We start from the raw sequence: 72,089 nt of genomic DNA on the forward strand, positions 1-72,089 counted from the left end.
TCATAGCATAGCTCTCATTAAGCTCTATGTAATAGTATAAGTTTTGTAATTGTATTACTATATTGAATTTTTTATCAAAGTACCTATTAGTATGTGATAAGAGTAAATATTCATGTACATACATATCAATAAAGTTTTTTTAAAAGGATTTTTCCCTACTTAGATATTGTTAGTCTTTGCAGATGTGTCCAAGTTTCTAGGATATGGTGTTAAAATCATTAGTTACAAAGTTGTGTGTGATGCAAAGTAAATATGAAGATTCAGTAAATGAGGTTCAGCTCATCAAATCAAATCTTCATTATGTTTATGTGAGATTTCCTAGTGGTCATGAGACTACAGTGTCTACTAAACAGCTGGCTTCCATTGGAACAACTCCTATAATACAAACATCAAACAACAATTTAGAAGTAACAACCATCAATAACTATCCCCCAATCCCTAATGGTAGCAATGAAACTCTTTTAATCTCCAAAAAGAACTAGAAAACAAAATGAATCCTATAGAACAAATTAAAATTCTTCTCGTAGATCTTTACAAATTTCTAAAGCACCAGAAAAACTTAACTTGTAAATACACCTGAACACTTTTAAAAGGAGGGTAAATGTTATGTTAATGTGATACATTTATGTATACATATACGCCTTGTTTTACACTATATATATATATATATATATATATATATATATATATATATATATATATATATATATATATATATATATATATATATATTATTTTGTTATTTTGTTATAGACTAGTATAATTATAGCTCTTTTGAGCCAACATAGTTAATTTGGTTATTCTTTACATAACCTTGATACTGTAATTCCAATAATGCTAATTTCAAAACTAAATAGTGATAATGGTATGTTCAGATCAAGTGGCTTTTTAAAGGAGATATGTTTAAATGGAAAAAGGACAGAGTTTGTGATGTCAAAGTTATGAGAACAAGATTTATCGATGCCATAATTTTAGCAATCTACATCAAAATATTCAACTTTAGTTTTGTTGCAATTTATACCAATAAAATATTTACTAAAGTTAATTATTTATAATTATAATTATTACTTTTTATTTATATTATTGTAAGAAACTTTAATAAAATATACTAAAAATGTATTATTGCTATTATTATTACTACTAATAACTGTACTAAATTTAATATTTTCTAAAATTGTGTTATTGATAATCAAATTTGGTTGAAAGAAAAAACAAGATGAGCCATGTGGTTCATTATCTTGTTTTTTCTTTGGAAAATCATATTGTTATTATTTTAAAGAATAGTGAATTTATGTTTATTTCAAAATAAAAAATTAATACTTTATATACTTTATAATATAAAAAAATATTATTAATACACAAGTTTTTCTCCTATATATAAAAACAAGAACACATAAAATTACATGTAGATATCTATGATGTCTGCATGTAATCTAGAGACAACTATAAACTAAAAAGATTACCTTAGTTTACTTATGCATATGAACTAGAATGTTTTTCTCAAATGAATTCATGATTATTTTAGATAAATGCTGGCAAGCCATAATGGATTGCTTAGAACTTATCTAAAACATTTCATTCAAATAAACACTGCATTGAACTGATGAAATTATTGACTCTCCAAATAAATGTTTTCGTTGTATTTTGATGGCGATAGAATGTTCTAATCTAAAACATTTACTTTATAAATTGCACAAAATGTTTCTTTGGTAAAGCTACAGTTAAGCGGCCTAAAATAAATTTAAATTTTCGCTTTTAAAAATACGGTGGAGAGTTTGAATGCATTTAATTAGAACAATAGTATGCACGCATGAGTGATTTCAAAAAAGAAATAAATTTTAGAAGTGGAATTAAATAAAGTTTAGAAGTGGAATAAAAATAGTACAGCGCGCTTGATTTCAAATTACTATATCTTATATTTCTATAAAATTTAAAAAATTGTCAGGTAAACACTTGCTATTATAATACGGCTATTTTCATAGCCACATATCTCTTAAAAACACATCAGCATGAACAATTATCATATAAACTTATATTCTTTAACTATAACAAATAACTTTAGTAAACAAATAATCAAAAATAAATCTACGCATAGCATATTAAAGTAACAAAGTAAAAACAATATCATAAAAATAACATAATAACAATAGAAAATGTTATATAAAAATTACACAATTCCAAAATTCAAAAAAAAACAAAACAAAAAAACTACTTTAAAATTTATCTACTTTGGTTTTATCTACTATTCAATGATGCTTTTAGTCTCCGCGAACGAGAGCGCAAAAAGCGAAAATGTAAATTTATTTTAGGCCGCTTAACTGTAGCTTTACCGTTAATATTTATGAGGCCGGGTGAATAAAAATGAGTAATTGCTTTTACTCAGTAATTGGTCAGCTTAACATGAATAAAAACTCCAACGACTTTACTTAAGTTTTTATTCACGTAAAATTGAGCAATTATTGAGTAAATTGCTTACCTTTACGTGGTTAAAAATATGAGGAAAACTGCTGAAATTTTTATTCACGTAAAGCTGACCAATTACTGAGTAAAAGCAATTGCTCATATTTATTCACGCGGCCTATGGAGAGATAGTAATTATGTTCATGTGAAAGAGCGTTACTTTACACCTTTATTTGTGTAAAAAAGTGGAATTTTGTATTTTTGCGACATAACGCCTTCATCCACTTATGTCTTCAATTAATAATAATAAAAAAATCGGGGGAGGAGAAATTGCAGTAGCGCCAAACTTGCTTGGAACGGAATCTGATATGGAAACTCATCCAGAAGTACAACCTAGCCTTTTTCCCAGACGTTCTCAACAAAGCAGGAGAAAGTCCCAAAGGTATGGATTTGAAAACAATTAATTTTATTGACAGGAAGAATGTTACAAGTATAGATAATTATCAATTTGTACCTCTCTTGAGAAATATTATAATCGTCGCATTATTAATTACCATTTACTTTTCTATTATATTAATTTGCGCTATTTGAAAGATAAAACCTTTGGAGTTAATAGGTGTTTATTTCACAAACTTGACAAACAATTATAACACAGCTATAAGTTATTTCCATTCAGAGATATACATTTTTTCCATTCAGAGATATACAAGATTAATAAAGGGATAACAAGTTTATCAGAAGCAAAATATTAAATTTAAATAGAGTGCAAAAAATGATATCAAATATTGAATTTTCAAAGAATAGTTCAGCAATGAAGCTTCGAGATAGTTATGTTGGGGACAGCTCAGATGGTGAAGATCAGGTGATCTTGGAAAGAGGTTTTGTACAAACACAAGGTTCTTTTATAGTTCATCTTAATGAGGGCTTAGGTCATACTTGTTATAAATTTGCTTACCTTTTCAAAGATATAGGAGCTAGACTTTTACATTATAGGCCTGTTACTACGAAATATTTTAAGATTAAAACTTCTTATAAAGTGGATAAAAAAGATGCTGAGCTTAGGGATATGGTTGAAAAATTAAGAGTAAGTATAGAAGGAGCAACCCAGGTTATAGGAGATAAATATATACTAGGGCATTTTGCGAGCGAAAGACATAATTTGCCTTTTGATTTAACTAAGGCATATTTTGTCACCAACAAAGCAAATATACAAAAGTTTATAAAAAGTAATTTTACTAAATTAAAGATAGAAGAACATTTCTTGCTAGAATTTAAAGCTATTTATAGTAGATATAGTGGGAAACCACTCCCAAAACTATTTGAAAACAACTTATTAGAGCTTTACCAATTGATAGTTGATAAATGGGATGAGCCAAAGGCAATGGCTATTCCTTTTGATGTTAAAGTAGGTAGACGTGCAAAGTTTACTCAAGAAGTAAAATCGTCTATATCAAAAGATGACATGGAAGATATATTGCAAGCTCACAAATCAAATAGTGCTAGACATAAAATACTAAACAATGCAGTAGAGCAGACTTACTACTTTTTAAAGTTTTTTCATGCAAGGGAAAGGGACTCTACCCAATATTTGCTAGAACATGGTATTTCTAATCTTCACTTTTTTGCTGCAACTAAAGATGAGAATGCAGTAGATTTCTTAGCAAAAACTAGGGCTTATCATAAGTTTATGAGGGGAATAGTAAAAAATGTTTTAAGTCATAAGGAGGATTCTGCTATAGACACGATCGTTGTCCCTAGTAATGTTGGAACTGCTATTTATAAAGATGCAAATCATAAACCGCTAGGTACAGTCAAAATATTTGAAATCAATACTATTTACAAGACTGGTGCAAGATCCTCCAAAGTTGTAGGAAGTACAGGAAAACTGGGTGGAAAATATAATGCGTTGTTACCAGACATACTAAAGTTAAGCCAAAAAGCTGATTTATCTCCATGGTTCAAAGGAATCTTAAGAGGTAATAAACATACACTAGATGATTGGGACACAATATTTACTGCTCAAGAACAGCATTATTTCTATGATCTAACATTTTTGCTCTTCTGTTGTGAAACAACAAGAAATGTTGCAGCATTTTTAACTAATCCTATGTTTTTTGACTTGGTAGCAAGTGGCTACTACCGTATAGATGATTTAGTAGATAAATTACCTGTTGCAATGGAAAAAGCTGTTCCCTCAAGCATTAAAGTAGAAAGAGATTTTGGCGCAAAATATGGAGAAACCAGAGGAACTCTTTCATCTATTTTACATTATGACTTTAGATCAAGTATATATGGTTATGATATTAAAGCCTTAAATTATAGAAATAAAGCTATTCTGTATGATTGGTTATTATACTGCAAAATGAAAGTCAATAAGACTTTCCTGGCAGAAATACAAAAGTTAACATTTCAAAGCTCCATTGAAAAACTTGAGGAAATTTTAGGCAATAGTACTAGAATAGAGGTAAAGAATAAAAAGGCAACAATTGAACACTATGATGGAGAATTCACAGTTACCAAAGATGATTATGAAGTAGCACTCACAATTCTTTCTAGCACAGGAAAGGATTCTATTTCTGCTGCTAGATTTACAATAAATAAAGTACCAGCTATGGCATTTCAATACATGAATGGTATAATGTAGATATGACTTATCTAAGTGGAAAATACCTACATCAAGCTGATTAAGTGGTTATGCTGTCCCCAACTACATACAAAGATTATGAGGTCCTAAGCAAGGGCTCTGTTTCATTAAATTTGTTAATTCTTTAAAGGCTATATAAATAACAATAATATACCTTTGCTATATGAAAGTTTGGCTGTGGCTAACTGGATCACTCTCTAACTAAGTCCCAATTTAGGCTTCTGTACCAATTTAGGCTTTTGATAAAACTTAATTTTCTTTTCGAACTTTTATCTTTGAAAAAAAAACAGCATAAAAACGCAACAAACAGCATAAAAATGCAATACATAACTACATGTAAACATATAATTTTGTATTGTTTTGGTAACACAAATATATGAAATAAAGAATAACAAAATAAAAAATAAAAAAAAGCACAGATAGAAGAGAGCAATTTAATAACACCAAAAGAAATAATTTCAAGCACACAAAAACAGTAAAGAATTTTTACAAATTTTTTTTTCTTTTTTCTTTTTTTTTTTATTATAATTTTAACTCTACTTAAAAAAAAAACAATAAAAAAAACAACAACAACAACAAAAACACAAAAATGAAACCAACCTGACCCAAACCAAAATGTTTTTCCTTTCAAGATTAAAAAACGATTTTACTTAGAGAAAAAAATGGAATTGTATGTTGTTGGGGACAGCATAACTACTTAATCAGCTTGAAGTAAAACCTCTCCACTTAAATAACTCATATCTACATTATACCATTCATGTATTAATTCTTGAAATGCCATAGCTGGTACTTTATTTATTGTAAATCTAGCAGCAGAAATAGAATTCTTTCCTGTGCTGGAAAGAATTGTAAGTGCTACTTCATAATCATCTTTGGTAACTGTGAATTCTCTATCATAGTGTTCAATTGTTGTCTCTTTATTCTTTACCTCTATTCTAGTACTATTTCCTAAAATATCCTCAAATTTTTCAATGGAGCTTTGAAATGTTAACTTTTGTATTTCTGCCAGGAAAGTCTTATTGACATTCATTTTACAGTATAATAACCAATCATACAGAATAGCTTTATTTCTATAATTTAAGGCTTTAATATCATACCCATATAAACTTGTTCTAAAGTCATAGTGTAAAATAGATGAAAGAATTCCTCTGGTTTTTCCATATTTTGCGCCAAAATCTCTTTCTACTTTAATGCTTGAGGGAACAGCTTTTTCCATTGCAACAGGTAATTTATCTACTAAATCATCTATACGGTAGTAGCCACTTGCTACCAAGTCAAAAAACATAGGATTAGTTAAAAATGCTGCAACATTTCTTGTTGTTTCACAACAGAAGAGCAAAAATGTTAGATCATAGAAATAATGCTGTTCTTGAGCAGTAAATATTGTGTCCCAATCATCTAGTGTATGTTTATTACCTCTTAAGATTCCTTTGAACCATGGAGATAAATCAGCTTTTTGGCTTAACTTTAGTATGTCTGGTAACAACGCATTATATTTTCCACCCAGTTTTCCTGTACTTCCTACAACTTTGGAGGATCTTGCACCAGTCTTGTAAATAGTATTGATTTCAAATATTTTGACTGTACCTAGCGGTTTATGATTTGCATCTTTATAAATAGCAGTTCCAGCATTACTAGGGACAATGATCGTGTCTATAGCAGAATCCTCCTTATCAATTAAAACATTTTTTACTACCCCCCTCATAAACTTATGATAAGCCCTAGTTTTTGCTAAGAAATCTACTGCATTCTCATCTTTAGTTGCAGCAAAAAAGTGAAGATTAGAAATACCATGTTCTAGCAAATATTGGGTAGAGTCCCTCTCCCTTGCATGAAAAAACTTTAAAAAGTAGTAAGTCTGCTCTACTGTATTGTTTACTATTTTTTGTCTAGCACTATTTGATTTGTGAGCTTGCAATATATCTTCCATGTCATCTTTTGATATAGATGATTTTACTTCTTAAGTAAACTTGGTACGTCTACCTACTTTAACATCAAAAGAAATAGCCGTTGCCTTTGGCTCATCCCATTTATCAACTATCAGTTGGTAAAGCTCTAATAAGTTGTTTTCAAATATTTTTGGGAGTGGTTTCCCACTATATCTACTATAAATAGCTTTAAGTTCTAGCAAGAAACTTTCTTCTATCTTTAATTTAGTAAAATTACTTTTTATAAACTTTCGTATATTTGCTTTGTTGGTGACAAAATAAGCATTTACCAAATCCAAAGGCAAATTATGTCCTTTGCTCGCAAAATGCCCTAGTATATATTTATCTCCTATAACCTGGGTTGCTTCTTCTATACTTACTCTTAATTTTTCAACCATATCCCTAAGCTCAGCATCTGTTTTATCCACTTTATAAGAAGTTTTAATCTTAAAATATTTTGTAGTAACAGGCCTATAATGTAAAAGTCTAGCTCCTATATCTTTGAAAAGGTAAGCAAATTTATAACAAGTATGACCTAAGCCCTCATTAAGATGAACTACAAAAGAACCTTGTGTTTGTACAAAACCTCTTTCCAAGATCACCTGATCTTCACCATCTGAGCTGTCCCCAACATAACTATCTTGAATCTTCATTGCTGATTTATTCTTTGGAAATTCAATATTTGATAGCATTTTTTGCACTCTATTTAAATTTAATGTTTTGCTTCTGATAAACTTGTTATCCCTTCATTAATCTTGTATATCTCTGAATGGAAAGAATGTTTATCTCTGAATGGAAATAACTTATAACTGTGTTATAATTGTTTGTCAGGTGTGTGAAATAATAACACCTATTAATTCCAAAGGTTTTGTCTTTCAAATAACGCAAATTAATTTAATTAGAAAAGTAAATGGTAGTTAATAATGCGACGATTATAATATTTCTCAAGAGAGGTACAAATTGATAATTAGTTACATTTGTGACATTCTTCCTGTCAATAAAATTAATTGTTTTCAAATCTATACCTTTGGGGCTTTCTCCTGTTTTGTTGAGAACGTCTGGGAAAAAGGCTAGGTTGTACTTCTGGATGAGTTTCCATGCCAGATTCCGTTCCAAGCAAGTTTGGCGCTACTGCAGTTTCTCCTCCCCCGATTTTTTTATTATTATTAATTATGATAGAGATTTTTTTGCTGATTCAGAAAAATATAAAAACATCCACGTGAAAATCAACGGAAAGTGTTTTAATCAATGATATATTAAGAATAACTAGATGTCTAACTGCCGTAAATCGGTATAAGAAAAAGTGAAGCAAAAATCGGCCATTATGGGGGGCAAAATCTTTACGCTATTTATCAAAACAAAACAAATACGAAGCTTTTGATTTGTTAAATTTGCCCCCCCCCCATAATGGCCGATTTTTGCTTCAAAAAATACGCGGAAGTTAGACATCTAGTTATTTTTAATATATCATTGGTTTTAATTGGAAGTCAAAGTTTTAAAAAACTCCACTAAAACTCTAATATTCGCCATTTTGAAAATAACAAGTTAATAATCTTTTAGCTTACAAAAGCAACACATTAATGGCATGGTTTTAACGTTAAAAAAGTCGTTAAAGTAAGTTTATCTTGCGCAGTTTTTGTGGCAATGAAAATAGTCGTTTTTCGGTTTATTAGAGAATAAACTATAATGCAAGTACTTTTGTAATAAACTTCAAAGAAGACTTCATGAGTTTTGTATCCTAAAAGAAGAATTTGGGAAATTTTAGTTCATAATTGTTTTATCACATTTAAAGTTTATAAAGTATAACCATCAGACCGTTTTCTTAATAGAAAAAATCAGCGTACATTACAAAAATAATTATTCATCAATTTGTCTACATTTCTCACATTCTACATTCGATTTTTATTAGTGCTGTTATCGACTTCGACTAAATCGACTAAAAGTCGACTAGTCGAAAGTCGAAATTAGTCGACTTTGAAAAATCGAATAGTCGATTTAATCGACTACGGGTCTCCTACTAATCGACTAAAAGTCGGTTTAGTCGGGTAATTATCCTAATATACTTATTTTAATTTTTTCACTTGATTTGATTTTATCAATCTCTAATATTGTTATGATGCTGAGCAATTAGTAAAGAGATATTTTATTAGTAGTTTATCTTGTAAAGATAAGTTATTTGTAAAGATTTAGCCATGCGTAAGAATATCATTCATAGCTGTTTTTTTAATTCAAACAAAATATCTGACCATTAAACCTAATTTGCTGTATCATAAAAACTTAACTCTTCGCTTACTGTATATACCAACACTTCATTAGTGTTTCCTTTCTCTCATTATAGTAACCAGTTGATGCTTTTTAAAATAAAATGTTAAGTAATGTGTTATGGTACTCAGTTAAGAATGCGAAAAAGTTTATTGGTCTATCTACGCGACCGCTTTTTATTAAACTTTTTGTTAATTTCTTGTTTTAATTGTTGTAAAAAATAATGTAAAATGCCCCATTTGTGTTTTTTTTTTTCATTTACTATGTGATATTAATTTCCGTTTTATTTCGTTTGATTATTCGATTTTAGTTCATCTAATAAATTGGATGAATTAAAATTGAATAAAGGAAATGCTCTTGATAAAACAACAGCATGTGTTACCATAACAGTTTTGCATACCACCTAACTTTTTTGTTTACTCTCCTAAAGTTCTATTTGTTTCATGGCATCTAAAAAATAATTTTTCAAGCATCATTAAAGTGTATGATTATAATACTCAAATATTACAATCATATACTTTAATGTTGCTTGGCAATTTTTAGTCGAAATATTTGAATGAAAAATTTTCAAATATTTCGACTAAATCGACTTTTAGTCGACTTAGTCGATTTTTAAAATGTACTAGTCGATTTTGGTCGACTTTAAAAAATAAATTAATCGATTTAGTCGACAGTCGAATAATTTCATAGCCGTAACAACACTAAGTTTTATTTTAAATCTTCAATTAATTTCATTTCGTTGTAACACTTTCGTTATAACACATTAAAATAATAATGCTTATGCTGATGAAAACCAGCTCTGTTAGTTGCGCATTGTAACGGTAAATAATTTTCGTTAAAAAAGGAAAGCGTTTTGAAATCGTTCAGTTACGATAAATGTCGTAACTCATATCGTAAAAATGATAACGATACTTATTGATTCATTAAAGAAATTTTTAACTTTTTCCGACTAAAAAAATAATTTTTTAAAAAACCTAAATAACTGTTATAAAAGTACTGACCTATTGGATATAAGGCAATTAATCAATCAGTATGTAAAATGATTTAGTTAAAAGAAGAACATGTGAAAAAATTTTATTATTTAAAACTCGCTTAAGGATTGATTTGAGAATTGTAACTTGAATCAATTATGTCACGTGATTTCAATTAAAATCACCACAATTCTTGTATATGCAAATTGATTTACCTACAAACGATTAAAACACCAATATAATTAGGAAATCATCATAATCCCATACTTAATAAAAAACAAGTTTTCTAAATTTTAAAAAAAAAACCTTAAAAAAGTTTCGGTTCAAGTAAGTTAAGAGAGTTTCTTAAATCAAACGAAGTTCAAATCCGCTAAACTTCGAAAAAAAATTAAACGATGTCGAAATCCGTTAAACTTCGAAAAGAAATTAGTGAAACGGTTACGATAACCATAAAAAGTTGTGGCATTAATTTTTAATCGACTTTGAAAAACCTTTAAAAGTTGATAAAACTTCATTAAAACGATGTTGAAAGCCGTAAAAAGTCGTAATTTAATTTTAATCCACTTTGAGAACCTTTAAAAGTTGTTAAAACTTAATGAAAGCGATGTTGAGAGCCGCAAAAAAGTTGTAAATCAGATTTCTACAGTTATGAATATCGTATAAATTCGTTAACATTATATTTAACAAATTTGAAAAACTTATGACTTTGTGTATGTTATTTAACACGATTTAAACATTGTAAAATATCATCGCTTGCCAGCCAAGCGATGTATTTATAGCAGAGGTGTGACTTGGCAGCATTTAGTGTCAGGCAGTGTTACTGCTTTAGAGCTAGGTTGTGTTGTGTGGTTTATTTAATTATTCTGGAAACACAATGTCTGTTAATGTTTAGCGTAATGTGTATGAGAGAGTATGGAACCTTGATCTTTAAATCTAGGGTGTTTAAATGCCCTAAGTTTGAAGTAATTGAATAACAAATATTGAATATAAAAACAAATATACTTTTATGTATTTATATGTTTAGTAAAAAAATATAGTTAACTTTAAATTGGTTTTCTAATTTTGACTTTCATATTTTAATTTGGTTTGTTATTTTCGCTGGATTTAGGATCAAGAGTGGAAATATTCTATTGTTATGTGTTATTGCTGTGATGTTTTGTGTTCAAATTCATTTTTAACAATAAACACCTTCATGTTGGTGTCTATTGTTAAAAATGAATGATAGGTAGTTTCATTATTGAAACTTACTGCTTTTATTTATTTACTTAAAGCCAAGACAACATTATGCTAAAAATGCAATTTATATCTTAATTTGATTTTTATGTATATATATATATATATATATATATATATGTATATATATGTATATATTAGTAATCCTTTTGTACTTCGAAATAGATTTTATAGTTAAATTTTCGATAAATGTTTATATTAACTGCCATGTCAAAATAGGTCACTATAAATAGGTAAATCGATTTTCGGTTTTTATGTGGTGTTTTTTTTTTGGTTTTAAGGTGGTAGACTGCTAAAAAACATTGAAAAAAGTAGTTTTTCAAAAGTTGATTAGTTAAAAACTTTAACTATTGCTGTTTTTAAAAACATACATATTATTTTACAAAAAAACATAAAAAGGCCTAAAAAAACAGTTTAAACTTAGTAGGGTGATTTTGCTTCCCCTAGCAACGCTCATAGCAACGTCAAAATAAGGCAATTTTAACTAAATTTTACAAAATCTAAGCACTCAAACCAATAGCTACTTCTTTGTTTTTTGTTTTTCTATGTTTAAATGACATGGTGTGAAAGAACAATGTTGTTGAATTGGTTTATTACTATATATTAACTCGATAAAAGTGCATACTATCAACATGGGTTCTGCAATGCCCAAAAAATGTGTACGTGGGTAGGTCAACACTTGAAATTAGTGTTGCATCTGCTGTCATACAGTTTAATGATGGTAAAACTGGTATGATAGATGTTCTTCACAGTTTAGGAATTTTACCAGGACATTTTACTAAAAACGGTTTTCAAAATAGTGATGTGCTACGTGAAAAGCTTATGGACCTAAAATCATCTGAAAAGTTTAAAAAACAAAGAAAAAAGCGTAGAGCAACAAGGAAGGGGTTTGATAATAAGCACAATTATGAAGAAGGAATATTATATGAAAAGGGGGGGTTTTAACCTGTTTTCAAATGTTAATATATTTGTATTTTCAAAATATAAAGTTTTATTTGCATTTTTCTCTGTTGTAAAGTTTTTCATATTCTGGATAAGATTGCGGGAGCTGTATTTGTCCAATTGATTTGAAATTTTGTACAGATGTTCATTTTTATGAGCTTTACGTCCTGAGATAAAGAAATTTTGGATAAAAATTAAAATTAAATTTTTTGGGCTGTTTTGGGGTCAGGAATTTGGCCTAAATTTAGACGCATAGAAAAAGCTTATGGTGCATCGAAATTGAAAAAGATTCAAATTTTTTGTTTATCTCAGGACATTTATCTACTTAAAAGGTACACAACTGTAAAATTTTGAGACTTGATATATTTTACTTTTTGAGATATCTTTTCCAAGAACTTTGCACTTTTTAGGCCTAAAAACACTTAAATTTGCCCAAAAATTAGAGGAAAAAAAAAAGAAATTTTTTTTTTTTGTTAATCCTAATTATCGTGTTTAAAATGAGAAAATCAATTGGAATAATGTCAGATTTTAAAATTTTTTTTTTAGCAGTCTACCACCTTAATTCCTTTTTTTTTTTTCTTTAAGATTTACGATTGACGCATTTATACAATTTATAAAAAAAAAACTGATTACCTTTTATTGTAATTTTTTGTCAGTTAAAATGATATAAATGTATGCAATTAGTTCAATTCTTAAAAATCTCTATTTTATTCCTAATTATTTGTTGTACGTAACTTTGGGGATCTTTTTAAACGGGGGGGGGGGGGGGGTATAATTGTAGTTTTGCGCATTTGTCAAATATCGAGTTACTTAAATGTTATAAGGTGTTAAACTAATTAATTATCTGAGTTTGCATTTGCAACACTTTTGAGGAAAGAAAAAATTGTTATATATGTTAAAAAGAAAAAATTGTTATACATGTAAATCATTGTTTTACATTTTATTATTCTGGTAGAAGGTCTTCATCAAAAACTTTATAACTCTTAATAAAGATAAATCTATTGTCCTTACCACCATCAAGGCAAAAACGGGGAAGGGAGGTCCTTTATTAGTGTCAAATTATTAAAAAGAATTAAATTTCGAGTAACAAAAGGAATTTTTAATAAATGGTAGCAAATAACCGTTTACTAAAAATTATTGAAACAAAGAGGCCATATATAAAAATGGTCAGATTAGTGCCATAAATAGCAATAGTCAAATGGTCAAATATTTTGAATAAATTTATTTAGTTGTGTGCATTTAACATTTTAAAGACAATTTCCTTTGTTAAAGAAACATGTATCAAGAGGATGCCAAAGAATTACTAATTCATGTAAAATTTACATTCGCTTTATATTAATCTTATTAATTAAAGTTCACGTTATAAAAATATAACACGAATTTAGCTTTACTTTTTCGTCAATTTAAAGCATGAGGAAGTAATATTATTTTGTGTCAGTAACTAAAAACGTATTGTTTTGAACTTAGTAATGTCGAGGAAAATGGTTCTGCCTTACACTGATATGACCTATTTCAGTTGTAAATTACTCAAATAATGTTAAATAATTGGTAAATTATTTTACCTCCGCATGTTTTTTAACTTGAAGGCGTTTTTCTAAAGGGGTAATAGTTATGGTTTTGCAACTTTAAATTGTGGAAAACAGCCACAATAAATTAAGAGACCGACCATAACCCGTATAACGGGTTGCTTTTTTGCTAGTATATATAATGATGATAACAAAATAATAGCATAACAACAACAAAGAAAAGATAATAACAATGTATATATATATTTTTCAATATATATATACATTGTTATTATCTTTTCTTTGTTGTTGTTATGCTGTAAGATGATAAAGTTTTTAAATAAAAAACCTTTTTATATTATATATATATATATATATATATATATATATATATATATATATATATATATATATATATATATATATATATATATATATATAAAGGTTTTTTATCTGAAAACTTTATCATCTTATAGTTATTGTGAGTAAAACTTAATCTTCTAACCTTGAAATACCCTTTTCTTTTACCATTTCTGTTTTATTGTTAAATCAATCTTGCATGAATGTTATTCCAACTGTTTAATATCAAAGCATAGCTAATTTTATATAAAATTACTGTAACGATATGTGCTAACATAAGTGAAATTTACATTATTTACATCATACGACATCTAAACTTTTTACAGTAGCATTTACTACTGCAAGAGTTAGGATGTAGCAATTGCAATTCTAATTACAACATAGCTATATGTTTTCACAAAAAAGCAACATTTTTTTTAATAGCAAACGTACATTTGCTATTTTTATTACAATACTGTGAGGAGGGAAAATGATAAAATTGTAAACATTATCTTTAAGTTTTACCCGAATCAAGCATATAATATTCGACAAAAAAGAGTGAGTCAACCAACAAAAAGTGCGCACGGAGACTTATTGAATTTGTCATATGAATAAGATGATAAAGCGAAAAGAAGAGTAAAATGTAACAACAACCAAGAAAAGACGTACACGCAGAGAAATATTGAATTTGTCAAATGAATAGACGATATACCGAAAAGAAAAGTAAAAACAACAACAACCAAGAAAAGACGTACGCACAGAGGCTTATTGAATTTGTCATATGAATAAACGATAAAGCGAAAAGAAAAATAAAAAAATAACAACAACCAAGAAAAGATGTACGCACGGAAACTTATTCAACCTGTCATATAAATAAATGATGAATAAGTAGCAAAACGGTAAACAACCGAAAACTATAAAAAGCTCAAAAAAGAAAAGAAGACAGTTTTTGCATAGTCATAAAATATTTTAAAAAATAGTTATTATGACTATGGTTTTTGGGAGGACAGTTTTTGAAGAGAATTTTTGAAGAACAGTTTTTTTGAAGAGGTTTTAAGATGGCAAAGTAAGAGTTAAGAAGAGTAAGATATTTTTATGAGAAAAGAGTTTTAAGAGATTTAAAAGAGAGTTTTATGAGAAAAGAGATTTAAAAGAAGAATTTATGAGAAAAGGATATTCAAAGATTTAAAGAGAATTTTATGAGAAGTATTTATGAAGATTTTAAAGAGAAACTTACGAGAAGAATTGGTAAGAAATTTGAGTAACTTTAAATAAGCGTTATTATCTGCATTGATTTATTGATATTTGCATGAGCTAATTTTAAGAGAATATATATTGATGAGAATATTTGAGAATATTTATTAAGAAAAATAAGTAAGAGAAGAAGAACCAGTAGTAAGTACTTTTGTTTGCATTTCAATTATTAATATTATTGTTGTTATTACTATATGCGTTAAATATTGTTATTGAAAAGTTTGATGCTTTACCGCGCACCTTAGCATATCCGCGCCATTACACTTACGTCACACAAATATAAGAGTGCTTACCGTTACACATTAATAGAACATTTGTTGAGTTTTATATTATAGAATATACTGAGGACGGCGAATATAAGTTTAGCCTTTTTGATTAGACCTTGCCCATTCCTAACCAAACTATTCCCAAACCTAGCCCTTTCCTAACCAAATACTCCCCAGACTATCAACCTAGTTCCCAACCTCCATATACCTAATCCAAACAACACCAAACCCAAACCTTCCCCTTACCCCTTTCCCTCAAACGTAAGAAAACATAAACATAATTAATAAGATAAATAAAAGTAAATCCACCGCCCTCACAATACGTATTGTAATAATAGCATAATAAAAAAATAGCAAAGGCAAGAAATTTGCGAGATATACCCAGACAGCCTACGACACTGGGCCAGAATTCTGGCGAATCATCGCACGCCGCACGTAGGAGTATTTGACGATTTTAGCTGGCCAAAATTGGAATTATTTAAATTGGAATTATTACCTACCCTTATTATCTCTCGATAATGGTCGCTTAATGAGCAGTTAATGGTTTGGTTATAAAAGTAGTAATTGGAACTACACAGTTTAGTTAAATATCCGATCTTTAACTGCGTGGTTCATTTTATTTACGAGCGATTTTAGTGGTGTTTATTGAAGCTGTGTACAAGTGTTTACAACAGAAGTTTTACAGTGTTATATCATGGATGAATCTATGACAGGTATGTACATTATTTACTCTTACTACCGTTTTGAAATATTAATTACCACAAAAGTTATGTACCATGAAACTTAGCATTTTTTTAACGAATTTTAAAGTAAATTTTGACTTTAAAAGTGAAAAAGTTGTAGTGCGCACCCTCTTAGTTTTTTTCGTTTTTCTATGAGTTTATACCACTAGCTATTTAAAAATCTTAATTTCAACTGCCTGTTGATGCCATCTAACTTTTAATCATGTTCTAAGCACATCAAGGTCCAAGATGAATTTTTCAACTTAATTTTTTTTTCTAGATGGGTCATCAGGAATGCAAACAATCTCTCGTTTAGATTTCTACAACAGTATTCAGCAGCAGGAGGCTCTAAATTTCAATGAAAAAATGGACTTAGCTGATCAAAATTTGTTATCAAGAAATCAACATACCGAAGAACTAAAAACAGTAAACAAGCGTCAAATGTCGAGGTTGAAAGCTATTTTTAGAAAAATGTGGTCGTCTTCATCCAGAACTCATGAAATATTTATTAAGAAGCATGGCCCTTGGCTGCAAGGGAGTTTCCAAATACCGGGTACCCCATCCACTCCATCATCAGCAGGACGACCAAGAAAACGTTTTGTCGATTCTAGTGAACGTTCAAAGAGGAGAAAAACAGAACAGCTCAGGAAAGATGTGGAACCAGAAGCTATTGTTTTTGCAGCTGAAACTTGTTTGACAACAAGTGGCAAAAGAAGTGCTGCAACCGTCCTCAAAGATCTTAAAACATCTCCCAAACGAGCGGGAAAGTATAAAAAAGCCTATCGCAGCAGTCTTGAACCTACAAAAAAATCATTGACACCGTTAGAGGCTCTTTTAATATTTACTGACGCAGGCCTAACAAAATCTCAATATGAAATCGTACGTACAAGTGACAAGAAACAATGGTCCTGCTACAGTATTTTGGTCGAAGAAAAAAAAACATGCTATCCTGATCCTGATTCGTTCACAGTCACAGAAAGTTTAGCTGAAGTAGACTTACAAAGTCTGTTAAACCATACTACCGAAAGATTGGTGTTGTATTTAGAAGAAGTTATCAAGACTCTAACGGAAAGTGGGCGTAAACATATGAAGTTATCTACGAAATGGGGTTGTGATGGCTCCCAGCAGACACAGTTTAATCAAAAGTTTGAGGATGACTCTAATTCTGGTGCCAGTATATTTCAATGCTCAATGGTTCCATTACAGCTAACTTGTGGAGTAAATAAAAAGGTTATCTGGCAAAACCCTACACCATCGTCTCCAAGGTTTTGCAGGCCAATTCGAATTAGGTTCATAAAAGAAACTGCTGATGTAATAGCTGAAGAAACTGCTTACATGGAAAACAAAATTGCAGGCTTGAAACCAACTCAACTTCAAGACATAGCAGTAGAACATGTGATGATGTTAACTATGAATGACGGAAAAGTCTGTAACGCAGCAACCACCACTAAATCGACCATGCGATGTTATATTTGTGGAGCAACATCAAGACCATTTAATGATTTGGACAGAACATGTGTTGACAATCAAAGCAGCTACAAATTTGGACTATCCATTCTGCATGCTAAAATACAGTGTTTTGAAAGTCTCCTTCACCTATTATATAAATTGCCTGTAAAAAAATGGCAGAAAAGGCTGAATGAAGATGAGAAGAGACTCATCTCAGATAGGAAAAAGAAAATCCAAGATGAATTCAAGAGCAAAATGGGCATTCTTGTCGACATACCTAAGGTTGGATTTGGGAATACCAATAACGGCAACACAAGCAGGAGATTCTTCAACGACCCGGAAACATCTGCAGATATCACTGGAGTAGGCTTCCGTTTAATTTCCAGAATGAAAATTATCCTAGAAGTAATTTCCAGTGGCCACAAGATTGGTGTAGAAAAGTTCAGACAGTATACTTTGGATACTGCAAAGCTTTATGTTGAACTATACCCCTGGTGTCCAATGACTCCAACTCTGCATAAAGTTTTAGTACATGGTCCTGATATAGTAGAGAATGCGCTTTTGCCAATTGGACAATTGTCGGAAGAGGCTGCCGAAGCCAGAAACAAACATTTCCGGGAGTACAGACTTAGCTATGCTAGAAAATTTTCTAGAAAAGATTGTAACCAAGATATCATCAATAGGTTATTGTTAACATCCGACCCTCTGTTGTCCAGCATTGGGAAAAAGAAACACAAACTTACAAAGCTTTTTTCAAAAGAAGCTGTGGAATTGCTTCTTCCTGGAGAAGTCCAAGATTCCGACACTGAAAACAACGAAAATGAAGAATATTCTGACAATGACGAAGTGGAATCTAATTAAATATCAAAATATAGTATGTTATTTAACATAATAAAGTTTGAAAAATAATATCTTTTATTTCCTCAAATCCTATTGAATAGAATAAAATGTAATCCCTAAAGTACCCATCTTTCCCCTATATTGAACGCCACTGGCTTGGATTTGTACAAAAAACATTTAATTTACAATTTCTTGTCATATGGTAAAGTTTTCAGCTGTTAAAATGAGAGAAATAATTTTGGCCAGCTACAGTGTTTTGGCCGAATGTCGTTTTGCCATAACCGTCATTATTTTGAATATTTTTGCGTCATCCATGATGATTTTATAGATGCGAAGCCAAATGCTTAGAAGATATATTTCGCAAATTTCTTTCTTTTGCTGTTGTTTTTTTTTATTATGCGATTATTATAATACGTATTGTAATGATAATAGCAAATGTACGTTTGCTATTTAAAAAAATGTTGCTTTTTTTAAATACGTATAGTTATGTTGTAATTAGAATTGCAATTGCTACATCCTAACTCTTGCAGTAGTAAATACTACTGTAAAAAGTTTAGATGTCGTCCCAGCAAGCACACAACGTTGAAACAACGTTGAAACAACGTTGTAACAACGTTGATCAACGTCGATCAACGTTATTTCAACGTTTTTTCAACGTTGTGTGCTAGCAGGGGTATGATGTAAATAATGAAAATTTCACTTATGTTGGCACACATCATTACAGTAATTTTGTATAAAGATAGCTATGTTTTTATATTAAACAGTTTGAATAACATTCATGCAAGATTGATTTAACAATAAAACAGAAATGGTAAAAGAAAAGGCTATTTAAAGGTTAGAAGATAAAGCTTTAATCACAATAACTGTAAGATAATCAAGTTTTTAAATAAACACCTTTTTTATATTATATATATATATATATATATATATATATATATATATATATATATATATATATATATATATATATATATATATATATATATATATATATATATATATATGTATATATATATTGTTATTATCTTTATAATAATATATATATTGTTATTATCTTTATAATAATATATATATATTGTTATTATCTTTATTTTTGTTGTTGTTTTTGCTGTTGTTAATTTATCTTTGTTTTTATTATTATATGCTCCTTTATCATTACTTGTCATTAAAATAATCTTATTTAATTTAAGTTAGTTTTAAACTCATTTTAAGTGACCTTGGTTGTAATCTATTGTCATTTACATTATAATCATGAAATGACTTTGTCAATTATCACTTTTCTCATTTTAGCAATTAAATATAAGAGTGAGCCATCCAAATTAAATGTTTATATATTTTTCTATCTTAACTTCGGGACAATATATTGTTTCTGTTACATACATAGTTAAAGTTATTTTAAAAAGCTTGCAACAAATATTTAATGAAGATATCAATTGTGAAATATTTAATCTACAAAACTCATTTGGTGAGATAACTGTTACCCCCTCATACATATCTACAAAAGACAATTTTCCTACTATAAGTGAAAAAGCTGTAGATAATAATGATTCAGTTTTTGGAGCTGTTGTTAATATATTTTCAGATAACAATGTTGAAACTGAACTTGGTCATACTTAAATTTTAGTAATGATAATGATGATGAAACATTCTCATCAGATTTGACTACCCTATTAGCTGATTGGGCTGTTCAGTTTAGTGTTAATTTGACTGCTCTGTCATCTTTACTGTGTATTCTCTGTCTAATTCATCCTGATTTGCCTATTTAAAAAACTCAACACAATTTTATAGTTGCATATCGAGCAGGTGGTGATTATTTTTATTTTGGTTCAGCAATTAGTTTAACAAATATTAAATCATGTTTATGATAAAATTGCAAAATTTTTAGCTCCCTATGGGCAGTTGAATATCAATGGTTTACCTTTGTTTAAAAGTAGCAAAATATCATTTTGGCCAGTTCTGTGTCTTTTGCAAGGTTTTGATTTTAAAAGACCTGTGTGATTCAAGTCTGTTAAGAATCACATTTTGTATCACACTTAGATAAAGTTAAACACAATGCAATTTTAGATGACAGAATTCTCAAGTGTGTATTAAACAAGTCGATGATGGTTTTGTTGTTTCACCCTTTTTTCACTTGTTATAATTTAATTTGTTGAAATCTGTACTAAGTCTATTTTCTTACATTATTACTGACAAAATTAATATGCTTATTTCATACATAGTTTTATATGAGGTTGTAATTGAAATATTTAACTTATTTAGGTTAATTTTACTTGTGTCTTAAGTAATTTTCTTTACTAATAATAACAATTTTATAACAACATTGTCTATATTTATGCATTCAATAGCTGCCAATTGGAGAAATTACATTTGGTAAATGTAATTGGCATAGAATTGATTCCCATAAATGTTTAATAAATTGTTTTTGATTTCGTATTTTATATTTCGTATTTCGTATTTTTGCGTTAGATTTTTGAGATACTTTTGGTATTTTTAGTATATACATGTACACTACAATGCAGTCATGCATTTAAGTTAAAGGTTGTAATTTTTAACTTTTAAGGTTGTAATTTATTGATACTTGTATTATATTCATTAAATTATTTTGCCAATGGTCTCTCTCCTCATTTTTGGAATGCACTATAACTATATGTGTATATATATGTATGTATATGCAATAAAATGCACATTAACTTATTGTTAAAATAAACAGTTTCATTAATTTTTTTTTTTTAATTTTAGTTTTCAGGGTCTTCATTGACATTAAATCGATGTTCATCTGTTAGATGGATTCTTGCTAAAGTGAGTGAACGAACACTTCATTGCACTTTTTAGTAGTAATATGTTTAGAATTTATACTTTCAGTTATTTTAAGTAATATTTGTAAATGTTTATTTTTATTTTACTAGAATTTTAAGAATGAAATTTCTAAGAGATCGTGATTTTTACAGCTGTTAAAAAAGAGCTGCTTATTTAAGTGGAAAACTTGAAGAAAAAAAAGATTTTATTGGGTAAGAAGAAATCTTTATTTTTATTTAATATATATTTATTTGTATGTGTTCAATTGTTATATTTATAATTTTGTCAAGTTAAAGTTTGTATTTAGGTGCTGTAAAACTAAATCATTTAAACTCGGGAGCATCAAGCGAAGAGTTTGAGCGTTGGCTGAAGAGTATTTTCAGCTTTCAGGAGATCGAAATGATGGACGAAAGGCTTGAGAAGAACGAAAAATCTCGTTGGATAAATAGCACTATTTCAAACTATCAATAATATCTGTGCTATTTAAAATTATTTTTGTCAATTTGAACTGGAATAAATATCAAAAAATATTTACTTTTGTATTTGCTTTTTGTGCGATATCACATTAGAAATGGCTAATAATAGCGCGTTAGTGAATGTATATTGGTTAAAAGTAACGGGTCAGTGCTGGCATACGATCACGGACGAATGCTGGAAAATGATCCCGAGCTAGTGCTGGCTAGCGATACTGGGCCATTGGCCGTTTTGACATTGGACCGTGATCAATTGCCGGCATCGCGCCGCAGTCGCAAGCGGAACTGGGCCAGCATTGGGCCTCTAACGGGAGGCTGTCTGGGTATCTTGTAAGCATTTGGCTTCGCGTCTATAAAATCATCATGGATGACACAGAAAATATTTAAAATAATGACGGTTATGGCAAAACGACATTTGGCCAGAACTCTGTAGAAGCCACAATCGGGCCAGTGTTGGCCCAATAACAAATGCCATCGCAATGGAGTGCGACTACTCGCCAGTAGCATGCCAGACTCGGGCCAGTACTGGCCCGTTACTAATCTAGTCGTCACGGCGGGCGATGACTCGCCGGAATTCTGGCCCAGTGTCGTAGGCTGTCTGGGTTCTTAAGGCTTATGCTATTTCTTCTCTGAGGCGTTCACTGCTCAGTCTTGACCGAGCAACGCAAATCTATTTCCAATTAAGAGAAAATAATTTTATTAGTCTTGCAGACCTATGCCATGGTTTACACGAGTGTTCGTTAACAAAAGAGTAAAAAAACAAAAAATAAAGAAATAAACTCGTGACTGCCATGACATTGAACAGAAAGAGGCCGAAAAAACAAAAAAACAAAATTAAAAGAGGACAAAATCAAAAAGTGAAAAATAAGAATAGAAACTTTTCAGGTAAAAAAGGAAAAAGAAAACTAAAAAAAAGAAAAGATTCAATAAAAATAACAGCAATTTTGATTATCGCAAAAAACGGCTCAAGTTCAGTTTTATTTCGAGTTTGTTTTCCTTGTTCCAAGTGTTTTTGGCTTCGTTGAAAAAGTCTCCTAAAGGATTAGCTTCTTTGCCTATTTGATATTCGGTGTTGATTATACTTTTTAATTTTCCTTGGAACTCCCTGAGTAGGCGCTCTTTCAAAAATGTTGTTCGCTCATGGAAAGCCCTCACTCAATTTGATGGAGGATCTTTCAAGTGCCGCTCATAAACCAGTATGGGTTGATGATAAGTTAGTTGAGCGTGCATAAATCCGTGGTTATGACAGGCTTGCGGGTAATCTTACTTCTGCTATCACTGCTAAAATTGCTTCAAGCAAGAGAGGCGAAGATGTGTTAAGAAAAGTTAGTGAACTGTTACAAACCTTTTACTTTAGCCTCATAACTAGCGACAAATCTATGAATGCAGTTAAGATTAAGAGAAGACCTATACATGAACAATAAATAGTTTACAGCCTACAATTGACTGAATATCTGACTGTGGAACACTTGAGCTGTTGCATTCTCGTATAGGTTTATTAAAAACAAACATTAATACAAAATCAGTATCAGCGATTCTTTTCTCCCTCACTACATAAAATCGCATCTATATATACAACTTTTCTAATTCCCATGAGGTTCATAAATGACACTTCTAATTCACCAACTTTATAGAACATGAGCCCTATAAGAAATCATTGAAAAATTAAAAAACACAATCAAGCTTTTGTATACCTAAAATATAACTATATCCCAATTTTTAAAAACTTACAACTGACTGAATAGGTGTTACAGGTAGTTGAATACTGGGAATTTTAAAAAAATAAAAAAAAAATGTAGCCACTAAACACATTCATTTAAGAACAAATAAATCATCTCATCACAATAAACAGAAGAAAAATAACTTTTACTTATATCAAATAAATTTAGAGATGTTCTTATGCAATCAGACTAGAATTAAATGAAAATGATATTATTAAATGATATTTACTTTAACAATTAAATTTAGAAACTGATAGCAAAGATATGTGTATGAATAAAATCACATCAAAGAAATTTGATAATGTTAATAACTTACATTTGAGACATTCGAATTTTGTTTTCACTCAAACTCAAACAGAAGTATAACGGCTTTACACGAAGAGCTGAAATATGACACTTGGATTCTTCTTTACTTTCATGACTTTCTGTTAATGGAACTTCACCTGAAAAAAACAATCTTTTTTTAAATAGGCTTTTTAGCACTATAAGGCACAGCAATGTATGAGTTTGTTCAATTACTTTGACTAATTATGCTTAGTATAAAAACTGATAACAATCTTTTTTGTAGTGTGTGTTTGGTGAGTAACAGTGTCAAAAATTAATAATTTGAACAGCAATAGCAAGTTTCTTGCTTTTGCTGTTGTTTTTTATTTTGCTATTATTACAATACGTATCGTAATAATAATAGCAAATGTACCTTTGCTATTAAAAAAAATGTTGCTTTTTTGTGAAAACATATAGCTATGTTGTAATTAGAATTGCAACTGCTACATCCTAACTCTTGCAGTAGTAAATACTACTGTAAAAAGTTTAGATGTCGTATGATGTAAATAATGTAAATTTCAATTATGTTAGCACACATCATTACAGTAATTTTGTATAAAGGTTAGCTATGTTTTTATATTAAACAGTTTGAATAACATTCATGCAAGATTGATTTAACAATAAAACAGAAATGGTTAAAGAAAAGGCTATTCAAAGGTTAAAAGATAAAGCTTTAATCACAATAACTGTAAGATAATCAAGTTTTTAAATAAAAGCTTTTTTACATTATAGCTAAAGTTTTCGCAAACTTAAGTTCATTTTTTCTTGTTGCGAGATCAGCTTCCATAATGTTAATGGTTGTGCAGTTTTACTGATGATAGGTCGCCTTTTTTTTTCGTCGCCGAAATTACAACTGTCGTTTAGACAACTGCAGCAACCTTTTACTGTCCATGTTTCAGTTGCTTCGTGTTTAGACAATTAGTTCAACGATTTTTTTTTTAAATGGCTTATTAGATTAGTAGCCAATAAATTGAATGTAAATCTTATATAATATATATATATATATATATGAAATTTATATATTTATTATTAAGATTTATTATCAAAATGAAAATTGATAAAGAAATTTGAGATGGTGATCCTATTGATTTGAGATTTATTTGACTGTTTAAATAGACCATCTGATTTGTGGCAATTGACGGATTAAAAAAAAAAGGGAGGGTTTTACCGGGTGCCATAAATTCTCTTTTAGGAATCACAAAATGGAACTCGTAAAGGTAAATTTCCTTCTTAAAGAAATTAAATAGACCATAATGCAGTTAACACATTTTAGTGATTTTTTTAAAACTGTCTTGTTTTCAACTGACTTGAATAAGATTTTTTAATGGCTTGCAAACAGCCAGTTACCTTTAGTTTTAAGCTTGATCTGTTAATATTGTAAAGAAGCAAATTCTAATTGGAAATCTAAATAAGATGCCATTTATAACAACCTAACCACCTAAAACCAATCAGTAATATTTTACAGACTAGCAGGTTTTGGCCCAATGTCGTGTGCTGTCTGGGCTAATAAAGGGTAGATTAGGCCTAAATTCGGGCTAGCCCTAAATTGGCTCTAATTTTCTGGAATTTTAAAATTGGGAAAAAAACGATTTAACAAAACAAATTTGCACCTTCAGAAAGCGTGTTTTATGAAAATGGTTTGTAATTGAATATCGCGGAAGAAGCTGCGTAAAGGTTATATTGACAGTTAGTATTATAAGAGAAAATGTAGAATTAAAATGTGTTCTCTGCGAGAAAGCTTCATGGTTAGATAATAGATTTGCTTCAAGATTTTTGTCCATTCATACATCTTCTAAATATTGATAGACATTAATCATGATGATCATTTTTTATTTGAACTATTTTTAATGACTTATAAAATATAATAAAGTTATAATCTTATAATAGCAACAAAATATTTATTCTATAAGTTAAAAATGGCTTCAAGAACTGAAAGAAGAAAATGTCGTAATCAACTTGATACTTTTGTTTCAAGATTAAAACGAAATACAATAATATAAATAGGTCTAGATAATTTAAAAATATCAAGGTAATGTTATAAAGTAATTATACTATATTGTTGCTTTTATCACATCCTATTTGCAGACTGTCAGACAATTATCTGAATGCGTTTTTATTATCTAAACTTTTGTAACTTTTTAAAAAAGTTTTGGTCAAATATATTTGTTTTGGTAGAATCTTCCAATTCTATGACACAGAGTGAGCCTGATATAGAATGTTAAAATTGGTGAAGGTAATTTTGATAGAATTGTGCCAACTATTTTTGATTATATGGCTGGATTATATGAATTAATGGAGCCATAGTTTATAGACTTAACTGGTTTGGAAACTCGAAGTTTTGCGTAAAAAAAAACTCTTTAAGGTGAACGCTGTGATCACGTGACATTGATGGTGCACAGCAAAAAAACTTGCTATGGCTGTAGAGAGAGAAGACGATGACTATTTTTGTAATGGTGACCTTATAGTGCTATTTGAAAGTTTTGAAAAAGATACTGAGCTTCAAATTTATGCTGAAGCTATTGTCGAAGATGTTAGTCCTTTTTCCTTGTAAGATAAAAAAGTGAAAAATATTTCTTTATGTAAATCACGTAGCATAAACAAACATTTGTTTTTACGTTTTTTATTAGTGATCAAATTAAGCGAAAGATAAGCGATTGAGTGATTGATTATATTTTGTTTTTTAAACGTATATCTTACTTAAAATTGTTTTTAGCTCAGCCCTGGATCATTCCCATGTAATGTATGCGTTAAAGTTTTTAGAAGTAAAGGAGTGCTGAAATTGCATATCTCTAAAAAGCACCCCAACAATATTATTGTTGATGAACCTGCTAATAATCCAGATTTTAACACCGAAATTTTGTTCACACTACTAAAAAATGTGTCTTGCAAGATTATAGAAAGCTCAATTTATGGTGATAAAATAATTAAAGTTGTTAAAAAATTTCAGATTGACCAGATAAAAGATGAGATTCAGTTTGATAGAATAATTGAGAGTTGTAGTAAAATTTTTCTAAAAAGTTTTAATGAGTTTTATGCTGATTATTTTGGCAGAATAGCAATCAACAGTAGGCAAATTTTTAATTGTGATGCTAAATATGAAGATGCTGCTACATTATTACTAAGCAAACTTGCTGACAACATAGCATCTTATTATAGGGCTAATATATCTAGTGTCAGTGATAAAAAAATACTAAGTAGACAAACAATATGGGAAAGGGAAAAGTATGCTCTTAGCCGTGGAGGACTCACTAGTGTATCAATTGAGTTTGAGCAAACATTAGTTATAGCAGAAAAAGCATTTTGCTTATATACAGAACAGTCAGAATTAACTAAAAGCAGACAGATTTCTTGACAGAAAAAATATTATATGATCAAGATATAGATGAATATTACAGGGTTATTCTTGAAAGCTGTGATTTAAAAATTGAAAAAGATATACAAAAATCTACTTTGTGTTCAATACTGAGATTATATTTTAGAGTTCGAAGTCATTCATTTGTCAAAGACATTGGTTAATAAACACAAAGCAATAAAAAAAAACAGGAGAACTATTTAAAAAAGGATTACGTGCTAATATGAAACAATCATATAAACTGAAAGACAAATAATATATATATATATATATATAGTTTTATAAAAGTTTTGAATACAAATAGTTGTTATAATATAAGTAGTTTGTAAATCGTGTTTTTTTTCTCTTTCTTTTTGGTATAAGATCTTCAGACACATTTATCCAAGACTTTTTTTTAATATAAGAGCCTCTAGTATTTCCAGTGTTAAGCGAAACACTTCTTTGGATGCGTATTGCATTAGAATTGTATCCAAACTGTTTAGCATCAGGGTTATCTGAATGTCGCCCTATTTGTCTTTGAGCACTGAAACATTTCTCTAATGGATCTTGACAAAATCTATTAGTAAATACATAAGACATACCCACTGCTAACAGAAACCTTGAAACTTCCACAATTGAGTTACATGTCATTATTAAGCCTTCATGAGTCTGATGTGAAATGAACATTTTGGCTTTAGCCTCATAAGAGTATTGACAACTAGAAGTATTGTCTACTCTTTCATCTATAGATCTTTTCCAATCTTTAAAATAATTCAGAAAATCATTTAAAAGGAAATTAAATCGTAAATCATTTTGGTCTGTGTATTTTTGAAGGAAAGGTTTTATATTAATTTTATGTTCTTCAAGAGATCTACTGTTAACACAATAAAAAACATGTCCATTTCTTCACAAAAACAAGCTGTCTCTTTATGTTCCTCAGTTCCAAAGGTTTTCAAAACAGATGCTACGGTTTGACTTAAAATTTGAGTAGCTAGCTTTACAGTCATAGCAGAGTAAGAGTTTATGTGTATGTGCTCATTAGTTAACTTAGGCATAAGTTTTAAACCATTGTCTAAATCTTCATAGTACAATTGAGTAATGTGCTGCCACAGTAAGTATTTTCCATTGTTCCACAAGTAGCGTGAACTTTTTCCTGCGCCAGAGTTTAATAAGCAATTTCGAGCAGTTTTCATCAGGTGTGGTGGGTCTGCTACTAAGTAGATGTATAGATATTTGGCATACAAATTCATTGTTTTAAAAATAACAGGAGTAATCATATCTCCACACATATAACGGTGAAGTTTAATTATTGTTCGGTTTGATGATGCACCATCAGCCACACTACTAGGAATTGGGAGTTCTGGGACAAAACGATTTTTCGTATAAAATTGAGTATAATTTTTTTATTTCGTGCGAAATATTTTGTGTAGTCAAAAAAAAAAAATTTTGTGAAAAAAAATATATTTCATACCGTGAGAACGCGTAATGAAAAGTTTTAATTTTTGTAAAGGTGTTTAAATTTTCTTGCACGAAAAACTTCTTTTTCTTTTTTTCTTTCGTCTTGTTGTTTTTTTGTTTGGATGATTGATTTGTAAATTTCTATCTCCCGCCATTTGATTCCTTTATTTTTTAAAATTTGAATGGGATCTTGAGTCAGTATTTTTTCGTTTTCATCTTGGAAGACTTTAATTCTGGGAGTTTCAATGGAATTCATTTTTAATGTGCCAAGAATTTCTTTAACTCAAAATTTTCACAAAATTAAATTTAAAAAGGGTGAGAATTAGGCGTAATAATACGCTTTTCCGAGGAGAAGGTAAAAGCTTTCGACTTGCGCGTCGCCAGAGTTGAGCGTGACGACGAGCCTTCTGCCAGCTGCGACGCTGGGCATGGAGTCTGCTTCTGCAAAATTTCTGTTAAAGGAGATGGTGGTAGTGGAGCCGATGGAGGCGGTGGATTGGTACAGCAGTCCCATCGATTTGTTGTTGAACGAGGTTAGGTTTGCTCCGTTCCACGAAGACAAATCTTATGTATTTTAGAAAAACACCATTTCCTTTTCCTGTGGTGTTAAGAAGCACATATTCGTTTCCGTAAGTTGTGTTTATATATCTGAACGTCCTCGAGTACAATTTAACGGAGGAGAGAAGAGGAGGGATGGAGGTGAATGTGGAAATAAAAGGTTGAATCCAGTAAGTGATTGCCGCAGCATTATTATTGACCAGTTGGATGGTCAAGTTTGTTGTAAACGGTAAGTCGAGCGTAAAATATCCTCCCAAGGAAGTGGTGTTGTAAACGTTGCAACCTTGCAAAGAGTTGGCGTAAACCGGTCCCCCGAGAGGGAAAAGAGCAAGTCGCAAGCAAGGGCAGTGATGTCCACTCCTATTTCTTCCGCGGTTGTTGAAGTATTTCCAAATGCAATCTCTCCATCTGCCAATATTCGAATAAAGACACGTCCAGGAACTACTGTTCCGGTTCCACTTATGGCCAGCCATAACCTACTCAGAACTCCAGGACCGTCTATGTAGCTGAAGACTGGTGCAGTGGTTGATCCTGTCACAGTTTGCGACTTTAACCCAAAGGATGAAAAGCTTGAATTTGGAACAAGTCCTAAAAAGTTGGATTTTTGTGACAAAACGTCTGCGTAACTTTTTGTCGCAGCGTCTTGCGCCTTTGATGGATTAAGCACATTGATTAATTTATGGGAATTTAAATTCAAGTCCGCATCTCCAATCACCGTGCCAGTTCCTCCCGACGAATGCGTGTCCACATAATATTTCGTGGCGGCGTCGTGTGAGTTGGTTGGTTCTGCCAAATTAATGATTTTTTGAGAATTAAAATCAATGTCTGCAGTGATGGTGCTGAAACCGTCCGTTTTAATAAAAACGTTGGTTGCTGAGTCTGTTAAAATGTTGTCGAAATAAACGCTGAATTCGCTTCTATTGAATTTATCAATCATTTTTAAATGGACAAAATTTTTTAAATTCGATTGCAATCACTAAAGGGTGTTGACGACGTCTTGAAAACTGTTTCCCTCTTCACATTTTTTCAAGACGTAAAGACACAAGTGACCACGGTAAGACGTGTTTCCAAATTGAACCCTTTCGCTGTTGTAAAAGACGGGACTTTTTAAATATTTGACGAGCTCAACGAAAGGGGGTTGGGCGTAAGAGTCAAAGCTGAACTTTTCATCCCCGACTTTGTACCAACACACCCAATGAAATCCTTCCGTGCTTGAATCCCCCGTGTTGACAATCCCGCATTCTTTTTTCATTGCCTTATTTGGCAATTCGTCTCTGACAAAAACTCCTCTAAAGTTTTTTAATTTTAGTTTTTTTGCTGCCTTTATCAATTGAAAATTTGTAAAAGCCTCGTTTGGCAAAATAATTCCTTCCACATTTATCCTTTTGTTGCTCATTTTTTTTACTTTGTTAAATTTTTTAAAATCCTTTGTTACTCTGGCTCTGCCTCCTGCTCTGCCTCCTGCTCTGCCTCCTGCTCTGCCTCCTGCTCTGCCTCCTGCTCTGCCTCCTGCTCTGTCTCCTGCTCTGCCTCCTGCTCTGCCTCCTGCTCTGCCTCCTGCTCTGCTTCCTGCTCTGCCTCCTGCTCTGCCTCTATGGTTTGTTCTTGTAAAGTTTTTAAATCCGTTTGTGGATCCGTGTTTTCTGGACCGAAAAATTTCCAGTAGTTGATCAAGTTAAATCTGTTTTTGTAATGCCCATAAGCCAACGTGTGAATTCCATCTTCCAAAATGATTCTTTTGTTGTCGGCGGCGCTGAGAGAGACTTTGTTAATTTCTTCCGTGTAAATTTCGTGTAAATGGGATCTGATCACGCTCATTTTACTTACCTTTTCTTTTTTAGTTTCGAGACAGTCTTTGTAATCGTCGTGGGTGATGTATTTTTTAACCACATTTTTTTTCACTCCTTTGCATTTTTTGTGCTCTTCTTTATGGATTTTGTAAGAGTACGATTCGACCGCAGACCAACAAACTCTTCAATCTCTCTTCCTCCGGTTTTGTCTTTGAACATCCCAATATTCTTTTTGTTTTCACCAACCTTAAACCCAACGCTTTGAATGGCGGGATGGTTTTTGTAAAATTCGCTCGAGTCAAGTTTTCACATCCTTAGCAATGTCTTTGTAAAAATCGTCCGTTTTTATTTCATAAATCAACGAGTCTGTATCTGTCATTAACAATTTTGCTCGATCTGAATACATTTTGTTGATGTAGTCGTAGTGGAATTCAAACATCAAAGTCTTGCTCAAATCCAAGATGGACATTCCCAAATAAATCGGTTTGTTGTAAAACAACTTTGTTCTTTTCATAAGAACGGCGATTAAGTTTTCATCGAAAATCGTGTGTCGGACGTAATTTGGTTTGGATGACAATTTCGCTGCTTCTTCCCTTTTTGTCACCAGTCTCACGTCCACTCGCTTCTCAATGTTTTCCATGGTTTTTCCAAAGACAGAATTGTTCATCAGCTTGAAAAAATCCTTCTCAAAGTCGTTTGTGGCTTTTGTTCTTAAATCGGTGTTGAGGTCTATGTATTTTTTCATACAAGGGCTTTCTTTAAATTCAATGCCTCGATGTATTTTTGTAATGACAAGCCCCATTCGTTCATATAGTTTAAGGTTTTCGTGATGTACGACGTAATTCTTTTTGTTGTTTAAATTTGGAATGAGTTTTTCCACTTTTTCAATGGTCATTCTTTCCGGAGCCAAAGGGTAATCGTTGTGCTCGTCGTGAAGACTTTCTGGATAATCCAAATCGACTTCCAAAATGCAAGGCATCGATTTCCAATTTAAAAGTTCGTCTTCAGTCATCCATTCGAAACCGTGAGTAGGAAGAGGTTTGCTCATGGCCCATCCGTACAAGTTGTTGGCGTCCAAGTATAGAATGAAGGTTGACTCTTTTTTGGATTCAAAAGAATCTCCCATGTATTTATTATTTGCAGTTCCAAGTCGGTTTGAAATCATGCTGATTCCTCCGCGGATTCCTTTTTGAACCATGAGCAGCATGTCAGGGTCGCTCAAAAGCTCCAATTTTATTTTTGTCATTTTTAAAAAAGCGTTCCGAGCCAATCCGGGGGATGTGTAATACCAAGCAGGGTCAAGTTTGTAATTTTTTACACAAACGTCCTTGAAATTCTTAAACACATCTGCTAACAGCAGCACATCTGACACGTTGTACAAATCGTGGTAATCTCTGAACGTTTTGCAACCAAATTCGTTCCAAACCGTTTTGGCATGCAAATAATTTTCGTTGCTTATTCCACCATCGTTCAGTTTGAAAAAGAACGATTCTTTTGGAGGTAATTGAGTTTCAGAAAACTTTTCGATCGAGTCCATCCAATCGTAAGGGTAAACTCCTTTTCCGAGTAGCAAATCTCGTTTTATTCCACTATACATTAAATTCAGGTTCTTACACACAGTATCGGCTTTTTTTACGCTTCTAGCTTTACAATATTTACAATTTAGTTTACAATCACAATACTTTCCTTTATTTTTTTGACAGTTCTTCTTACACGTCCATGCATCTAATGTTTTACATTCGACGCACAAATCTTTAATGAGGTTTTCTGTTAAATCTTTAAATGAGCAAGCCATGAATCTGAAACTGTCGATAAATCTCAACTCTCTTTTAATTTCAAAAATCTTTCCCTCTTTTTCAAATTCTCCCACTTTTATTTCTTTTGTGAAACTCATGTATTTTTCTTCGTTGTTTGGAATGCAGCTTAATTTTCAACCAGACAATTTCTTGATAAAGAAATTGTCTGGTGGAAAATTAAGCTGCAAGTGTTTATTGATGTGATGAAACTTTCAAAGTCTGCGTAAACGACAAAAGAAACTCTCATCGACCTTTCTTTTTGTTCAAATTTCATGAAAGAATATTTTTTGGGAAGTTCGATTCGAACTGAGCTGTGCTCTTTGCAATAAATTTAATCTTTGGAAAGATCTTGCTCGCTGTTCATCCCTTGCAAACAATTTCTGCAAAAATATTTTTTACCGTGATGTGTGGATGATTGTGAGGAAATTAGTCGACTTAGACTTTTGATCAAACAATAATGATTTGTTTTTTCGTCTGAAATGAGCAGCAAATCTATTTCATGTTTTCTGTTTAAACATTTCGATATTCGTAAAGGGTAAATGGATTTATTTTCGTACTCAAAAATATTCACGCTTATTTCTATATTGTTATTTTCAAATTTTTTTATTTGATCGAGTTTGACTGGAAATTCAATCCCTTCCCAATTAAACTCTTTCGATTTTTTAATCAAGTCTTTGTCAATTCTTTAACCGTGTTTATCTATCATGTTCAACGCCCTGGTAATATACTATTTAAAACATTCGTTGTCTTCGTTGACCATGTTGATGATTGCTTTTTTGCTCGTCAGAAAATCATTAAGAGGAATGTATGACCTCGCGCTGATTGGTTTATAATCAATCATGTTAATGTCCATTTTCAAGATATTGGACATTCTGCAATTTGAGCCCATTTTGTTGTATTTGATCATGTTTTCCAAAATTTCCTCTTTTGCTGTGTCGTAAAATTCTCCCAAATCCGTCGACTCCAAAACAATTCCAGAGTATGACGAAAAAGGGACAGTTTGAGACACTTCCTCTCCAGTCGTAATGCTCACACTCGTCATCTCGCAAGTCAAAACAATGTACGCTTTTTTATTTTTATTTTCTTGAAGAATTTTCATCGCCCCGTCTTTTGCCGAATCTAAAAAGGCAGAAGCGTCATGATGATTTCCTCCGACTTGATGCGAAAATTGTTTGGCAACATATCTCAACGCGTGATTGGTCAATTGAAAATTAATTTGCGGTTTTCCGAACACGATCGATTTGAGAGATAATATTCTTTTTTTTAATTCTCTTTTTGTATTTTTTAATCTTTTTTTCACAACATCTGGAACGTACGGATCAACTGATTCGAAAACGCTGTTAAAGCTGTTGACAACCACATTTTTCACAGCCGTCGTCAACCTTGAAAACAGTCCAGGAGTTAACACAGGAGACGAATCTGGAACAGGAGCGTCAATGAGGTGACGCGATGGCTCTGGAACAGATTTCGTCGTGATGACAGGATTTTGCAAATGGGTCGGTTTTGGAGCAAGAGCTGGTTTCCACATGAGAGATTGATTTGATGCGATGACAGGTCTAGGTGGAATTGTGGACGGTTTCGGAGCGATGGGTGGCTTTGGAGTTGACTCAGTATACGGTTTAACAACAAACCTTACAGAAGACCTTGGTGTAGGAGATGGTTTAACAGAAATTCTTATGGAGGGTCTCGGAGCTGGCACCGCTCTCACAACAGTAGATCTTCGACGCGTTACAGGTCGAGAACCAATAACAGGCCTCGTGTTTTTTATTGCTTCAACGAGCTCATCCCTAGTCACTTTTATATAACCTTTTATCGCCTGGTCTTTGGCTTCACTTTGCAATTTTGTTAAAGATTTCTCTTTAACTTTTTTATCTTTGACAGTTTTGTTTTCCATTTTTATTATGCCAAGAAAATTATTTAACTCAAAATCAATTTTTTCTTTTTTTCAAAATTTTTAACTTTTTAATGTTAAAAAAATTTTTTTCTGACTTTGTCGTTTTTTTTAATTCTCCGAAAAGAATTAAAAAATTTTTTTAAGCAGCAGGAGCGCACATTCTCATTTTTTCCTCTCCGTTTGGTTTTCCATTTTTATTATGTCAATTTTTTTTCGACTTAGTCGTTTTTACGGTTTACGAGTTTTTCAGAATTTAAAATTTCAATCTTGATTCCATTGTCCACTTTTCCATCTCGACGCTCCAAATATCTCCATCCGTGCTCCGTTTTTTTCATCGCTTTGTAAAGGGATTCGTATTCAACAACCTCCCCAGTGTCAACGTTGGTTGTTTTCACAGTCATAGGTTTTTTTCGAATTAAACCAAGTCTCTCGTATTTTGGGCCGATCGGTTTTTTTACATTTTCTTGTTTTACTAATTCCGTTTTCACTTTTTCCATTTTCACTTCTTTTTTTGGTCGACCTACAGGCCTGTCTTCTTTTGCACCTTCCAAAAGCAAATCTTTGCTGATCAGATTGTTCTCAACCGCAATCATCATCAAAGTCAACAAATTGTTAGAAGTTTTTGTGACTCCATTTTCCCTCAGCAATTTTTTCAGATAATTTTTTGTGAATCTCATGTTTTTATTTTTAAAAAGAAAAAAATTTTGTTTAATTCATTTTTGTCAAGATTTATTCTTAAAGAATCTAATAAACAGCATTCATATTGGTTCCGTCTGAAACAAATTTAATCATTTTGTCGGAAATGATCACTGCGAATATAACGGTGCTCTCTGGAGTTGCTGTTCGAAAGTTAAGGTTCACAACCAATTCAGCCGTTTCAGAAACAACTCTTTCTTTTTGCTTGCTGATATCGACAAAGAACAATGGAAACAAATTTTTATATTCAAGCAGAGGAAAACCAGATTGACAAACAAGTTCGTTTGTGCCGTAATACTTTTCATCAAAAGAGAACGCGTCAGAATGAGCCATAACAATTTTCTTTTCTCCTAAATTCAAGTCTTAATTATAATTTGGATACTTAATTCCATTGACTGTCACGTAAAAATTGTTTACATCGCAATGATCGAATACGGCTGGATTTGCGGTTTGACTGGAAGGTCTGTTTGTTTGAAGTCCGAATACTATATATCTAGGAACGCTTTTGTCTGTGACTCTTCCGAGAGTCCATGTAAATTCTGTAAGACCAGCGGGAATGATTTGCCTTTCGACTTTGTTTGCCTTATATTATAAATTTTTTTAATGTCGATCATTCCCGCAGCAACAGTTCCAGCTCTATCAATGGCGTCGTCATATTCTTTTTTTGTAAAAGTAATGCTGTGTCTGAATCCATAAACAACTTTATCATAAGTTTCACAAAAGCCAAACATGTGTTTTAAAGGTATCCTGAACAAAAAGATCCAATGAATGTTGTGTAGTTAAACAAGTGGTCTCGTCTGACGTTGAATCCTGTGATTCCAGTTGCGTTTGAAGTGTCTTTGTACCACATTTTCTTCAAACCATCTGCAAGCTGAAAACCGTAAGGATATTTCAACAATCCAAGCATGGTTGTTCCTTGACCTGGATACATAACTGTCCTGATAAGTCATAAGTGACGTCGCTGAACAAATACATTATGGCGTTATTCACCAAGGCAATGTTGTCTGTTGCTATGTAAGCAGTCCCGTCAGCTTTTTTCATAACTCCTTCGACGAGGATGTAAGCCTCTGACGGAAGTGTCTGCACAGACTGACAATTAATCTCAAAAGTGATCGCGCCTGAAGAATTTAAATCGAGATTTGTTGGAAGGTACTCGAAAAAATCAATTTTTTCAATGCCAGTGTCATACTCTGGCATTTCGTCAACTCTTAATCTGTCGGTGTTTATCATTTTTTTAAATACGGGAAAAAAAATTTATATCATTTTGATCCGTGGAGAATTCACGCAATCAAGAGTCCACTTCCCATTTTGATGAGATCTTGAATTTTGGCTGCATTCTTTTTCGTCATTTTCCTTTTTCCTTGAATGGACGAACCATACAATTTTTTATGCAGCTCTTCCATCGGATTAATAGGTACATACTGTTCTACCTTTGCCGCTTCGTTCACAATTGTATTGATTAGTTGGTTTGGATTCACCGTCCCTGTCTTGGCGTAAACTCTTTCAATCGCTTTCTTGCCTTTGTCAATGGCGACGTCTTTGGCTGTCAATATGGCGGAAGAGGCTAATTCTTTTCCGGCAGACTTGGCTGCTTTGATCGCTTCTCTTCCAATTTCGCTTGCTGCTGCCTTTCTCAATAAATGAAGGGACGATCTCGATGCGTTTGAAGCTGCCATTCTCCTCAAAAAATTCTTAACCATATCCATAATTCCTCCTCCTCCTCCGACGTTCTTTTTTTATATATCTTCTTTTGTTAACAATGAAAATTTTTTTAAATCCATTGTGTTTTTACAACTCGATGTATTTTTAAATCAACTTGTATTCTTCATTATTAATTTCCCCTTGTCTCAACAACTCATCGCAAATCGCCACAGCCTCGTTTCTCGATGCGACATTTCCAGCATGCCATGCGGCGATGCTCAAGTTGAGTCTTTGCACAAGCGCATTCGGATCGCTCAGAAGTATGATCACTCCGTGACCTTTTTTTCCCTTCGTTTTAATTCTATTTCTGTCCCAAAAAGGTGCAATTATTGTAACATATTTTTCACTTCTCGAAGCTTTTGGTCTGTTTGGATTTGTATCAGATTCAATCGCCTGAGTGCTAATAAGAATTTTTTCATAATTTTCTAAGTCCTCCTTTGTGTAAATGTTTTTTTTATCAGGTTTGGATCTTGAAATAAGCTCCCAAAGACCTTTTGTTCCCGTATACTTTTCTCCACCAACAATGATATCATTTTTATCGATGACAATTTGTTCTTTTCCAATGTACATTTTACCACCTTCTCTTGCGTGAATTCCAAACACTCTGTCTGAAGCAAACCGTTTGGATGCGTATTTGGACAAATAATCAAAAGCAGTATTTCCAATATTCATTCTTTCAGGAGGCTTTTCAACATTCATTATTTCAGGAGTCTCTAAACTTTTAAAAGACGTCTCGCTTTCTGGATAAGTTAAAGCCAGTGGATTGTTGTCAACCGCTCTGTAAGCAATGCTCTTCAGCTCGTTTTTCACCTTTTCATTGCTTAATCAGAGGCTTAAAAAACTTGCTCAAATCAGTCTGATAATTTGTATCTGAAATGTTGTTGTTGATGCTCTCATTGTAAAGCTTTTCTCTGTTAGCCATATAGTTTTAACAATCTTGTCTCTCTTTTTCGAGACTTGTATTTTAAAAAAAGACATTTTTAAAATACGTAGAAAAAAAACTTAAACAAAAACACAAATGAGTCTGCGTTTTTGACTATTTTCCCTTTTGAAACATGTTATTAAACGCTTGAATGGCGTCTTGTCTTCCTTTTTGGATCAACGACTCTTTGGTTATTTCGTCAATGCTGCTTTTTGCCTTTGTTCGTATCTCCTCTGTCATGGTCTTCATTTTTTGAAGCTCGCTAAGAATTAATTCGTACTCAGAATCGCTTACAAAGCCATTCATGAGCGCTTTTGAAATGCGGTTGCTGATGGTGTTCAATTTGGACTCTGCAAGAACTTTTAATTTTTCATGCTTTTCAGCCTTCAGCATCAGTTTTTTGTTCTGTTGATTTCCAAAAATAGATAAAACCCCCATTCCAATAGCAATACCCTCGCACGCAATCGATACTGGAGCGGCTACGATAGTTGACAAAAGTGCAATTCCTGTAATTCCTAAAGCAATGCACACCTTTTGCAATCATCTGTAAAACGAATAATCTTTGCAGCGCGATGGTACTTTTTGCTGAGATCCATTCTCTTTGTCTTTTCATCCTCCATTTCTTTTTGGATTTCGCTTATTTTTTGAAGTCGATAAATGTGTCCTTCGTCTGATGGTGCTGTTGGAAGAGTCGGATAAATTTTATCTTTGTTTTTTATTATTTCCATCTTTTTAACAAATTCATTATTTTTTTAAATTCAAATCGATGTGATTAATTTTACAAAGTTTTTCACCTTTTTTTATAATGACGTCACGTGAACTGTAATTGTGTATGGTCATGACGATTTCATCCACAGACTCTGAAAAAATAAGATTGTTTTTGTAATAATCCAATTGATCATTAACTTTGTTCATCAAAGTAACAACAGCAATACCACTTTCTAATTTTAGACCTATACACAACGATATTTGCGTGTGATAAATAACTAATTTTAATGTCTTGTTGAGCAAAAATCTCATGCTGCCCGTTGACGTTGAAATAGGTTGGATAACTCAATTTTTTATTAGTCACAATAATGTTTTTCGGATTTTTTCGTTCCAACTCTTTAATTCTTTCCTCCAAATGACCCAAATGCAATTTCAAACTTTGGTCTTCTACTGAGGCAATGTTTTTATACAACTTGTGGGCGGCGTGCATTTTTTTATATGAAAAGAAAATTTTTTAAATCATTTTATTTTCATTAATTTTACGTGATTTCACAAGTCATCATCAGATTCCACTTCTCCCAAATCCAAATCATCACCCATGATGCTTTGAAAAGAAGACACATTTTTTGTGATGACCACTTCTGAAAGTTTGACTTGAATGGACTCGATCAGCGCTCCGATAAAAACACCTTCAATTTTTAAAGAGGCGATGGCGAAACACTTTTGTCGAATACTACTGTGATCAAAAAGTAAGATGAATTTTTTTATAAAATGAAAAATCTTTATTTATTCTTCCAAATCTGTATCGTCCCCCTCAAAATAATCCCCCCCGGCCCCAATGCACTTTTGCCAACGTTTTTTCCAGTCTTCGAAGCATGCCGAAAAGTCCTTGGTAGGGATAGCCTTCAATGCGCTTACCGATTCACGTTGGATCTCTTCAATGGACTCAAAACGATTTCCCCGGAGTGGTCTCTTGAGCTTTGGGAACAGCCAGAAGTCACACGGTGCTAAGTCGAGCGAATACGGTGGTTGTGGAGCAACATGGGTAGAGTTTTTGGCGAAAAACTCACGAAGAACCAGTGCTGTGTGCGAAGGCGCATTATCGTGGTGCAAAATCCAAGAGTTATTGGCCCATAATTCCGGTCTCTTTTTGCGAATAGCTTCACGCAAACGTCGCATAACGCTTAAATAATATTCCTTGTTGACAGTTTGGCCAGTTGGAAGGAATTCGTAGTGCACGACACCACAATAATCAAAGAAAACAGTCAACGTGACCTTGATTTTTGAGCGAATTTGACGTGGTTGCTTCGGTCTCGGCTCGCCTTTTTCACGGTATTCACTCGATTGGTCGGTTGTTTCAGGGTCGTATGCGTAGACCCAAGTCTCATCGCCAGTAATAATTTGTTTGTAGACGTCTTGATAGTCAGAAAGCATTGCTTCATAAGTTTTAACGCAACGCTCTTTTTCAAAGAAATTGAGAAATTTCGGCACCAAACGTGATTTGAGTCTTCTGAGGCCCAAATGATCCTTCAAAATCGCTTGCACCGACCCAAATGATATTCCAACCATGTCAACAAGGTCTCGAATGGTTAACCGACGATTTGCAAGCACCAATTCTTTGATTTTGTTGATGTTGCGATCATCAATCGAAGTCGATGGTTGTCCGGAGCGTTCCAAGTCATCAACACGTTCTCGGCCTTCTTTGAAGTCTTTGTACCACTTGTAAACATTTTTTTGAGACATATTCTCTTCACCGAAGGCCTTTTGCAACATTCGATACGTTTCAGCAGCAGAAATATCATTCCGCAAACAAAATTTAATAGCACTTCTTTGCTCAACAAAATTAGACATCGTGAAAATCGCCGAATGCACTTTTGGTACTTCAGAAACAAGCGTAAACAAAAAAAAAATAATTATGAGTTTGACATGTAGTTTGGCGCAAATGTTAATGACATTCCTACCAACTTAAAAATAAAAAAGATTGGACGATTCGAATAAGGCGGGAAGTTTAAATTAAAAATTCACCTTACTTTTTGATCACAGTAGTATATTCCAAAGAATTTAGCATGTGGTCACAGAGGTCACAGAGGCGACCTCTGTGACCACATGCTTAAATCAATCAATGTTTAAGAAATCAAAAAATCAGCAAAAAAATGCTATTCAAAAACCTTTTTTTTCTATTTCTTGTTTTATATTCAATTAAATACATTATTATTTTAATTTCGCATAAAAATAATATAGAAATTCAACACTTATCATATACTTTGAAAGGATTTTAACAAAAATGCGAGTTTTTCAAAAACTTAAAAAAACCCTTAAGATGTCAAAAGTTTAAAAAACTAAAAATAATTTTTTTTATAAAAAATTTAAACACCTTTGCAAAAATTAAAATTTTTCATTACGCGTTCTCACGTTATGAAATATATATATTTTTTTCACAAAGTATTTTTTTTTTTGACAACACAAAATATTTCGCACGAAATAAAAAAAATTATACTCAATTTTATACGAAAAATCTTTTTTTTCCAGAACTCCCAATTCCTAGTAGTAGCCACTACAGAGACTAGATAAAGATTGCATCTTTTTTCTAAAATGCATACTGCATCCCAAAATAAACTAAATAGCTGCACTGCTGTGGCAGTAATGGTGGTAAAATATGCAAGTGAAAACTTAAGCGATGTTGCAATGCCACGAACCATGAAAACAAGAGCATGAGTTGCAAGTTCACATTTTTGTAATGTAGCAAAAAAATTCAGGTCTGGGTCTCCCAAATCAACAAACCCAATTAGCTGATGACTATTCTTATCAAAAACCAGATTAGATTTTAGGGACATCTCATCAATAAGAAGCACAATGTATCTTTCAATTTTTGTATACTGTTCCGTTTGCATACATAATTCGGCAACATTGCCTTCCTTAAACCTAGCTTTTGGCGTAATACAATTTTTATAATCTCGGAGTGTCCTCAAGCTTGGCAACACAAGTACTTTGTTATCTCTTATTTCTTGATATGTAGATATGTAGATGGGGATTTTGATGCTATGGATAAATAGTATTTTATTATCATTGGGTGATACCTAACTCCAGATGGAGAGACACTAAATAACTTTTTTTGTTCTTGCCAAAACAAATTCATGAAATCACTAATGTTATGATTAGTATTAGAAATTATTGAAAGAAAATCACTATGTAAATCACAATCCATCATCACACTTGAGCTAATAAGCTCTTCTTTCATTGCTTCAATTCTAGCTTGTAATTGTGCACATTTAAGACGGTCCAGCTGCATTGTTAATTTAAGCCTCGATGATGTTGTCAAAGAGATAGCAGCATTTAGTTTGGCTGGCTCATTGTGACGCTTAACTTTCTTTATTTTTGAATAAATTATTGATTTGTTTGTCAACAAACATTTTTTGCATCTGTTTGAGTTTTTAAGTAAAACATCGCAGTTAATATTTCTATAGTATGACATATGATTGAATGGTGATGATTTTGTATCCCAATAATGTGGATTTATTTTAAAAGGTATACAATAGTGTATGGTACTTGCTTTCTTTTCATGAATTTGTACACCTATACATAATTGATTACTTTCAAGCACATGAATTAAATTTGGCACAGTTATATTTTGCATACTTCTTTTGTAGTCTGAGTAAATAGGATGACATTCAGGAACCATCCACCCATATACTGCCAAACTATAGCCTAAACTTTCATCTATTGTTATCTCAAATTCTGGAAGAACAAATTGATTTGAAACATTTTTTAAAATAGATATTTCTTTTTTTTTCACATCTGTTATGCAACCATTTAAAAGTTTTAGATTTAGAATTCGAATTGAAATGTCAGTAAGTTTATTATAGTACTTCATTGGTTTTTATTCTCAGACAAAATAATTTTTTTTGGCATTCTTTGTTTTGGTGAAGTTAAGTTACAGCTTTTTGTAGGAAGTAGTAGAGTTGGTATAACTCCATTTTTCATGATCTTTTTTGTCATTTTGAGACCAATATCTGAAGATAAAATCATTTGGAATTTATACACACAAATATTGAATTTAACCATTCAGATCGCCAATTTTCATGAGTAGGATCTGCAGGATTTGAATAAGGAGGCTTGAATATTCCTACCCCCTTTGTTCTTCTTGATGTTCCACAGTTCGTTATACTACAATTAGCACCTGGCATATTATCTTCATAAACACTGATCAATCATATATTCATCAACACTGATCAACGATATACAAAAAACATCACTTATAAATAATCACTACAGAGAATCTGTGAAATAAAGGAATAATCTGTTTGCAATTTTACTTAGAAATAAACGCCGTTAAAAAGTTTGTGTGCACTGTAAGGGAGGTCGATTTTAAACTTTTTTCAAAATTTTAACTTGCTGTGCCCTCAGATAGCTGGGAAATATTGTCAGGAATTCGGAACAATCTTTCTTTTTTTTTTCTACGTTACTCAAATTTTTCGCAAATGATTAGAAAAATTCAGTAAAAACGTCAATTTTACTAAAAATGTGTTTATCAATTGAAGGGTATCATAGAAAACTAGTAGTTTTAAAGTTTTCGATTTTTTAGATCTCTTGCCTACATTTACAGTTTGGATATTGTTGTATCGTTACAAAGAAGCAAAATCATTGCCGAAACTTTCCACTTACCACAAATTTTACGCTTAAAAACTGAAAAACGAACCTTGTTACATAATTCCTAATTTTTTTTGGTAAAAATAAAAACTGTGGCGTTGCTGATTTTACTTTGCACCCATCAACTAAATACTATTTTTAGTTATATAACAGTCGAACATACAAGTTAGTATTATATTTTACAGATTTGCAGGAACCGGTGAAAAAAGGTAGCAAAAGTAGCAGCTTTGATCCCCAACAGTTTAAAAAGTAAATTATCTTTTATTGAAAAAATAGTTTTTTTAACACTAAAAGCTAATCGAAACTCAATTAAGCTCAATTAAAACCATTCCGTTTTTCTTATTTTTTTTTTTATTCAAATTAGGCATTATAAAAAATAAATTCAACACGCAGCGTTTATTTAAAGCGTTACAGCTAAACAAAAGTATATGGTTTTAGGCTAAAAAAATTTAGTTTTCAAAATATCCTCAGATCCTATTAGAGTGCATTGGTTAGCCTTAGCTAATCCCTAGGTATAATCTAACAATAGTTCCGAAAATAAGCAACTAAAAAATAAATTTTTAACTAAAATTAGTTTTAGTTTTAGGTAAAATAAAAGACTTTAAACTTAGAAAAATTACATTATTTATAATATTTTTTAATTATTAGCATTTAAATTTATTATAATACTGTGGATTATAACATAGGAGTGTTGAGAAAGTTAAAAATAATAAATACTATATATCATAATCTTTTTTCGAATAAAACTTTTTCCTTAAAATTCAACTTTTTTGTTTTCCTACTGCTAACTCATGCCAATTCTGTAAAGAATACGCTTTTTTTGAAACTTCAGAAACAAGCTTTAACAGCACGCTCAACAGACTGACTGTGCAATGGAAAGTCCCAGCCAAGCTCACAAGGATCTGGTTTACATTCAATTGTATTAAGTAGTTCCTGATAAGTTAATCTTTTAGTAGCAGGAGGTTCATAGATCAGTCTATCATCAGAAACCAGTTCTGTCCATGTATCACACTCAATTTTAAGATGCTCAATATTTGGGATTTTTTAATTCTGATGCCACCATATATTCTATCAACTGGGGCACATGGAGGATTTTCTCGGCATTTTAAAACCAACCTAACTTCTCTATTTCGTACTTCTTTCATATCATTAACAAGAAGGGATAAAAGAATGTTTTCTGGGAGAAGGCAATACGCATTTCTTAAAACAACAGGAAGTATAATGTCTTGTATAGTTTGGCTAAAAGTTTTTTTATATTTTTTAATGTTGTGTATAAAATACTTGGCCCTTCAGTAAAGTTTTTTGATTTCTTAATAGCAAACCAGGTTGGACCATATTCTGTCTGTATGTACTTTACTATCTCTTTAAGTACAGGAGTAGGTTGTTCTGTTCTTGTATACAAAACTAAAATTCGTATTGCTAATGTTAGCCACCTGGCATGATTAACAGGATCAACTTTATAATATATATATATATATATATATATATATATATATATATATATATATATATATATATATATATATATATTATAAACTTATTCTTACTAAACCAGACTCAAAATTTATATCAAAAGTAGAAGATTTGCAGTTGTCAGATAAAGGTACTTTAATATTTGGACACTTTCCTACTCTTCTTTTTTCTTTTTTTACAGAGCTCCAATCTATTGGCCCTTGCTGCATGTTTCTTCTTGTTTCATTTCTTGATCTTTGGTCTGTGATGTATTTTCGTTCCTCAAGCGGAACCTAAGAAAAGTTAAGTAAAATATCATAAATTTAAACTAAAAAGAAATAGATAAACAAGTAGATTAACTTTTGTGAATGAAGTTCGAAGAAACTCTATAAAAAAAATTTAATTCTTAGCTAACCTTATACTCTGGCGGACAAACACATAAAAAATGTTTACTACTGCAGGTTAGATTTTTACATTTGACCCTATCATCATGACAGGAAACTTCATCTAAATTACATCTACAGGCAGATATATCGTATAAGTTTTCCAATACACTATATGCTGCAATAAGAGGTCCTTTTTTGCATTTTTTTCCATTAATAAGTTTCATTGTGTTAAATGTTTTGACCAATTTTAAATAAATTGACTCATTTTTTATTAAGGGCAATTTTGGATTTACATTTAACCAAATTTTCACAAGTTCTTGTTGGGTCTTATCAATTATGTTAGATTTGTTTTTAAACTCCGATTGTACGAAATAAAAGTATCTATAAATGTCTCCATAAGTTGGTAAGTCATTTACAGAAAAATCACTTTTTGAACCTCCAACGAGTTTTTTAGTGGTTTGTCTTGTTTTGGGACCCATTTATTATAAGTTTTAACCAAAGGACTTTTTAAATTATTATTAAATTATTCACCCGATCGCTTGTTTACAATTTTTCTTTAGAAAACTTTTCCCGCATCTGCAGAAATTTTTAGTTTCTTTTGAATTACGCATTTATTTTTCAAGTCGTAAGAAATGAAAAAACTGTAGTTATTATCCTAAACGCGAAAAAACTGAAACAAATTCGTTAAAAAACTTTAATTAGTTCTTTATTACTTTAAAAAACTCTAGCTATCTGAGGGAACAGGTAAGTCGACTTCAAAAATCGACCTCCCTTAGTGCACTGTCACGCTTCATTTACGCTCTATTTTTGTGTCAAAAGGTTAAACAATAGATTTTACGGAGTTTCCAAACCAGTTAAGTCAATAAACTATGATGGAGCACGAAAGCAATGAATGTAAATTAGGATTCCTTTGTTTGATCTAAATTATTAATTTTTGACAGTAACTCACCAAACACACACTACAAAAAAGATTGTTATCAGTTTTTATACTAAGTATAATTAGTCAAACTAATTGAACAAAGCCATACATTGCTGTGCCTTATAGTGCTAAAAAGCCTATTTAAAAAAAGATTGTTTTTTTCAGGTGAAGTTCCATTAACAGAAAGTCATGAAAGTAAAGAAGAATCCAAGTGTCATTTTTCATCTCTTCGTGTAAAGCCGTTATACTTCTGTTTGAGTTTGAGTGAAAACAAAATTCGAATGTCTCAAATGTAAGTTATTAACATTATCAAATTTCTTTGATGTGATTTTATTCATACACATATCTTTGCTATCAGTTTCTAAATTTAATTGTTAAAGTAAATATCATTTAATAATATCATTTTCATTTAATTCTAGTCTGATTGCATAAGAACATCTCTAAATTTATTTGATTTAAGTAAAAGTTATTTTTCTGCTGTTTATTGTGATGAGATGATTTATTTGTTCTTAAATGAATGTGTTTTGTGGCTACATTTTTTTTTTTTTTTAAGATTCCCAGTATTCAACTACCTGTAACACCTATTCAGTCAGTTGTAAGTTTTTAAAAATTGGGATATAGTTATATTTTAGGTATACAAAAGCTTGATTGTGTTTTTTAATTTTTCAATGATTTCTTATAGGGCTCATGTTCTATAAAGTTGGTGAATTAGAAGTGTCATTTATGAACCTCATGGGAATTAGAAAAGTTGTATATATAGATGCGATTTTATGTAGTGAGGGAGAAAAGAATCGCTGATACTGATTTTGTATTAATGTTTGTTTTTAATAAACCTATACGAGAATGCAACAGCTCAAGTGTTCCACAGTCAGATATTCAGTCAATTGTAGGCTGTAAACTATTTATTGTTCATGTATAGGTCTTCTCTTAATCTTAACTGCATTCATAGATTTGTCGCTAGTTATGAGGCTAAAGTAAAAGGTTTGTAACAGTTCACTAACTTTTCTTAACACATCTTCGCCTCTCTTGCTTGAAGCAATTTTAGCAGTGATAGCAGAAGTAAGATTACCCGCAAGCCTGTCATAACCACGGATTTATGCACGCTCAACTAACTTATCATCAACCCATACTGGTTTATGAGCGGCACTTGAAAGATCCTCCATCAAATTGAGTGAGGGCTTTCCATGAGCGAACAACATTTTTGAAAGAGCGCCTACTCAGGGAGTTCCAAGGAAAATTAAAAAGTATAATCAACACCGAATATCAAATAGGCAAAGAAGCTAATCCTTTAGGAGACTTTTTCAACGAAGCCAAAAACACTTGGAACAAGGAAAACAAACTCGAAATAAAACTGAACTTGAGCCGTTTTTTGCGATAATCAAAATTGCTGTTATTTTTATTGAATCTTTTCTTTTTTTTAGTTTTCTTTTTCCTTTTTTACCTGAAAAGTTTCTATTCTTATTTTTCACTTTTTGATTTTGTCCTCTTTTAATTTTGTTTTTTTGTTTTTTCGGCCTCTTTCTGTTCAATGTCATGGCAGTCACGAGTTTATTTCTTTATTTTTTGTTTTTTTACTCTTTTGTTAACGAACACTCGTGTAAACCATGGCATAGGTCTGCAAGACTAATAAAATTATTTTCTCTTAATTGGAAATAGATTTGCGTTGCTCGGTCAAGACTGAGCAGTGAACGCCTCAGAGAAGAAATAGCATAAGCCTTAAGAACCCAGACAGCCTACGACACTGGGCCAGAATTCCGGCGAGTCATCGCCCGCCGTGACGACTAGATTAGTAACGGGCCAGTACTGGCCCGAGTCTGGCATGCTACTGGCGAGTAGTCGCACTCCATTGCGATGGCATTTGTTATTGGGCCAACACTGGCCCGATTGTGGCTTCTACAGAGTTCTGGCCAAATGTCGTTTTGCCATAACCGTCATTATTTTAAATATTTTCTGTGTCATCCATGATGATTTTATAGACGCGAAGCCAAATGCTTACAAGATACCCAGACAGCCTCCCGTTAGAGGCCCAATGCTGGCCCAGTTCCGCTTGCGACTGCGGCGCGATGCCGGCAATTGATCACGGTCCAATGTCAAAACGGCCAATGGCCCAGTATCGCTAGCCAGCACTAGCTCGGGATCATTTTCCAGCATTCGTCCGTGATCGTATGCCAGCACTGACCCGTTACTTTTAACCAATATACATTCACTAACGCGCTATTATTAGCCATTTCTAATGTGATATCGCACAAAAAGCAAATACAAAAGTAAATATTTTTTGATATTTATTCCAGTTCAAATTGACAAAAATAATTTTAAATAGCACAGATATTATTGATAGTTTGAAATAGTGCTATTTATCCAACGAGATTTTTCGTTCTTCTCAAGCCTTTCGTCCATCATTTCGATCTCCTGAAAGCTGAAAATACTCTTCAGCCAACGCTCAAACTCTTCGCTTGATGCTCCCGAGTTTAAATGATTTAGTTTTACAGCACCTAAATACAAACTTTAACTTGACAAAATTATAAATATAACAATTGAACACATACAAATAAATATATATTAAATAAAAATAAAGATTTCTTCTTACCCAATAAAATCTTTTTTTTCTTCAAGTTTTCCACTTAAATAAGCAGCTCTTTTTTAACAGCTGTAAAAATCACGATCTCTTAGAAATTTCATTCTTAAAATTCTAGTAAAATAAAAATAAACATTTACAAATATTACTTAAAATAACTGAAAGTATAAATTCTAAACATATTACTACTAAAAAGTGCAATGAAGTGTTCGTTCACTCACTTTAGCAAGAATCCATCTAACAGATGAACATCGATTTAATGTCAATGAAGACCCTGAAAACTAAAATTAAAAAAAAAAAATTAATGAAACTGTTTATTTTAACAATAAGTTAATGTGCATTTTATTGCATATACATACATATATATACACATATAGTTATAGTGCATTCCAAAAATGAGGAGAGAGACCATTGGCAAAATAATTTAATGAATATAATACAAGTATCAATAAATTACAACCTTAAAAGTTAAAAATTACAACCTTTAACTTAAATGCATGACTGCATTGTAGTGTACATGTATATACTAAAAATACCAAAAGTATCTCAAAAATCTAACGCAAAAATACGAAATACGAAATATAAAATACGAAATCAAAAACAATTTATTAAACATTTATGGGAATCAATTCTATGCCAATTACATTTACCAAATGTAATTTCTCCAATTGGCAGCTATTGAATGCATAAATATAGACAATGTTGTTATAAAATTGTTATTATTAGTAAAGAAAATTACTTAAGACACAAGTAAAATTAACCTAAATAAGTTAAATATTTCAATTACAACCTCATATAAAACTATGTATGAAATAAGCATATTAATTTTGTCAGTAATAATGTAAGAAAATAGACTTAGTACAGATTTCAACAAATTAAATTATAACAAGTGAAAAAAGGGTGAAACAACAAAACCATCATCGACTTGTTTAATACACACTTGAGAATTCTGTCATCTAAAATTGCATTGTGTTTAACTTTATCTAAGTGTGATACAAAATGTGATTCTTAACAGACTTGAATCACACAGGTCTTTTAAAATCAAAACCTTGCAAAAGACACAGAACTGGCCAAAATGATATTTTGCTACTTTTAAACAAAGGTAAACCATTGATATTCAACTGCCCATAGGGAGCTAAAAATTTTGCAATTTTATCATAAACATGATTTAATATTTGTTAAACTAATTGCTGAACCAAAATAAAAATAATCACCACCTGCTCGATATGCAACTATAAAATTGTGTTGAGTTTTTTAAATAGGCAAATCAGGATGAATTAGACAGAGAATACACAGTAAAGATGACAGAGCAGTCAAATTAACACTAAACTGAACAGCCCAATCAGCTAATAGGGTAGTCAAATCTGATGAGAATGTTTCATCATCATTATCATTACTAAAATTTAAGTATGACCAAGTTCAGTTTCAACATTGTTATCTGAAAATATATTAACAACAGCTCCAAAAACTGAATCATTATTATCTACAGCTTTTTCACTTATAGTAGGAAAATTGTCTTTTGTAGATATGTATGAGGGGGTAACAGTTATCTCACCAAATGAGTTTTGTAGATTAAATATTTCACAATTGATATCTTCATTAAATATTTGTTGCAAGCTTTTTAAAATAACTTTAACTATGTATGTAACAGAAACAATATATTGTCCCGAAGTTAAGATAGAAAAATATATAAACATTTAATTTGGATGGCTCACTCTTATATTTAATTGCTAAAATGAGAAAAGTGATAATTGACAAAGTCATTTCATGATTATAATGTAAATGACAATAGATTACAACCAAGGTCACTTAAAATGAGTTTAAAACTAACTTAAATTAAATAAGATTATTTTAATGACAAGTAATGATAAAGGAGCATATAATAATAAAAACAAAGATAAATTAACAACAGCAAAAACAACAACAAAAATAAAGATAATAACAATATATATATATTATTATAAAGATAATAACAATATATATATTATTATAAAGATAATAACAATATATATATACATATATATATATATATATATATATATATATATATATATATATATATATATATATATATATATATATATATATATATATATATATATATATAATATAATATAAAAAAGGTGTTTATTTAAAAACTTGATTATCTTACAGTTATTGTGATTAAAGCTTTATCTTCTAACCTTTAAATAGCCTTTTCTTTTACCATTTCTGTTTTATTGTTAAATCAATCTTGCATGAATGTTATTCAAACTGTTTAATATAAAAACATAGCTATCTTTATACAAAATTACTGTAATGATGTGTGCCAACATAAGTGAAATTTTCATTATTTACATCATACCCCTGCTAGCACACAACGTTGAAAAAACGTTGAAATAACGTTGATCGACGTTGATCAACGTTGTTACAACGTTGTTTCAACGTTGTTTCAACGTTGTGTGCTTGCTGGGACGACATCTAAACTTTTTACAGTAGTATTTACTACTGCAAGAGTTAGGATGTAGCAATTGCAATTCTAATTACAACATAACTATACGTATTTAAAAAAAGCAACATTTTTTTAAATAGCAAACGTACATTTGCTATTATCATTACAATACGTATTATAATAATCGCATAATAAAAAAAAACAACAGCAAAAGAAAGAAATTTGCGAAATATATCTTCTAAGCATTTGGCTTCGCATCTATAAAATCATCATGGATGACGCAAAAATATTCAAAATAATGACGGTTATGGCAAAACGACATTCGGCCAAAACACTGTAGCTGGCCAAAATTATTTCTCTCATTTTAACAGCTGAAAACTTTACCATATGACAAGAAATTGTAAATTAAATGTTTTTTGTACAAATCCAAGCCAGTGGCGTTCAATATAGGGGAAAGATGGGTACTTTAGGGATTACATTTTATTCTATTCAATAGGATTTGAGGAAATAAAAGATATTATTTTTCAAACTTTATTATGTTAAATAACATACTATATTTTGATATTTAATTAGATTCCACTTCGTCATTGTCAGAATATTCTTCATTTTCGTTGTTTTCAGTGTCGGAATCTTGGACTTCTCCAGGAAGAAGCAATTCCACAGCTTCTTTTGAAAAAAGCTTTGTAAGTTTGTGTTTCTTTTTCCCAATGCTGGACAACAGAGGGTCGGATGTTAACAATAACCTATTGATGATATCTTGGTTACAATCTTTTCTAGAAAATTTTCTAGCATAGCTAAGTCTGTACTCCCGGAAATGTTTGTTTCTGGCTTCGGCAGCCTCTTCCGACAATTGTCCAATTGGCAAAAGCGCATTCTCTACTATATCAGGACCATGTACTAAAACTTTATGCAGAGTTGGAGTCATTGGACACCAGGGGTATAGTTCAACATAAAGCTTTGCAGTATCCAAAGTATACTGTCTGAACTTTTCTACACCAATCTTGTGGCCACTGGAAATTACTTCTAGGATAATTTTCATTCTGGAAATTAAACGGAAGCCTACTCCAGTGATATCTGCAGATGTTTCCGGGTCGTTGAAGAATCTCCTGCTTGTGTTGCCGTTATTGGTATTCCCAAATCCAACCTTAGGTATGTCGACAAGAATGCCCATTTTGCTCTTGAATTCATCTTGGATTTTCTTTTTCCTATCTGAGATGAGTCTCTTCTCATCTTCATTCAGCCTTTTCTGCCATTTTTTTACAGGCAATTTATATAATAGGTGAAGGAGACTTTCAAAACACTGTATTTTAGCATGCAGAATGGATAGTCCAAATTTGTAGCTGCTTTGATTGTCAACACATGTTCTGTCCAAATCATTAAATGGTCTTGATGTTGCTCCACAAATATAACATCGCATGGTCGATTTAGTGGTGGTTGCTGCGTTACAGACTTTTCCGTCATTCATAGTTAACATCATCACATGTTCTACTGCTATGTCTTGAAGTTGAGTTGGTTTCAAGCCTGCAATTTTGTTTTCCATGTAAGCAGTTTCTTCAGCTATTACATCAGCAGTTTCTTTTATGAACCTAATTCGAATTGGCCTGCAAAACCTTGGAGACGATGGTGTAGGGTTTTGCCAGATAACCTTTTTATTTACTCCACAAGTTAGCTGTAATGGAACCATTGAGCATTGAAATATACTGGCACCAGAATTAGAGTCATCCTCAAACTTTTGATTAAACTGTGTCTGCTGGGAGCCATCACAACCCCATTTCGTAGATAACTTCATATGTTTACGCCCACTTTCCGTTAGAGTCTTGATAACTTCTTCTAAATACAACACCAATCTTTCGGTAGTATGGTTTAACAGACTTTGTAAGTCTACTTCAGCTAAACTTTCTGTGACTGTGAACGAATCAGGATCAGGATAGCATGTTTTTTTTTCTTCGACCAAAATACTGTAGCAGGACCATTGTTTCTTGTCACTTGTACGTACGATTTCATATTGAGATTTTGTTAGGCCTGCGTCAGTAAATATTAAAAGAGCCTCTAACGGTGTCAATGATTTTTTTGTAGGTTCAAGACTGCTGCGATAGGCTTTTTTATACTTTCCCGCTCGTTTGGGAGATGTTTTAAGATCTTTGAGGACGGTTGCAGCACTTCTTTTGCCACTTGTTGTCAAACAAGTTTCAGCTGCAAAAACAATAGCTTCTGGTTCCACATCTTTCCTGAGCTGTTCTGTTTTTCTCCTCTTTGAACGTTCACTAGAATCGACAAAACGTTTTCTTGGTCGTCCTGCTGATGATGGAGTGGATGGGGTACCCGGTATTTGGAAACTCCCTTGCAGCCAAGGGCCATGCTTCTTAATAAATATTTCATGAGTTCTGGATGAAGACGACCACATTTTTCTAAAAATAGCTTTCAACCTCGACATTTGACGCTTGTTTACTGTTTTTAGTTCTTCGGTATGTTGATTTCTTGATAACAAATTTTGATCAGCTAAGTCCATTTTTTCATTGAAATTTAGAGCCTCCTGCTGCTGAATACTGTTGTAGAAATCTAAACGAGAGATTGTTTGCATTCCTGATGACCCATCTAGAAAAAAAAATTAAGTTGAAAAATTCATCTTGGACCTTGATGTGCTTAGAACATGATTAAAAGTTAGATGGCATCAACAGGCAGTTGAAATTAAGATTTTTAAATAGCTAGTGGTATAAACTCATAGAAAAACGAAAAAAACTAAGAGGGTGCGCACTACAACTTTTTCACTTTTAAAGTCAAAATTTACTTTAAAATTCGTTAAAAAAATGCTAAGTTTCATGGTACATAACTTTTGTGGTAATTAATATTTCAAAACGGTAGTAAGAGTAAATAATGTACATACCTGTCATAGATTCATCCATGATATAACACTGTAAAACTTCTGTTGTAAACACTTGTACACAGCTTCAATAAACACCACTAAAATCGCTCGTAAATAAAATGAACCACGCAGTTAAAGATCGGATATTTAACTAAACTGTGTAGTTCCAATTACTACTTTTATAACCAAACCATTAACTGCTCATTAAGCGACCATTATCGAGAGATAATAAGGGTAGGTAATAATTCCAATTTAAATAATTCCAATTTTGGCCAGCTAAAATCGTCAAATACTCCTACGTGCGGCGTGCGATGATTCGCCAGAATTCTGGCCCAGTGTCGTAGGCTGTCTGGGTATATCTCGCAAATTTCTTGCCTTTGCTATTTTTTTATTATGCTATTATTACAATACGTATTGTGAGGGCGGTGGATTTACTTTTATTTATCTTATTAATTATGTTTATGTTTTCTTACGTTTGAGGGAAAGGGGTAAGGGGAAGGTTTGGGTTTGGTGTTGTTTGGATTAGGTATATGGAGGTTGGGAACTAGGTTGATAGTCTGGGGAGTATTTGGTTAGGAAAGGGCTAGGTTTGGGAATAGTTTGGTTAGGAATGGGCAAGGTCTAATCAAAAAGGCTAAACTTATATTCGCCGTCCTCAGTATATTCTATAATATAAAACTCAACAAATGTTCTATTAATGTGTAACGGTAAGCACTCTTATATTTGTGTGACGTAAGTGTAATGGCGCGGATATGCTAAGGTGCGCGGTAAAGCATCAAACTTTTCAATAACAATATTTAACGCATATAGTAATAACAACAATAATATTAATAATTGAAATGCAAACAAAAGTACTTACTACTGGTTCTTCTTCTCTTACTTATTTTTCTTAATAAATATTCTCAAATATTCTCATCAATATATATTCTCTTAAAATTAGCTCATGCAAATATCAATAAATCAATGCAGATAATAACGCTTATTTAAAGTTACTCAAATTTCTTACCAATTCTTCTCGTAAGTTTCTCTTTAAAATCTTCATAAATACTTCTCATAAAATTCTCTTTAAATCTTTGAATATCCTTTTCTCATAAATTCTTCTTTTAAATCTCTTTTCTCATAAAACTCTCTTTTAAATCTCTTAAAACTCTTTTCTCATAAAAATATCTTACTCTTCTTAACTCTTACTTTGCCATCTTAAAACCTCTTCAAAAAAACTGTTCTTCAAAAATTCTCTTCAAAAACTGTCCTCCCAAAAACCATAGTCATAATAACTATTTTTTAAAATATTTTATGACTATGCAAAAACTGTCTTCTTTTCTTTTTTGAGCTTTTTATAGTTTTCGGTTGTTTACCGTTTTGCTACTTATTCATCATTTATTTATATGACAGGTTGAATAAGTTTCCGTGCGTACATCTTTTCTTGGTTGTTGTTATTTTTTTATTTTTCTTTTCGCTTTATCGTTTATTCATATGACAAATTCAATAAGCCTCTGTGCGTACGTCTTTTCTTGGTTGTTGTTGTTTTTACTTTTCTTTTCGGTATATCGTCTATTCATTTGACAAATTCAATATTTCTCTGCGTGTACGTCTTTTCTTGGTTGTTGTTACATTTTACTCTTCTTTTCGCTTTATCATCTTATTCATATGACAAATTCAATAAGTCTCCGTGCGCACTTTTTGTTGGTTGACTCACTCTTTTTTGTCGAATATTATATGCTTGATTCGGGTAAAACTTAAAGATAATGTTTACAATTTTATCATTTTCCCTCCTCACAGTATTGTAATAAAAATAGCAAATGTACGTTTGCTATTAAAAAAAATGTTGCTTTTTTGTGAAAACATATAGCTATGTTGTAATTAGAATTGCAATTGCTACATCCTAACTCTTGCAGTAGTAAATGCTACTGTAAAAAGTTTAGATGTCGTATGATGTAAATAATGTAAATTTCACTTATGTTAGCACATATCGTTACAGTAATTTTATATAAAATTAGCTATGCTTTGATATTAAACAGTTGGAATAACATTCATGCAAGATTGATTTAACAATAAAACAGAAATGGTAAAAGAAAAGGGTATTTCAAGGTTAGAAGATTAAGTTTTACTCACAATAACTATAAGATGATAAAGTTTTCAGATAAAAAACCTTATATATATATATATATATATATATATATATATATATATATATATATATATATATATATATATAATATAAAAAGGTTTTTTATTTAAAAACTTTTTCATCTTACAGCATAACAACAACAAAGAAAAGATAATAACAATGTATATATATATTGAAAAATATATATATACATTGTTATTATCTTTTCTTTGTTGTTGTTATGCTATTATTTTGTTATCATCATTATATATACTAGCAAAAAAGCAACCCGTTATACGGGTTATGGTCGGTCTCTTAATTTATTGTGGCTGTTTTCCACAATTTAAAGTTGCAAAACCATAACTATTACCCCTTTAGAAAAACGCCTTCAAGTTAAAAAACATGCGGAGGTAAAATAATTTACCAATTATTTAACATTATTTGAGTAATTTACAACTGAAATAGGTCATATCAGTGTAAGGCAGAACCATTTTCCTCGACATTACTAAGTTCAAAACAATACGTTTTTAGTTACTGACACAAAATAATATTACTTCCTCATGCTTTAAATTGACGAAAAAGTAAAGCTAAATTCGTGTTATATTTTTATAACGTGAACTTTAATTAATAAGATTAATATAAAGCGAATGTAAATTTTACATGAATTAGTAATTCTTTGGCATCCTCTTGATACATGTTTCTTTAACAAAGGAAATTGTCTTTAAAATGTTAAATGCACACAACTAAATAAATTTATTCAAAATATTTGACCATTTGACTATTGCTATTTATGGCACTAATCTGACCATTTTTATATATGGCCTCTTTGTTTCAATAATTTTTAGTAAACGGTTATTTGCTACCATTTATTAAAAATTCCTTTTGTTACTCGAAATTTAATTCTTTTTAATAATTTGACACTAATAAAGGACCTCCCTTCCCCGTTTTTGCCTTGATGGTGGTAAGGACAATAGATTTATCTTTATTAAGAGTTATAAAGTTTTTGATGAAGACCTTCTACCAGAATAATAAAATGTAAAACAATGATTTACATGTATAACAATTTTTTCTTTTTAACATATATAACAATTTTTTCTTTCCTCAAAAGTGTTGCAAATGCAAACTCAGATAATTAATTAGTTTAACACCTTATAACATTTAAGTAACTCGATATTTGACAAATGCGCAAAACTACAATTATACCCCCCCCCCCCCCCCCGTTTAAAAAGATCCCCAAAGTTACGTACAACAAATAATTAGGAATAAAATAGAGATTTTTAAGAATTGAACTAATTGCATACATTTATATCATTTTAACTGACAAAAAATTACAATAAAAGGTAATCAGTTTTTTTTTTATAAATTGTATAAATGCGTCAATCGTAAATCTTAAAGAAAAAAAAAAAAGGAATTAAGGTGGTAGACTGCTAAAAAAAAAATTTTAAAATCTGACATTATTCCAATTGATTTTCTCATTTTAAACACGATAATTAGGATTAACAAAAAAAAAAAATTTCTTTTTTTTTTCCTCTAATTTTTGGGCAAATTTAAGTGTTTTTAGGCCTAAAAAGTGCAAAGTTCTTGGAAAAGATATCTCAAAAAGTAAAATATATCAAGTCTCAAAATTTTACAGTTGTGTACCTTTTAAGTAGATAAATGTCCTGAGATAAACAAAAAATTTGAATCTTTTTCAATTTCGATGCACCATAAGCTTTTTCTATGCGTCTAAATTTAGGCCAAATTCCTGACCCCAAAACAGCCCAAAAAATTTAATTTTAATTTTTATCCAAAATTTCTTTATCTCAGGACGTAAAGCTCATAAAAATGAACATCTGTACAAAATTTCAAATCAATTGGACAAATACAGCTCCCGCAATCTTATCCAGAATATGAAAAACTTTACAACAGAGAAAAATGCAAATAAAACTTTATATTTTGAAAATACAAATATATTAACATTTGAAAACAGGTTAAAACCCCCCCTTTTCATATAATATTCCTTCTTCATAATTGTGCTTATTATCAAACCCCTTCCTTGTTGCTCTACGCTTTTTTCTTTGTTTTTTAAACTTTTCAGATGATTTTAGGTCCATAAGCTTTTCACGTAGCACATCACTATTTTGAAAACCGTTTTTAGTAAAATGTCCTGGTAAAATTCCTAAACTGTGAAGAACATCTATCATACCAGTTTTACCATCATTAAACTGTATGACAGCAGATGCAACACTAATTTCAAGTGTTGACCTACCCACGTACACATTTTTTGGGCATTGCAGAACCCATGTTGATAGTATGCACTTTTATCGAGTTAATATATAGTAATAAACCAATTCAACAACATTGTTCTTTCACACCATGTCATTTAAACATAGAAAAACAAAAAACAAAGAAGTAGCTATTGGTTTGAGTGCTTAGATTTTGTAAAATTTAGTTAAAATTGCCTTATTTTGACGTTGCTATGAGCGTTGCTAGGGGAAGCAAAATCACCCTACTAAGTTTAAACTGTTTTTTTAGGCCTTTTTATGTTTTTTTGTAAAATAATATGTATGTTTTTAAAAACAGCAATAGTTAAAGTTTTTAACTAATCAACTTTTGAAAAACTACTTTTTTCAATGTTTTTTAGCAGTCTACCACCTTAAAACCAAAAAAAAAACACCACATAAAAACCGAAAATCGATTTACCTATTTATAGTGACCTATTTTGACATGGCAGTTAATATAAACATTTATCGAAAATTTAACTATAAAATCTATTTCGAAGTACAAAAGGATTACTAATATATACATATATATACATATATATATATATATATATATATATACATAAAAATCAAATTAAGATATAAATTGCATTTTTAGCATAATGTTGTCTTGGCTTTAAGTAAATAAATAAAAGCAGTAAGTTTCAATAATGAAACTACCTATCATTCATTTTTAACAATAGACACCAACATGAAGGTGTTTATTGTTAAAAATGAATTTGAACACAAAACATCACAGCAATAACACATAACAATAGAATATTTCCACTCTTGATCCTAAATCCAGCGAAAATAACAAACCAAATTAAAATATGAAAGTCAAAATTAGAAAACCAATTTAAAGTTAACTATATTTTTTTACTAAACATATAAATACATAAAAGTATATTTGTTTTTATATTCAATATTTGTTATTCAATTACTTCAAACTTAGGGCATTTAAACACCCTAGATTTAAAGATCAAGGTTCCATACTCTCTCATACACATTACGCTAAACATTAACAGACATTGTGTTTCCAGAATAATTAAATAAACCACACAACACAACCTAGCTCTAAAGCAGTAACACTGCCTGACACTAAATGCTGCCAAGTCACACCTCTGCTATAAATACATCGCTCGGCTGGCAAGGTTATCAATCTGGCTCAACATAATCCCAAGTCACACCACTTTGAAAACATGAAAACAATATAATTTAAACATATATACAACTATAAACAAATATGGTTTTATATAACACATTTAAACACATTTTATAACAATATTAAATGACAGATATATTTATCAAAAACTATAAAAAATATATATATATATATAATAAAATAATAAATTTATACAAACAAAATGTGCTCACAACTTACAAACAGTAAATTTTCAAAATAAAAATCTTAAGACTATAAGTTAAGAACATTAGAAAATATAACATTATTTGTGTAACACTTTTCACCTACCACACCTTGAATGAGATGTTTATTAATTTTGAAAAACAAACTATTAAATGCTCTCATTCTTGAACATGCAACATATTGTTGACCATGAGAGAAACTTGGTTTTTTTGAGATATACCCCAACTCTATTAAATATTTGACCTTGACTTTTATTAATTGTCATTGGATAAGCCAATCTGACAGGAAACTGATGACGTTTCAGAACAAAGGTAAATTAGAACCTGATGGAGCCAACTAAATTTGAGGAACAAAAACCTGTTTACCACCAGAAACACCTGTCAAATCCTCTGCATCAATATAATTATTTTGAAGAGCACAAACTTTTATTGGAGTACCATTGCATAACCCAGCTTTGAGATCTAAATATCTAAGTAGCATTATTACACAACCAATTTTCAATTTTAAACAATGAGGTGGCATACCTGAAGGAGTTAAACTATTCAAACACTCAACAGGAAAGTCATTTCTTTCATTAAGGTCATCAGTATCAATTTGATCAGCACTTACATAAATTTTGACCTTAACCGGCAGACATTCAAGCACTTCTTCATTGATTAATAATGAATCAACATTAGTTGGTGTTAAAATCATGCATTTAGAATAATCATTTTGAGTAGCATCTCCGAAAATCTTTTCAACAATCGATTTATTTTCTCTAATAATGCACTGATTTGGTATTTTAATGCATCCTTTAAAAGGATCCTCCTCTTGACAGGTATTGTTCCATTCCCCAGCTTTAGTAGCCATTGGGAAAATTCACCTTCCCCATCTTCTACTCTCATATTTTCAGTTCATGCAAACTTCTGCACCCATTGCCGATGCAAAGAACATTTTACACACAATTCTACTATCTCAGCTGGTTGTCCTCTTTTCACAACAGACAGAATTTGCGTAAAGTCACCACCAAAAAGAATGATTTTTCCTCAGAACGGAAAGTTGTTGTTGCAAATATCTTTTAACAACCTATCAACTGCATTTAATTCTTTACATGCTCATGTAAGACATTATACTGGTTGCTTCTCAGTTTGTTTTGGTTATTTCTGATGAAAGCAAGGCGCTAGCCTTTGATTTTAACATACGCATCAATAGCATACTGCTGAAACAGTTTTTTGCCATAAAAGAGTGAAGAAAAAAATTGTCTAACTGAAAGTTTATATTGTAATACTGAGAAAATGTAACATGATTTCTAACCAATGTAGCACGTTCAGGGTTGTGAACCAATTGATTATGCCAACTAGCATCACCCCTTGGAAAAAATAGAGGATAAACCATAGGATCTAAGTTGGCAGACATACTTGATAGAGTTTTAAGAGGATGACCTCTTGGGTAAATAACATCTTCCCTGGAAACAGGTAGTATACCAACAAATACAACTGCAACTTCATTATGTGAAGGGAGACTGATAGCAATTATAGCAATTTATGCTGGAACATCATGATTCCAAAATATTTATAGCAAAATCATGTAGTAAACAGCGCTTAAGACAAAAAATCAAATTGAGATAAAACAAACTGTATATATGGCAAAATAATTTGTATTGGCTTTTAGTAAATGATTAAAAGCAGTGATTTTTAACAAAATTACCTATTTAACATTGACACAAACATGAAGTTAAGCCAAATGTCTATTAACTCAAAAGATAACAAAAAACATCACAGCAACAACACACACCATAAGTTAATATATGTATATTATATAACTTAAGTAAGATAATATTCATATATAACAAAACATAAGTAACAACATTACGCAAAATGTTATTAAAATACATTATTATGTATTTTTAGAATAATCTTTAACAATAAAGGCTTGAAAACAGCAAGACCTAAAGTAGTAATAGTTTGACACTAAAAACTATCGTGTAACCCTCTGTTAAAAGTACATCACTTGGCTGGCAAAGTTGACAAATCTTGCTCTACACGTTTACCAAGTCACAGCACTTTGAAAACACGGAAACAACATAATATAAACACATGTACCAACTATAAACACAATAAATGTGTTTAAGTAAGTATATAAGGTTATATATATACCTTATATACATATTTCAACAGAATTTTAAAATAATCATATAACACATATTAACACATACACGAACAATAAAAAAAACACTTTACATTGTTGTAAAAACATATTGATAAAACAACTAGAAGGCACTTATTTCAACATATACATACATATCAAAAAAGCATATAAGCAAACAATGTGTGCAAGCAAAAATTTTAAAAATAACGCCATAAAATTTAAAAAGATTCAAAGTAAACAAAATATATATTTACAAGCAATACTCTTTAACTTCTTTTTTTTTTTCATAAGAACTGTAATCCTCATAACAAAATTTAACCTTTACATACTATAACATGTGACATGCCATGTCAGTGTTGGCACAAAATTTTAATTTATTTTTCTAAATTTTCTAAAAAAAAACAAAAATAGTTAAAAGCATCACAGAAATTTCAAAGTAGTAATAACCATTTTATGGAAGTAGCATTAGTGTTACTTTAAATAACATCCATACCCCTATTTTCCTTCTAAAAATTAAAATAACAAAAATAAAAATGCTAAAAGGAAAGCTAAAACAAACAAAATACAAAGGATTTAAAAGATTAAAATCCTTTCTACTTTTTCTGATAAAAATTTAAATCCTTTCTACTTTATCTAATAAAAATATATATATAACTATTTTATACACTTACTTCAATTATAATATGATCTTAACGATTATCATTTATCTTAATATGATTCTTTAGGTTATATATCTAAACTAATAATTAAATTTCAAAAGGAAAAAAGTTTTAACTCGCTTCAGAGGGTAAGCGAAAGATTTTATGACCCACGATGAGGAAATTAAAATGTGTTTTAATTATGCGAACTTTGTTGTTACGTCATGCTAATATTAATTAACGTTGCGTGAATTTTTGGACAATCAAGGCGCAAACAAGAAACTAATAACAACAACATATTTACCTAAAATATGGGTGGTGGTTAAATGAACGTTAAATTGCGTTTATATAAATGAAACAACAAAACGCGTAAACAACTATATTAAAAAATTATTTTTTTAAATAAAAATAAATTTTAATAAATTAAAAATATTATTAATAAAAATTATAGATAAATTAGTAGAAAATCATTTAACAAATTTTTTTTCACTTTACACTGTGTTTCATCTATTAAGACTCATCATATATACTTTTTTTAAAAATTTACACATTTAGAACAGTTTTGCTAAGTTACATTGTCACTTCTTTACTAATTCTTCCTTCCTTTTTTACAGAGTAAACCCAGTTTTTTTGGTATTTTTCAGCTATTTTCATCGGTTACCATAGCAACAAGCTACCATCTTACATTATTATTTTTTATAATCAGTATAATATTAAGTGTTTGAATTAAGAAAAAAAAAGTTAACATGTGTTGTTTTAAAATTTGTTGGTTATTTGCCCAGTTGAAACATTAAAAAAGTATCCTTTAAAATAAGGAACGAATTTTTAAGCAAAATTCTTGCCTTAAAACAAGGAAATTAATAGGTAATAATTTTCTTAATATAATCAAGCTGGATTACCCGTCTCTTCGCGCGGGTTTCTCAGGGTTAGGGTTAGGAGGGGCCGCTGGTGGCCCAAACCTGGTCAAAACCACCGCTCAGGCCTACTTAGTGCCTGTGCCAAGTTTGGTTGGTCCAGAGGTGTTGACACCTATAGCTAACATCAAACATACAATTATTAATTTTTTATACTTTTACTAGAGAAAATAAGAATGTCTGACTCTTACCTCTAGTAAAGAAATAAAATATTAAATGCCTGTAAGAATAATAGAGAGTATTTCTTTATTTTAAGACAGCGGATTGAGTAAAACTTCCTTACTGTATTATATAACTACTATTGTACGTTTACTTAATGTACTAGTATATATTTTAATTCTCGTATAAAGTACAAGTGCAAACGCAATCAAAATATAGATATATAGCATCAAGAAAATGCATGTATTAACTATCAATAAAATATAAACCACCACAACAATAGATGCATATCATAAAGAGTGATTAGTTAAAACTTGAAAAATGGAACTTTATATTTTTTTAGTTGTTATCCTAAAAGAAAGAAACAAACTAAAATAAAAAAAACACAAATTTTATAAAATGAATGATTATACTTTTTACTAAAAATATTTAACTTTTTTATTTTTTATTACATAACCCAGATAATTTATCAAAATAAAAATAAGTCAAAATCAAATAAAACCCCATAGAAAACAAAAAATGCTATCAAAAAAAATATATATATTGCATCTTGATTATTTATAAATTTAACTAAATGTTCAGTTGTCTAAAAAAATCATTTGCGATTGAACTATTAATTGTTTCTAGAATGCCACAAACTTTTTCAAGTAACGAAAACACTACTCGCAATTCGTCTGGATACTGCAGATCAAAAAAGTAAAACGTTGTCAAAAACAGTAATACCACCTCTGAAACCAGCATCTTCAACCAATAAAGCATTTAAATCCACTTTTATATACATTGCTAATCCAAGTATAAAAAGTAGCATCAACTGTCATTCTCTAGTAAAAAAAAATATTGTTATTAAAAATTAATACATCCACTCTTTTGTTGCGTCTAATCTATTTTAATTTCTACATTATGTTTGGGAAACTCAGGCGTAACTTTATGAAGTTCCTGCATTTGAATCTTTGGTTTTATAGAGACTCATTTTTTTTTTAATTCAAAATTTAGTTAAAACAGATTAAACGAGACATAAGAGTGACTGTACAAAGACATAATAAAAATATTTGGTTTAGAAGGATTTCATAAAGCAGCAATATAAACCCTAGATTGGATAAATTAGTATTATTAAATTCAGTAATGTCTTTATTCATCCAAATAAAAGCAGAAAATAAATATAAAATTAACTAATTTAATTTTGAACAACTTGCTCTTTCATTCATATCAAAAAATCTTGGATATTGTTTCAAGAAAAGGGTAGATGACTCATCTAGTACATTTCCGTTCATAAATATAGGAAGATCTAAATTATTACGATAATGATTGGCTAAAAAAACTGAGTTTTATCTGAATTAAAAGTCACCAGCCACTGTGAGCCCCATGCTGTAGCAGAAGTGAGATCCTTTTCAAGCTCAAATGCCATCTCCAAGCAATCAGAGAGTGTTGGCTTCTTATCATGACAAGAATAAATAGTAGTATTATCAATAAACAATACTACCTTAGATATAAGAATGTCTGGAAGATCGTTAATGTAAATTAAAAAGAGTATAGGGCCAAGGATTGAACCTTGAGGAACCCCTGAAGTAACAGAATAAGAAGAAGAGTGCTGTCCATCAAGGACAACTTTTATACTACGATTGGAAAGGAAAGATTCAATAATCTTAAAGATGATACCAGACACACCGTAAGAAGAAAGGTTATGGAGAAGACCAGCATGCCAAACTTTATCAAATGCTTTAGAAATGTCAAGAGCAACGGCCTTAACCTCTCCACCTTTATCTAATGCATGATAAAACCTATTGATTATTACTGTTAGCAAATCAGCTGTAATTGTAACTGAACAAGAAGATCGAAATTCATATTGGTGATCAGAAAGTAAGTTATTAGATTCAAATCAAGAGATTAAGTGTTTGTTAATTAAAGATTCAAAAACTTTGCTTATGATAGGAAGAAGTCTAATGGGACGGTTGTTGGACAAATCAGATCGCTCTCAAGAATTTTTGAAAATAGGGATAACAAATGCTGCTTTTAAGCAGGCTGGAAAACAAGACTCTGATAAGCACTTGTTAAATAGTTTTCAAAGTATCAACGACATCTCCGGAGAACACTTCTGCAAGACTATAACAGGTATGTTGTCCAGGCCACAAGCTGTAGAAGAGTCTAAGCAGGAAATCACTTTAGATACAGAAGCTGGAGTGATACGAATGTCAAGCAATGGATCAACCAGTTTGACGGCTATATCAGGTAGAACGTAACTAGTGAAATCAAGTCGATATTTATGAAAAATTCTTAGCAAACAATTCAGCTTTGTCTTTAGGTGAGGTGACAAAATCTGAACCATACAAAAGAGGTGGAACTACAGATTTGCCCTTATTATTGATACTAATAAAGATTCTCCAGAAGTCACAAGAGCCTAATTTTTGTGATGAAAAACGAGATTTCATGACCTAAGAATAGCAGGCTTTGGCGTTAGCAGTAATAAACAGACGTCTGTTTTCTGGAGAATTGTTTTGCTGATAGATATGGAAGTAATGATTTCAGTTGGCAATCGCAGCAGCACAATGTGAGGAAAACCAATGAGAAGAATAAGGTTTGACTTGGAATCATTGATTGGGAATAAAAGATTCCATGCCAGCCTGAATCTACAAAGTTATTTAAGAAGCACATTTGTCAACAGGGTGCAATGATAGGGGGATTTAGATGATGAAGAAGAATGAGATAATAGATTTAAAGAGATCAAACGGTGATCAGAAGCACCTAAGGGTGTGTGAGGAGAAACTGAGCACTGACTAGGATCAGAAACAAGACATAAGTCAAGTAGAGAAGGAAGATGATTTGGGTTGTCTGGAAAGTGAGTTGATAAGTTGACTATTTGAGTTAGAGATTGAGAAAGGCAAAAATTGTGGGCTTTAATGCCTGCTACATGGATGTACAAATGCACAAATGAAATAGAATAAGTATTACTCATAATTAATGCTTGTTTCATGCTTACAGTAGTAAAAATTTATATCAATTAGAGTAAATTGTTTAGAAATTACCTTATAATCTTTGAAATATATAATTTCCTTCATAGAAACTTGTGCTGGACATTGGAATTTTTTTGTGTCTTGCACACTAAAATAACTTTTTTGACAAGAGTGTTCAGCTTTCTAAAATTATTCAAGCAATATTTTAGTAAGGTAAATATTCTTTATTAAAACTATAACTTGGAATTCATGTTATAAACAATGGAGTTTACCTTTGCTTTTGTTTTAATCTTGTATGTTTTCTTTCTTGCATTATTGCAATCTGTTCCATGTGAACAATCCAAAACTTTCTGTGCTAAAACCATGAAAGGCACGTCTGCATAAAATCCTTCATTTTCCCATAAAACTTTGTGATTTTCACTATGTATATCTAAATGTGACACGATCTGCTTTACACTGAAAGCGTTTATACAAAAAATGATACAATAAGTTAACCAAACTTTAATGAGAAACATTGGATTTACAGTAAACACTTAATAACTCAAACATTAACTTCGTAAATTCTAGTAAAGTAGAACCATTTTACAAAGAACCATATACAAAGAAATTGAAATAAAGTATGACAATACAATGACATTTAAATATTAACAATATTTAAATGTCATTGCATTGTTGCTACTATAAGCTACTGCTCTAAATGTTCGATTTAGAGCAGTAGCTTATAGTATAACTTTTATTAACATGTATTGGAATATTATATTTTGAAGCCAATTTTTCATTTACATCAAATTTTTTACATCAAAGAAAGTAATTCTGGTTTATAGAAAATTTAAAAGAGAGTTTGAAGTCTGAGGTTGAAGTCTGAAGTCTGCCATGAACTATTTAATTTTAAAAAACAACCTGCTAAATTGGATAAAAAATAAATACACAAATTTCTTACCTAAGAAGAAGCAAAATTAATAACTGCAAAATAATTGTAACTTAATTGTAATTGATAGAGACATTATTTTAAAGCTGAGAAAAAGGCATTTAAAGTTTTTAATTCATCACTGCATTTGATCTTCTTAATAAAATACATTATAAACTTTCAATTTATAATGTATTTCATTTACCTTTCCAACTATTTTCACTTATTTTCAAAAGTTTGTGTTAAAGAATTTTCTGACAACTCAAACATTTGTATCATAAAGTTGATATTAAATAAATCAAAAAAAGGTTCAAACCTGTGTTACCAAATCCCTTGGGTGTAAACAATGCTACAAAGCGAACAGTGTGTTCTAGTTTGTTTTATGTAACTCAAGGCGTCATTTTCATCTTTATAAAAAAATATATGACTTTTTCTTTTAGCTATAAAAAATTCCTGTTAATAATATCTTCTAACGCTCAAAAGGAAAAAAAAAAGTCAAACCAAACTTAAGCTATATTTAAATTAGAAATTCATGAAGTCGTTGCTTTGTAAAACATAAAAATGTACAAGTTTTATTTTGTTGATTTAAATGGTTAAATTTAAAAAAATATATTTTTTAAATTTAAATTTATTTTTTGTTAATCATTTAAATGGTTCAAGAATATGCTTAAATATGCTTATTTTAAAAACAAAATCTGAGCCTGCATATGCTTAAAAACGTTATGGTTGTATAAAAAATGAACTGTAGTGAGTAATACAGTATATATATTTAGTATAAAAATAATATTAAATAATAACAATAAACCATTTAAAATATTGTTAAATAATACCAATAAACAGTATCAAATGACATTATACCAAACAATATAATGTATCAATTTAAATTTATTTATATACCATGGTATATTAGTAAAATATATTGAAATTGATATATTATATTGTACAATAAGTAGTACTATGTGTAATACCATTATATCTTACCATGAAAATACTAATAATAAATCAATTCAAAAATATAAGTAAGCAAATATTTAGCAATAAACTAAGTATAAAGATACACAATACCAAGTTAAACTTTCTTTTTATCTTTTGTAAATAAAAAGGCGAGTAGCAGCAGGATTAATATTTTAAGAACAGATTAGCAACGTCAATAACAAAAAAGTTAATTAACTTTTATTTAATTTTCATTTACTTTCTTCCCTCAGTCAATGTCAATGACGTCTCGCTTTAACATTTTTTAATATTACTTTCCAATCTTATAACTATTTTAACAAAAAAACTTACTAACTTACTTTTACTTTCATGCATTTTTTTAAACTTTTGAAGCACGTGCGAAATAAACGAAAACAACAACATAATATTACTTTACACGAAACGTTAATTAATATTAGCATGACGTAACAACAAAGTTCGCATAATTAAAACATATTTTAATTTCCTCGTCGTGGGTCATAGTATCTTTCGCTTACCGCATTGGTCAAGATACGATTAATTTTTAACATCACCTACAAAAATTATACTTAATTTGAGGTAAATATATATGGCAAGTGCTAAATACCCATCTTGGTCCCAGAGATCAAGAGCAGAAAAGGAGAAGGCTAATATAGAAGACATTATACTTAGAGATTTCAGTAACGCACTTGATAAACATTGGATCTTTAGCGCTGCAGTATCTTGTTCAATATCTTCAGTTATAAGTTATTTCGTCTCAGATTCAGCAGATGATGTTGGTTGCTTTAGAAAATTAATGAAAGGAATTAAAAATGTATTGGAGACAAAGTTTGAAATTGAGGGTGCAAAGTTAGTTTTTGAAGCGTGCATTGACTCCATTTATGATTATACTAAAATCAGAAATTATACTCAGCACCTAAAAGTATTAAATGATATCAAAAACGAACTTTCTCAAGAGTAATTCAGCTATGAAGCAATGAGTTATGTTGTAGGTAATCTTTGAACCTAAAAAGTTACGCTTAACTTTATTCTTTACTTCTATAACTGTTTTCTTTATGTTTATGTACATTTTATAAATTCTTCTTTGTATATATCTGTATATGCATATGTATGTGTGGACACATTATGACAACTGTTGGACTTATATTTTAACTCTTTTAAAAGTCTGTTTAAAAATGTTACTTAGAGGTTTGTGCAAAGTTCTACTTTTGTTATGTGACTTATTTATTTCTTAAACTTTTTCTTTTGTCTTTTTATCTTATTTAGATCGTTGTGTTTTATAAGTAAATTACTATTTGCAATGACCTGTGTTTTTTGTAACATCTTTAACACAAAGTATATTGATATTGAATGATATTGAAAATGGTTTTGTTCAAGCACAAGGATTATGCAGTTATTGCAAGCACACAAAAACAGTAAAGAATTTTTAAAACATTTTATTTTACAACTTTTTTTTCTTTTTTTTTTTATTTTACAACTTTTTTTATTTATCTTTTTAATTCTACTTAAAAGAGAAAAAACAATAAAACAACAACAACAACAAAAAAACAACACAAGAATGCAACAAACTTGACCCAAACCAAAAAAAAGTTTTTACCTTTCAAGAATAAAAAATTAAAATTATTTTGCATATAAAAAAAATGGATTTGTAAGTAGTTGGGGACAGCATAACCACTTAATCAGCTTGAAGTAAAACTTCTCCACCTAAATAAGGTGTATCTACATCATACCATTCATGTACTAATTCTTGAAATGCCATAGCTGGTACTTTATTTATTGCATATCTAGCAGCAGAAATTGAATTCTTTCCAGTGCTAGTAAGAATTGTGAGTGCTACTTCATAATAATCTTTGGTAACTGTGAATTCTCCATCATTGTATTCAATTGTTGCCTTTTTATCCTTTACCCCTATTCTAGTACTATTGCCTAAAATTTCCTCAAGTTTTTAAATGGAGTTTTGAAATGTTAACATTTGTATTTCTGCCATGAAAGTCTTATTGACATTCATTTTGCAATATAATAACCAATCATATAGAATAGCTTAATCTCTATAGTTTAAGGCTTAAATAACTTGATCTATAGTCATAATATAAAACAGATGAAAGAGTTCCTCTGGTTTCTCCATATTTTGCGCCAAAATCTCTTTCTACTTTAATGCTTGAGGGAACACCTTTTTCCATTGCAACAGATAATTTATCTACTAAATCATCTATACAAGGTTGCAAAAAAACCAAAAATCATAGGTTTTTTTTTGGTTTTTTGATTTAAACCAAATTTAAACTTAATTTAAACCAAAAAAGCCATGGTTTTTTTGGTTTAAATTAGGTTTTTATTAAAATATGCCATATTTAATTATCCTTTTGAATTAAAAAAAGAAGTATAGCGCATTTTATTTGAGTAGACTATATTCTTTATCAATATTGCTGTTATATTTCATCAAAATTATTCAATACATCACTGTTTAATGTTCTATACATAAATACAAGTTTTGCTGCTTTTTCTACCCCCAATCAGTTTCTTAACTTAAAATGAACAAGGCCAAAAGTTCTTTCAACAAGGCAAAAAATTCTTTTGATTCCAGCACTAAAAGCAAGAGCATTTAATAAACCTTCAATATCCATTATGTTACAATCCACAATTTTTAGATATTTCCACCATTCTATTGGTGATGCATTCTTTAAAACAGACTCACTATGCAAATAGCTTTTATCAAATAGAACAGATTTGGGTTTTGATTTGAACATTATTGGTAACAAATTCTTGAACTCTTTATCTGTGAAATTCAAGGTAGCTTCATTTTCATTTTCAGAAAGATTAGATCCAAAATATCTAGGATCTAGTGTGTTTGCTAGTGTGTTTGCACTGACAGTCTGAAGGTATCTAGATTCGATTCTTTTTTTTTTTTTTTAATTTGTAAATAGTATTTTTTTTAAATTTGTAAATAGTATTGATTTCAAATATTTTGATTGCACCTACCGGTTTATGATTTGCATTTTTATAAATAGCAGTTCCAACATTACTAGGGACAACGATCGTGTCTATAGCAGAATCCTCCTTATGAATTTAAACATTTTTTACTATCCCCCTCATAAACTTATGATAAGCCCTAGTTTTTGCTAAGAAATCTACTGCATTCTCATCTTTAGTTGCAGCAAAAAAGTGAAGATTAGAAATACCATGTTCTAGCAAATATTGGGTAGAGTCCCTTTCTCTTGCATGAAAAAACTTTAAAAAGTAGTAAGTCTGCTCTTCTGTGTATTGTTTACTATTTTTAGTCTAGCACTATTTGATTAGAGAGCTTGCAATTTTTCTTCCATGTCATCTTTTGATATAGATGATTTTACTTCTTGAGTAAACTTGGCACGTTTACCTACTTTAACATCAAAAGGTATAGCCCATGCCTTTGGCTCATCCCATTTATCAACTGTAATTTGGTAAAGCTCTGATGAGTTATTTTCAAATATTTTTGGGAGTGGTTTACCAATATATCTATTATAAATAGCTTTAAATTCTAGCAAGAAATTTTCTTCTAT

General features: G+C 30.7%; 4 protein-coding genes and 3 pseudogenes across 22 annotated transcripts; 2 read left to right on the forward strand and 5 right to left on the reverse strand.

Moving 5' to 3' along the window:
• Positions 1–14,484: 14,484 nt before the first annotated feature.
• Positions 14,485–22,081, forward strand: LOC149883730 (uncharacterized). Of its 9 annotated transcripts, none has more exons than XR_016455620.1 (6): positions 14,485–15,472; positions 19,520–19,589; positions 21,250–21,293; positions 21,495–21,554; positions 21,662–21,763; positions 21,859–22,081. XR_016455620.1 is itself a non-coding variant. In XM_090097684.1 (6 exons), the coding sequence occupies exons 1-2, from the start codon at positions 16,439–16,441 to the stop codon at positions 18,774–18,776; spliced, it is 2,049 nt and encodes a 682-aa protein (XP_089953810.1). In that variant the 5' UTR covers positions 15,481–16,438; the 3' UTR covers positions 18,777–19,589; positions 21,250–21,293; positions 21,495–21,554; positions 21,662–21,763; positions 21,859–22,081. The 9 variants fall into 9 exon arrangements, 5 of the variants coding, with proteins under 5 accessions (XP_089953810.1, XP_089953812.1, XP_089953811.1 ...); XM_090097684.1 differs by lacking the exon at positions 14,485–15,472 and adding an exon at positions 15,481–16,457 and having other exon boundaries at positions 16,747–19,589; XR_016455618.1 differs by lacking the exon at positions 21,250–21,293 and having other exon boundaries at positions 14,499–15,472; positions 19,520–19,620.
• A 4,401-nt stretch (positions 22,082–26,482) lies between these two features.
• LOC149883731 (uncharacterized) lies at positions 26,483–27,677 on the forward strand (annotated as a pseudogene).
• A 16,447-nt stretch (positions 27,678–44,124) lies between these two features.
• Positions 44,125–45,887, reverse strand: LOC149883732 (uncharacterized; annotated as a pseudogene).
• A 2,709-nt stretch (positions 45,888–48,596) lies between these two features.
• On the reverse strand, positions 48,597–56,165 carry LOC145185582 (uncharacterized). Of its 9 annotated transcripts, none has more exons than XR_016455625.1 (6): positions 55,203–56,165; positions 51,086–51,155; positions 49,385–49,428; positions 49,124–49,183; positions 48,915–49,016; positions 48,597–48,819 (listed from the first exon to the last, which is right to left on the reverse strand). XR_016455625.1 is itself a non-coding variant. In XM_090097689.1 (6 exons), exons 1-2 carry the CDS (start codon positions 54,234–54,236, stop codon positions 51,899–51,901), a joined length of 2,049 nt encoding a protein of 682 aa, XP_089953815.1. In that variant the 5' UTR covers positions 54,237–55,194; the 3' UTR covers positions 48,597–48,819; positions 48,915–49,016; positions 49,124–49,183; positions 49,385–49,428; positions 51,086–51,898. The 9 variants fall into 9 exon arrangements, 5 of the variants coding, with proteins under 5 accessions (XP_089953815.1, XP_089953813.1, XP_089953816.1 ...); XM_090097689.1 differs by lacking the exon at positions 55,203–56,165 and adding an exon at positions 54,218–55,194 and having other exon boundaries at positions 51,086–53,928; XR_016455623.1 differs by lacking the exon at positions 49,385–49,428 and having other exon boundaries at positions 51,055–51,155; positions 55,203–56,093.
• Positions 56,166–57,688: 1,523 nt separating this feature from the next.
• On the reverse strand, positions 57,689–62,429 carry LOC149883733 (uncharacterized). Of its 2 annotated transcripts, none has more exons than XR_016455633.1 (2): positions 62,294–62,429; positions 57,689–59,735 (listed from the first exon to the last, which is right to left on the reverse strand). XR_016455633.1 is itself a non-coding variant. In XM_090097715.1 (2 exons), the coding sequence occupies exon 2, from the start codon at positions 60,759–60,761 to the stop codon at positions 60,249–60,251; it is 513 nt and encodes a 170-aa protein (XP_089953841.1). In that variant the 5' UTR covers positions 60,762–61,953; positions 62,294–62,429; the 3' UTR covers positions 57,795–60,248. The 2 variants fall into 2 exon arrangements, 1 of the variants encoding a protein (XP_089953841.1); XM_090097715.1 differs by having other exon boundaries at positions 57,795–61,953.
• Positions 62,430–64,181: 1,752 nt separating this feature from the next.
• Positions 64,182–68,244, reverse strand: LOC149883734 (uncharacterized). Of its 2 annotated transcripts, XM_090097716.1 has the most exons (3): positions 66,971–68,242; positions 66,771–66,881; positions 64,182–64,571 (listed from the first exon to the last, which is right to left on the reverse strand). In XM_090097716.1, the coding sequence occupies exons 1-3, from the start codon at positions 67,211–67,213 to the stop codon at positions 64,494–64,496; spliced, it is 432 nt and encodes a 143-aa protein (XP_089953842.1). In that variant the 5' UTR covers positions 67,214–68,242; the 3' UTR covers positions 64,182–64,493. The 2 variants fall into 2 exon arrangements, with proteins under 2 accessions (XP_089953842.1, XP_089953843.1); XM_090097717.1 differs by lacking the exon at positions 66,771–66,881 and having other exon boundaries at positions 66,971–68,244.
• On the reverse strand, positions 64,565–66,718 carry LOC149883735 (uncharacterized; annotated as a pseudogene).
• Positions 68,245–72,089: the final 3,845 nt, after the last annotated feature.

Source organism: Hydra viridissima, unplaced genomic scaffold, assembly GCF_058129835.1.
Source record: "Hydra viridissima isolate aposymbiotic clone 2 unplaced genomic scaffold, HvirCarnegie_v1 scaffold_9, whole genome shotgun sequence".
Lineage (NCBI taxonomy): Eukaryota > Metazoa > Cnidaria > Hydrozoa > Anthoathecata > Hydridae > Hydra > Hydra viridissima.

What these genes read in the sequence shown, in the direction of transcription:
- LOC149883733 (XM_090097715.1), bottom strand. Translation starts at nt 60,761, where the DNA reads ATGGCTACTAAAGCTGGGGAATGGAACAATACCTGTCAAGAGGAGGAT.
- LOC149883734 (XM_090097716.1), bottom strand. Translation starts at nt 67,213, where the DNA reads ATGTTTCTCATTAAAGTTTGGTTAACTTATTGTATCATTTTTTGTATA. An exon ending in AGATTAAAACAAAAGCAAAG is followed by an intron (nt 66,882 to 66,970) that starts GTAAACTCCATT and finishes GAATAATTTTAG; the next exon opens with AAAGCTGAACACTCTTGTCA. An exon ending in TATATTTCAAAGATTATAAG is followed by an intron (nt 64,572 to 66,770) that starts GTAATTTCTAAA and finishes TTTTTTTACTAG; the next exon opens with AGAATGACAGTTGATGCTAC.